Source organism: Erigeron canadensis, chromosome 2 (assembly GCF_010389155.1).
Source record: "Erigeron canadensis isolate Cc75 chromosome 2, C_canadensis_v1, whole genome shotgun sequence".
Lineage (NCBI taxonomy): Eukaryota > Viridiplantae > Streptophyta > Magnoliopsida > Asterales > Asteraceae > Erigeron > Erigeron canadensis.
In genome coordinates this window covers 40,619,071-40,691,159 of record NC_057762.1, presented here as the reverse complement: position 1 = coordinate 40,691,159, position 72,089 = coordinate 40,619,071, and the positions used below count along the sequence as shown (strand labels likewise).

The window sequence follows — 72,089 nt, the reverse complement described above, 5'->3', positions numbered from 1 at the left end:
CATTTATAATTTGTAATTGAGATCTGTTGCACTGAATTTACCTTCAAAGAAAGCCTTGTCTGCAAAGTACTTCCCTTTGGAGTAATTGACAAACTCATCTTCATCCGTCTCTATTTTTCCTTGCCACTTGTTGTTATCCATTTCCCTGTCATACAAACATGTCCATAGTTGTTAACAAATTGGAAATTAGTGTCGTGTCGTTAATCTTTTTCACAAATATAGAAACACGTAACAAGCGTTTGATATGAACAGAAAAGCATATTCATGCAAAATAAAGAATTGAAACAGGAAACATATAGAAGAGCTAGCCGCAATAAAATGGACTAGTCTGAGCTTTCTTCTTATAAACGGATCTACGTACGTACACAAACTATACGATAGCACATGATATTGATAACAAAGATCTACTCATACCGGCCTTAAGAAGCAAGAGTCCCAAAGTGAGTGAGTAAGAGGAATGTAACAGCTACGAAATGAGAAAACAATGACTATATAAGTATGCATGGGGGCTGTCAGATGGAACTGCCAGCTGGAGCTATTTATATTTCCCCTTGCCGCATGAATTGTTAGAATTTGTTTCGTTTGGGGATAAGCATCTTAATTAGTCTTTTTGCATATATATATAGTTTAACAACAAATAAATTTACATCTTTACCCATTCATATATAGATCATATACTTGCTATTTATATACACTTCCATGATAAATAATTTTTCCATATTATATATATTTTTTTATTTGGTATGGCTATATATCTTATGGTTGTCATAGTTTCAAAGTTTTTGTGCGCTAAGTTGTAATCGCCGGATTAAGGGTTAAAGGTCATTGGGTTACGGATCTAGTCACCGGGGGTGTGTCACAGATAGAAACTTCAGATTTCCCAAACATCACAGCCGTATATGGTAATGAGGAATGATGAATGATGGCGATAAATTAAGCGTGGGGTTTTGAATGGTCTCAATTTCCGATTCTTCAAAAGATATCCCATGGGATTTAATTGGAATAGATATTATCAGGCAATTCATCACTTCCACAATTTTTGCTTTCATATATATGAAAATGACAAACGTGACTAATTTGATAGGCTTTCAAATTAACATGCCTGATATCTCATACTGATCGACACATGGCAAATCAAAGTTTAGAGAGAATGAAGGAAATCTATGTATCATCCATTGAATTGAACCTTTAGACGTATATCTCAAGCATATATATCATTACTCTTTAAGGATTACCATCCTATTTTGCTGTTATGGGTCATATAGTGTGCATAATGGCGTTTGGTATGTTTGATATCCCAAACAGCATCCCTAGCTATATGATGATCATAACCGCTATGTGAAAAGCGTTTTTATTGTTAACGCTTAGTTCAATAACTCATTAACATATAATTAACTCACAGATTCCATATATGGATACTTAAATAGTCGAGTTGTTGATATTGCGTGAAGAAAGTGGGAATTCCGGACTGGGTGACGCTCTCTTGGATGTTTGTGTTGAACAACATGTTAGTCTTAATTAAACCGCAGTATTGGCGGTTAGAAATTATTTGTATGGATGTTTAATTGTTAGTGTTTATGTAAATCTTTGAATATCCGAGTATACTAAATTTTGGCTCTTCAAATTAAGCCGATTTGAAGAGAAAAAGTTTAGTTAACCTATTTTGGGTTACCAATAATGTGAAATGTTTATTTAAAACTAAAATTTATGTGAAAATTAGAAAACTGGCAAAAACACATTGTGATCTGAATTTAGCACAATGTGTTTTTATTGTGTTTTTGATAACGCGTGAAAATCGGAAAACCTGTTTAAACACACTGTGATATGAACTTAACACAATGTGTTTTCTAAAAACACATTGTCTTAAATTCAGATCACAATGTGTTTTGATTATTTTTAAAATTTTCACAAAATTTTTTAAGTGTCTTTACTATCTTGGACTTGTAGACGTCTAATGAATATTCAATCAACCCACATTCCATGATGAAATCGGCCTTGAAGCAGCCACATAAACTCAATGACCCAAATTCTCACTTAAAATATTTTTGAGTCGATTGGTATCATCTATCTATTCCTCGATGAATTTTGAACTCCATGTCAACTCTGAATGCATAATACAACTACCAAGTCAGACCTTAAAAACTAAGCAAAATAAAGGGAAAGAGGAAACCATTGAGAATTCACAATCAGATCAAAAAGCAACACAATAAAAAGGTTGATCCGGATATCTCGACTAATGCACACTATATTTCAACCATCCATGTACGGTAACCTTTTGTGGGCATAATGCAAGATGATTTACATATAAGCCCAGGGAAGTTTATGTTGATGATTATACTTAAATCAGCAAAATGGTAGTGTTTAATTTTTTTTATTATACTAAAAGCGCCAAGTATGATAATAACCTTCTAGCAGATCATAATTCATACCTGGATCATATATTCATCGCCTACATGACGAGAATCCACCTGAGAGTTTGCATTATGAGACAAAAACAGTAATGCAATTTCAACAGTAACATGAATTAGAAGCATATGAAAACCAGCACCCAGTAAATTCAATAGCACCACAAGGTTGAGCACATCTCCTGGGTATCATTAGAAACTGCAAGTTCACGAGTACAATAAGATGGTCAAATATGCATGACTAAAATCATGCACAGATTTACAGAAATATTAGTTGCAGTTCTACACCATATAGCCTACAAAAGTTATGAACTCTTCTTAACAGAGTGCTTTCCATTCGAAAGGTTGGTAGTTGTTTCCGTTTCAAGCTTTCTGTTGCCGAACTTTTCATTCCAAAAGGCAAGTGGGTCAGCATAAGATTTTGTGCCTGGCTCACTGAAAATAAGGTAAACCAAAAATTACAAATAGGATTAGCGATTACTGTCTGCTGCATGACAGCACGACCCAGATCATGTGCATACATTCAATAATTACCTGCCTGCCCTGATAGTCATCCCATCTATAGTTGCCTTCTCTTCAAAAATCTCACCTGCAACAACAGAGCCTGCCTGCTTAGCACTTGAACTTGAGAAAACACATAAGCACATTTTCCCCTATAGAATATCTACGAGATTGTAATACTCGTAAGAGTTGAGATGCTAGGTAAGAAAATGAATTTAAATACTTGCCATAAAAGTCAGTCATCTCTTATATGTGGGAAAATAACTAGATAAAAAAAATGCCTCTTGCATCTAGAACAGAACCCGGCGCAGTAAAAGTAGATAACGTAAAACCCTGCAAAAATATCTAATCAATAACATTAAGTTCAGCTGATGAAGTGAACACTTATTTGAACCAATTGATCTTTCCATATCCATTTCACACTTTCTAAAACGTTGATGCCCACCAAGCCTGATCGGCTGACCCATGAGAACCCACCTCAAGGTGAACATATGGGTGGCAAGGAGCAGACTTACTCAGAAGCTCGCTAAGGAAGGGTGGGCATAGGGGCGTGACTCAGCTGGGCTAACTCATGAGTAACTTGACAAGCATTCAATCGAACCGATTAGGAATGAGTTGAGCTCAAGCTATTTATATAGACTTTCAAGTCGAGCTTGAGTATCAAAAATCCAGATTTTAAAGTTCATGATCTGTATTGAGTTTGTACCAGATAATTATCGAACTATTTAATCAACTTGCGCCAAACCAAGCTCAAAAGAGTCAAGTCAGGTCAAGCTAAGGACAAAGTTGTCGAGTCCATTAATACTATCTCTGATCAATAAGATTATCACATCTTCGGTCCCAAATAAGTGTCCACCTTACAAATTTAGTTTATCCCAAATATAAATCTCGACTTGCAAAATAGATAACCAACAATGTGCCCGCCTTCTATCTAGTAGGTACTTCTTTTGGGACTGATATAGTAATACTGAAAACCGAGCTGAATCAGGTGGACCTCGAAAGTATAAATTAACTGATTGAGCTCAAGGTTAAATATAGGATAGTAAAATTTGATATTTATGCCAGCACTTTTATCCATAGACCACCAAATTATAATTTAAGGTATTGCACATATGGTTGTGTAAAGCATAAATAACCGGTGTAAGTATCCTAAATGGGAAAATGTTAGTTCAAGTTACCGGAAAAGGGCGAGTCTTTGACTAAGATGTACGCGATGTCGTGGCCTAACAAAGGAATCCCCTTGACCATTTTCAAACCATTTCTCTGCCCACTCCCAAGAGGTTTAGCTAGTGAGGTTCGAACCAAAGACCTCTTGTGAGGGCACAAACACTAGGCCACCTTGGTGGTGGTTTTAGTGTAAGTATCGTCTCCCACGAAAATAAAGGCCCATTTGAGCTTGAGTCAACACGACTCAGCCCGATAATGATGTGGGCCATCCTCTATGGTAATCAAACCTTGGTACTTAAAACCTCCTTAATCAACTAAACAACCCAGAGTAACAAAAATTCACACTTTGCAATAGTAAACTATATATGAGGTGCAATAATAGTAATAATTATTAAAAATAATAGTAATAATAGAGAAAAAGTGTAATAATACTACAGTAGTAAAAAAAAAAAAAAGGTGTAGTAATACCTCCATAAATATTTTGATGTGAGAAATATTTAGATTTTAAGTAATTGGCATACTCAGCTTCATATCTCTTCAATTTTTCACTTTCCTCCTTGCTATCCATTTTCCTATTATCATTTCATATATACATATACATATAAGTAAAGTGAAGTAATAATAATAATAATAGAATTAATGATATGATTCTGAAAACAAAATGGAATTTAATATACAGTTATTAGAAAGAGAATTGAAGAAAACCCAGATAAGCAGAACTCCGCCGCCGCAACGTCACCGGAATATCCAAGCCACAAAGGGTCACTCTCCGACTTTGCGACAACCATTCTCCTGTTTATTTCTTGTGGTGGTATTTTATTTTTTTCTATTTAAAAGTTATTATTATACTTAAAAAAATAAATTGTGTATTGGCTTTGGAAAAATAGATAAATGTATTCAATTAGAATTTGGGACTCGTAAATTGTGACTTGGAGATTTTTAACCACTATGACACCTTGATGGTTCCCTTTAAATACCAATTCTATTAAATTTAATTCTCTATTATCTTTTGTTTTTTAAATTTTTTTTTGGAAATGCTAAATACAGCCTAAGGGTTGTATTTAACGTGCATAAAAAAACTTGTACATTTCATATTAAAAGTCCGCCCCTGATTTTCATGATAAATGTACAAACAGTTTATGCACCTTAAACACAGCCCTAAAGACTGTATTTAGCAAACTTTTTTTTTTGTCTTCACCATATTAAATGTTAAGTCAATAAGTAAAATAATGTTTCAAGATAATATATCATTATTTCTTACTTACTAAAACATGTATGACACAATTTAGTTAGAACTAGATGAATACCCGGATAATGCAACGACGCTTGTAGTAACGGCAGGCTATGAGGTGACGGTAGTGACAGTTGGTGGAGTTGTTGACGAAGATTAGTATAGGTCATTGAAATAAAGGTAATTGATGTAAAAAATGGTAATCTAGTTATTTTCGTAATTGAATGATGAATGTTGTAAATTAAACTAATAGTATTTTTTGGTATTTAGTATGGTCATGGTTGCAGGTAAATAACTTAATAATTGCAGTTATTTCAAGATCTGAAAGATTTACATAAGTTACCTTGAATTTCATAAATTTTTAGAAAAAACTTTTGTAAGTACCATGAGGATAAAAGAAAAAAAGTAAAAACTTTTGTAGTGAAAGTTGAAATGACCAAATGTTTTGATGAGGGACGAAAGTATAAATTTTAAAAGCTTTATGGTAAAACTTCAGAAAAGCAAAAGTCTACTTTTGATATAGATTAATGATTTTAATTTAGTTTAACATATGATATGACGATTATTGGTCGGGTGAAAAAATCTAACAAGGAAAGACTTTGGTAAAAAGCCCAAACATAGGTACCGGCCAACCTAAAACATGTTAAGCCTGAATAAGAAACAATTTGGAAAGTAAAAAGGCCCAAATAAGCAAAAAACTAAAATTCTGAAACAACTCATGTGGATATGACATATTTCGCTAAAATAAACAACCCATATGCACGTCCAGCTTGATATGCACGTTCATATTATTGGGAAAAAGTGTAGCTTATTGTATTATTAAGCTGATGATGATGATGGCCTTTTATCTGGATATTATAGTAGGCCTTTACAAAGTTTTAAGTGATAGTGCATAAACATTTTGTTTATCATGTATGATAATTTTAAAACATTAAGCATAGTTGAACCAATGATATAAAATAATATTATAGAACAAGTTATACTTGCCAAAATTAAACTATAGTTGTTTTCTATCTACCAACACACCTATATTTATACTGATTCCTCATTAGTTATTACTCCGTATAAAGTTACTAAGAAACTAGTCAATGTCTCATGATATATTAAAAATATTTTGTTGACTTTATATTGGTCTGATATTCTGATTATTATTCATAACATTTTTCTTATTCTTCTATTCTTAACCAATTTCCGCATGATATGTTAGAAGATATTTACATTTAAGAACATTTGTTTTTTTTATATGTTTGTCATATTATTAATTCACAATTATACAATATATTATTTCACATTTATTTACGAATTACAAGATTACCAAGCGAAATGTTTGAAACACACAGCCATTCTAACCAACTAATTGCATATTTTTTTTACATTTATCAGAAACCCGGTTGAAGAAAAGATCAGAAGAAGAACAATCGCATCGGAAAATTTAATTATGTGTGTTAACTAATAGCAACTATTGCATGTCTTATGTAATACAAATACTCATAGTTTTCATATATACATGATCGAACAATCAAAACTTTGTTTTTGTTGGATTTAGTTTTAAGATATATTTATATCTATAATCCAAGAGGTTTCTTCGAATAGATAAATAAAAATATCTTGAATTCAATATTTCATATCTATATGATTGTTTATTAATCAAAGAAAACATAGAATAAAAATCTAAGAAATCGAGAGTGTACATAGGCCACAAGATATGGCCAAAAAGCACGTACTTAAGTCCTAGCGATATCTTCTTTTTATTATTTTTATATGTACGACAAGCATCGTACCATGTTACCGAAATTTCTTTTTATCTAGTAATAAATTAATAAAAGCACCCACACACATGCATACATTGTACTTGGTGGCATGAGCAAAGATTTTCTTGAAATTAAACTTCTACCTATGATGGAATATACTCACTTTTCATAATTCCCCAAGTTACTTATTTTATACTCCGTATACGTTATACTGCCATCAGATAAGTCGTTGAATATCCAATTTTATATCGGAGCGAGGGTTCTTGCATCACCTATTTTTATGTGTATACCTTTATATATATCTCAGTAAACGTTTAATGCGGCAATCCCGAATTTATCACAGAGGAAGATGATTCTTGTGTTGTTGATTATTCTTGTTATTAATGATGATTCCGTTGTTAATATTGCTTAAAACGAGTATTATTAATAAGACGGTTCTACGAATTGAATTAGGCTAATTAGCTTATATACCTTTCTTTTTTCTTTAATAAATAAACACGCAAATCATATTTGACTAAACTCGTGTTAAACTCTTATTACATTTAAATGAATACGAATTAATACTAAGAGAAACTATGAGTTGATTTGCGTGTGGATGCTTAAAATTGATAGTGATACTAGAGAATACATGAAAGAGTGGCAAGACCTTATATACCTTATCTAATTCGCGATCTAGACTAATATAATTTTAAAGTTTTGATTTTGATAACGACAACTCTTCTATAAGTTGTTATTTCATTATAGCACCTGACAGCGTAATCTCTCAATTGAATCATGTACAAGTTGGTTGAAGTTTTTCGAATAAGTCAAATCAAAAAACTTAAATTTCACGGTTTGAATATGACTCCTTAATTCCAAATTATTACTACCTAAATTATCTAATAATAGTTTACAATATCTCATCAACGTACCATCACGTACCAGGCTGTTATTATCAAACTAAAACTACTTTTTGCTACAAAAATATAAGAGGAAGGTTAAGGTAAACAACCATATATAATGTGAACCACAATAAAACAAACACAAAATACTGATTTCCATTTACTATTGTTGGTCGAAATCCACAATTGACCACTATTCCAACAGAATGAAAAAAAACTTACATCTACCAAATACTGATTGAGTTTTATATGTATTTTTATATTTAATTTGGCATAATAAATTGCCAATGATTAAACCATGTTAGTTCCTTGGATAAAACCTGAGTGCCTCATCCAATACTCATAAACATAAACGTTATATGTTGCAAAATGAACATAAATTAAAAGCAGGATTAATACTAGCAAGAATGAATTAATAAGGAGAAATTAAGGAACTGAAAGGGGGCATGTGCAGCCGTCATGTGTAATCTATCTGTGAAGTTGGGTGTTTGAGCTGTGGCTATGGTGGCTTAATTATAATTAGGCCCTTCCATCCTTCTTCCTATTACCTTCATATCCATGTGCTTTTACCAACTTTACAAGTGTCCCATTCTACTAACTCACGTTTCAATTCTCTTATTGTATCTTACAACTCATTAATGATCGATAAATGCATACATTAGATTCTTAATCCACATTAACAGTATCTGTTTTTTCCTTTTTGAGACGAGTGGTTCACGAAAGCTTAATCTCATCGATCATGGTTTAGCTTAACACGTCTTTAATTAGGTTATCATTAATATGTTCAATTCCAACCAATGGATTACCATACATACAAAAAGTATGATTAATTTTCTTTTAGTTAGTGACGCACAAAATTGCTTCTATCTAATTAGAGGTTGATGCTTTAATTACACCGTGGTTCTTTTCTTCATATTCAAAAGTACTTTAGAAACTAGCTAGGTATTACTCGAACGTATATTATACGCTATAAGGTTGTTATAGATTTTCCATTTTACGTGATTTGTGCTTATTTACGAGCATTAGTTTTATATCTTTTTTGAGATTGTTTGATTGAAGATTGAAAACATGTACATGAGCAAACATAATAGACACTTTGTTTTTATTCTCGTATGATATTGAAATGAAACAAGTCCATAATTACTAACATGTGATCAATAGTGTGATTTTGATAGCAACAAGTTTGAGATTGTGTGATTCGACATCAAAAAAACAAAAAAAGCACATGAGCAAACATGGATTTATACACTTTGTTTGATACTACTCGTATGATTTTAAAAGAAACAATTTTATGATTGAGATCGAGCATGTGATTGTATGATTTTGAAAAATATAACAAGATAGAACATAGTAATTAAACATGCACATGAGCAAACATAATAGACACTTTGTATTATATATGGGATGATCCTGATCATATACCCAAGCTTATGTAGAGATTAGGTATTGTTGTCATTGTTAGTGTTTTTAACGGTACTTAGATTGGTGTTTTGTGCAGCTATATATATTTTTTTCATTGTGTACTCCAAAGTCGATTATATATATAAAAAATATATATTCACTACAAACAATATTTCATTTGTTCACACTTTTAAGTGAGTGTGAACAAATTAAAAATTTTGTCACGCTTTTTAGTGTGTAGAAATATATTGAATTAAAAGTGTATGGAAATTTCTCCACACTAAAAAGTGTGTAAAAATAAAAGTTCACATTTTTTAGTGTGAACTTTCATAGTTATTTTGTGACACCTCATTTGTTCACGGTAACTTTTTTAGTTACCATGAACAAATGAAGTGTGACAAAATAATTATGAAAGTTCACACTAAAAAGTGTGAACTTTTATTTCTACACACTTTTTAGTGTAGAGGAATTTCCACACACTTTTAATTCAATATATTTTTACACACTAAAAAACGTGACAAAATTTTTAATTTGTTCACACTCACCTAAAAGTATGAACAAATGCAATATGATTTGTAGTGATTTCTCGTTTAAAATATAATTGTGAGAATAGCAACGCCCATGATAGATGTTGCTAATTATAGCATATTTCATTTCTCTTTGTTTTAATTATATCCTACATATATATATGATTTTGAAAAGGAAAAAGTTTATAATTACAACATATGCAATGAACAACTTGAAAAAAAAAAAAAAAAAAAAAAAAAAAAAAAAAACTTGGCATGGATAATTAACATATGATGGGATCATATTTGATCATTAGATATACAGAAACCATACACACAAAAAATAACAGTATGATTTCCAAGTAGAGTATTAATTAATTAATTGATTCTTAATTATCTAGATGATGAACAACTTCATTTCAAAAGCTTTACCTAGCTATTTGCTGGTGATTAACACTTACCGCAACCACCACCAGCACCCACCGCCACCGCCTTTTCACAAACACCATAAAATTTTACTTTCTTTTGCCCAAAAACCAAGCCCTATTGCCACTTTGGACAGTAGTAATCACCCCTCTTTTTTCATTCACCAAACCAGCTTGATGATATTCATCTTTCTTTCTTGATTCTTGATCTTTCTTCTTCCCTGTTGCTTTTTTGCTCTTCTTGCCAGAAGACTTATGTTGTTTCCCATGATCATCTTGTTGTGCAACCTGCTCCCATGGTTGTTGTAAATGTAAATGACTTGGTCCAGAAGAAGCATCAGAAGCCATTGAATCATCTGTGTCTTCATCATCTTCATCTTTTACAACTACCCCTTTATTTTTCCTACTACTACCATCATACACAACACCTCCTCCTCCATAATCATCATCCATGGATGAACCACCACCAATGTACATTGTCCAACCAGATTCACTGCTCTGACATTCTTCTGTAATATTTCCATGATGATCTCCATATCCCTTGGAAGGTGACTCCATCTTATTTCTCTATTCTGCAGCCTGTTATATATATATAAGTTTCAACAATATATATAAATATATATATATATGTAGTCAACTCATCAATAGATTAACAACCAACTTAACAAACATAGAAAGAAAGAAAAAATGAAAGGAAGAAGTCAATAACACAAGATAAGAAGAGTTTATTCTCTTCAATACATCTTTATATATAAGTACAAACTAATTAGCTGGATCTTAGCCACCCCCCAACCCCACCCACACCTCACCCCACATATATATATATATATATATAACCACAAAGAACAAAGAACAAACATACCTTTTAGAAGTTGGACAAAAAATAAAAATAAAACCCTAGTAAAAAGTAACAAGATCTACGTTAGTTAAATTTCATTTATGTTTATTCTTTACAATATATATATATATATATATATAGTAGGTGGATTTAATTCTCACTCCTCAACCTATCTAGCAATCTAAATAAGGTCATAACTTCTCTGATTTTTTTTTATCTGTTTACCATGACAATGAAAGACAGCTAGAAGCTGTCAAAATATATTATTAAATCTTCAAAAAGAAAGAATAATTAAATAGTTTTGTTTTTATTCAAAAGCAAAAGGCACAATTAACACAAGTTTTCTTCAATTTTGAAAGATGAGGGGTGGTGGGTTGTTCAGTGAATATCCAATCATATTTACTATTACCCTGCATTTTCATTTAATACCAAAGGTAAAAAGCTAGCTTTTTTATGACTAAAATATAAATGCAAATACAGATGAACGTGTATACATAAAGACGATATAGAGATGCATATATGTACGTCTTGATGTGACAAAGAGTATATATGCACAATGCATGTGACCTTTTAAAAAATTGTTTAATGTCTAAGTCCTTATAAATTTATTGGATTTCTATACATGATCCTACTTTTATATATGTACTCCGTATAATCTAACCCGAGGACTAAAATTGATTTTAGATTACATCTCACTACAAGAAAAAGGGTTTTGGTTACTGTTGGAATATGATCATGTTAATTATAAAACGTATATCCGAAAATAATTTAAGCCTACATGGTCACACAAAATGACACGGTAACCCTATATTATTAATTAGTATATTAAAGTAATATATTAATTAATTAGATCACGAAATGATTAATTTAAATATATTAAAGGGTTAATTATATTTAATTAATTAAATGGAGGATTAAAATGTGAAATATGGAAATTAGAGTTGGGCTCTAAATCCATATGGGGGGGTCGGTTTTGATAAGGCTTTGTAAGCCTTAATCTAGCTTGTTCACCAAGTAAATTAAACCCTATAAATAGAGGGCTTAATTCAAGGGTTTTCTCATTCATTCACATAAGAAAATTCCTCCTCTTTCTCTTCTTTTTTGGCTACGGCCGAATCATCACATCTCAAAGGGTTTTGGGTTTTGTGAATTTTGGTTCTTTTATGCCTACCAATTCACATATGACTTTTATATATAATTAGTGCTTTGCATTAATTATTATATGGTTTGTTTGTTTAACAACAAACAATTTCGGTACATATGGGTTTTGAATGAAAGAAGTTTCAACAACGGGTTTGTTGTTCGTGATCGGGGTACTAGCATACGGTATAGGGTGTCTAGTGTGCGATCGTAGAGGGGTTTTGCTTTAAACTCTAAACTAATAATAATCTTATTATTAATAATATTATTGGAAGCTTTGCGCAAAGGTACACGTTTCGATTTTCTCTTTGTTAATTAATTTGATTGCATATACGTTTCTTTTTGTTGGATCAGGGATTCGCTGAGGGACTCAGCGAGTGACCCATTCAGCGATCTCTCAGCGAGCACATACATCTGCAAGCATGATCTATCTTCAAAGTCTAAAGGATATGTTCAATGACTCATCGTCCAGTATTTGTAAGTCAAATATGAGCGGGAATTTGAAGAATAGAAGAATGGTCCCAAGGACACGTGTTGAAAGATCAAGATGAAGCCATGTGACCTTGTACTACTTCTATGCAATGGAGTTTCTCTTTCATACCGTTTTTGGAAACAAACAAGATGAAGGAAAGAGACCTCTGCAGATCTGAATGATCCACCAATAGATAGTTGACAACCTTCTTGTGTCAACATCTACTAGGGCAGTCATGTGATTCCTTATTTGCCTATGAAAGGAATCACTTGACCTAGCCACAAAGGTTGTTGGTGTGTTCCACAGTTTTTCACTTTATTCTCTTTAGTTATTTGTTAAGTTTTTGTGTGTTCAAAAACTTAGCTAATCTTTTCTGTTTATTGTTGTTATTAAACAACCATCCATGTTTTCATCGTTTAGTATGAAATACATATAACTATACAAAGTTCTTTACTTCTCGTCTTCATTCTTTATATTACATATTCATCTTATAAGTTAGTTAATCAAACACAAGTAGTGCATTCGTGGACCATTACTTTTCCGCTATGTACTCGTGAATTGTTATATGTTTATGTGCTCATATTCTAACAGTGGTATCACGAGCCACATATATGATCTATTAATTACAAAGATCAAAACTTGAAGGGGGGTTTAAGGGTTGGTTGATTTTAATTAATTGTTAAATAATTAAAAGGTTATTTTTCTTATTTTTTTTAATTAATTAAATCGGATCTTGATTAAATAAAAATTAGGTTTTTTGTTTAATTAAAGTTTTAACCTTGTTCAATGGAGATTGAAACCCTCAAGCAAGTTTTGAATTGAGAATTGATACAAATTATGTGATGAATTGCATAATTATGTGTATCGTTTTATTTAAAGTTGTTAAATAAATAGTAAAATCACAAGAAATTCATGCAAAATTTATTGTGATTTTACTGGATATATAAAGAGTTATATTATGCAAAGCATGTTGATCCAATAAATAGGGTTAATTATTAGATAATTATGTGACAATGTGATTTTTGCGTGTAAATTTTCTGATGTGTGGCAGTTTACTAGAAAAATCATATTAATTAATCTGTAATGAGTTAGGAGTCTTGCTTTGGACTGTAGAAGCCCAACACATAGGGCTACAACTTTGTAGTTTTGGTCGAAAGCTGAATTGGACCAGAAACAGGAGTAAACTGGTCGTCAAGCTACTGGAAATTTCCAGTCAGCATGTTTTATGTGTTTATGTGCTAATTGTTAGTTATTTTGTTTAAAGGCTTACGCAATCAAGGTAACTTGATGCATGTGGTCCTCTTCTTCAGAAGGGGGAGCCGGAATTGAACATTTGCATGAACCATAGTGACCATGTTTAGGTGGCCCACCTTAACTTGTTATTTGATTAAATAGTTCGGTAATTAGTAAGTTTATTAATTTTTGTATTTATTTATAAGTTGTATAAAGGTGATGCAAAAATTGGTTTTGAAAATAAACTTGACTAAGAACTATCGAAATAGAGATTTCATTAATAAAATTGGAGTCTTGCAACCTTGAGATACACCGACTCACCCATTTTAACAAACTCTAAGAGAGGTATAAGTCGGGGTGCGCTAGCCTTCTAAAAAGGCGGGTTTTTAAATCGCGTTCATCGCATACCTTTGCCCTTGCGCTTCTTTGTGCGTTCAAATGGAGCTACCGAGCTCTCTTGTGTTGTTAAGATTATACAAATGATTTTATTAAATATTATGTTTCGAAGATTATGCATGAGTCTTCAAACATAAACTTTTGATTCACATCAAATGCATTACCCATTTAAAGTTAAGTCAATGCCACCCACTTTGCTAAGAACACTTGCCAGTGCTTTTTGCTCTACGTGAGACGTAGGTGAATTGTACTTCAAGGTGGATTACCACTCGTTGTGAGACAGCGGTGGACTATCTACATGTTCTTAATTGGGCGACTTAAAACGAGTTAAGAGGTGAGACCTTAACCCGTGGCATAAGATGGGACAAAACATGTTTACAAAACACTTAATACCCCTTTACAGTGTTGTTGTAAGTCCCATAATTCTAGGAGTTGCATGAATGCAATTATCGATTCTCGATTACCTTTTGAATACCGTCATTTCTAGCAGATCAACTGATGAAATGATTGTATGTCAAGTTGGATCCTAGCCTTAGTGAAAGTAATTTGTTAGATGAATTTAACGAGGGTAAATTACATTTCTTAAGGATTAATTATCGAAAATACCGATAATTGAACTTTTGTCTGTTTTGAAGATGGCAACAACAAATCCTTCTCAAAACATACACCAATCGGCTTTCAGGTCGATGCTAGAAAGGAAAAGACTTTCTGGAGCCAAACTTCAATGACTGGGTTCAAGTCATTGATGAGCAGACACCGTTGTTCTGGGAGCAAATACTTCAACTTGAAAGTTGGTTGCATACAATGCTCGGTATGATAGACACAATGAGGTTGCTTGTTTAATGTTAGAAAGCATGAATGCCGACCTTCAAAATCAGTTTGAGCATTCATTTCCATGTGATATGCTCACTGAACTCAAGTCTTTGTACTAAAAGCAAGCTGGAGTGGAGTTGTTCGACCTAGTTGATCAACTTCATGACTTGCGACACGAGCATGGAACATCGGTTAGTCCTCAAGTACTCTAGTTGAAGAGGTACTCATGGGCAATTGGAAAGGTTAAACTATGCTTATCATCTGCATATTACTATTGGCATGAACCTAAAAAGCAGATATTTTAGGAGTTCGTGCGCAATTGTGATATGCATAGCATTAGTAAAACCACAACTAAACTTCATGTCATGTTAATTGAGTATGAGAAAGAGCTTTTAAGGAAATCTGCTACATCCCGAGTTCTTATGATCAAGGGGGAAAGGTTCGGAAAGCAAAACAACCGTAAGCTAAGGGCAAGATTTTTGGTAAAAGAAAACAAGTTGTGTTTGTCTCAAAACCTTTAAAGACCCTTTTGGCAAAAGGAGCATACGGCTAAAGTATCTAGCTGAGTTGAATGCGAAGAAGAAGCAAGCTGGTTCGGCCAGTGCTTCAAGTATCTTCAAATTAAATTATGTGGGTTGTTATACAAATAATAATTCAATAGCAAATAGTCAAGTTTAACTTGGACTCTAATTATCTTTGACATAGTCATCTTGTTTAAATTTTGTCAAGAAAGGCATTTAAAGACTTCAAAGGGACGGTGTCTTACAATCAAATGACGAATCATTTGATAAATGCATGGATTTGACATTATCATTAGCAAGAAACGCATTGGAAATCTTCATTATGAAGAGATCTTGCAATCAAATGATGAATCATTTGATAAATTGCGTGTTTTTTGGGATTGGCGTTAGCAAGAAACACATTGGAAATCTTCATAATGAAGGGATCTTGAAATCAAATGATGAATCATTTGATAAATGTGTTGTCATTAGCAAGAAATGCATACTTCAAATTGAAGGGATCTTAAAATCAAATGATGAATCATTTGACAAGAGATCGTTAAATCAAATGATGAATCATTTGACAAATGCATGCCTTGTGTTTTCGGCAAGATGACAAGAATACCTTTTCCGCATAAAACCGGAGAGGGCTAAGGAATTACTTGGACTAATACATTCGGTGTATGTAGCCCATTTAGACTTGTGTCAAGGAAATGTACTAGCTACTTCATTTTTTTTAATGATTTCAGTCATTATGGTTATGTTTAATTGCTTAAACATAAACATGAAGTCTTTGAAATATTCATTGAATTTAAAAGTGAAGTAGAGAATCAACTCAATAAAACCATTAAGATTCTTCGTTCGAATCGAGATGAAGATAACTTAAGCCAAAAGTTTAAGGATCATCTAAAAGCTTGTGGATTTATCCAAGAGCTTACTCCTATATAAGGGTATATGTGAAAGGAGAAATCAAACCTTGTTGAGCATGGTAAGATAAATGATGAACCTTAAGACTCTCTCATTTCATTTTGGGATTATGCTCTAGAGATTGCTGCATGCATTCTCAATATGGTTCCAACCAAGAAAGTTGACAAGACACTATGAATGTGGTGTCAAGTGCATCTTTGTAGGATACTCAAAGGAAACGATGGGTTACTACTTCTACTTTCCTACCGGAAACATTGTCAAAGACTTTTTGATTTGCTGAGTTCCTTGAAAGGAGACTCATATCTCAAGAGGACAGTGGGAGGATTGTTGAGCTTGATGAGCATCAAGAAGATGTGTCAACTTCTAAAGATACTAGAAATCTTCAACTTGGGGGGGAAAATGTTCAAAGAGATGAATCTCAAGATGAACTTCAAGTTGAAGATGAAGCGATTCCACTTCGTAGGTCCTCAAGGACCATACGTGCTCGTGATAGATTAAATCTTATGATTGAGTCTGAACAACACGTAGTAGGAGATTTGAATGAACCTCCTAATTTCAATGCTGCATTATCAGATCCGGAATCTGAAAAATGGCTTGAAGCTGCAAACGTGAAAATGAAATCCATGAAAGACAATCAAGTCTGGAGCTTGGTTGATCTTCCACCAAATGGTAGAACCGTTGGGTGTAAGTGGATCTTCAAGAAGAAAACCGACATGGATGGAAATATACACACCTATAAAGCTCGTCTTGTGGCGAAAGGTTATACTCAACTCTTTAGAGTTGATTATGAGGAAACCTTTTCTCCAGTTGCGGACATTAGAGCTATTAGGATCATCTTAGCCATAGCAACGTACTATGACTTTGAGATATGGCAAATGGATGTCAAACCCGCTTTCTTGAATGGTTTTCTAGACGAGGAAGTCTATATGGACCAACCTGAAGGTTTTGTCGATCCAAAACATCCCAACAAAGTATGCAAGCTTCAAAGGTCCATTTATGGACTAAAGCAAGCATCAAGGAGTTGGAATAAAAGGTTTGATGAAGAGATCAAAAGTTTGATTTTGTTCAGAATCCTGATGAGCCATGTGTATATCGCAAAGCTAGTGGGAGTAATGTTACTTTCCTTGTCTTGTATGTCGATGACATATTGATAATAGGAAATCACATTCCAATGTTGAAAGACGTTAAATCTTATCTTGGAAAGTGTTTCGCTATGAAAGACTTGGGTGGAGCAGCATTCATACTTGGAATCAAAATCTATAGAGATAGAAGTAAACGGTTGATCGGATTAAGTCAAAGTGCGTATATATATAAGATCTTGAAGAGATTCAAGATGGAAAATTCTAAGCGCGGGAATTTTGCCTATGCATGAAGGACTTAATTTATCTAGCAAGAATGGTGCTTCTACACCTGAAAAGGTGGAGCGTGTGCAAAGAGTTCCTTATGCTTCGGTTGTGGGATTTATCATGTATGCGGAAAGATGCACTAGACCTGAAGTTGTGTTCGCTCAAAATATTGTTAGCCGATATCAGCAAAATCCCAGAGTGGATCAGTGAACTGCTGTGAAAAGTATTCTTAAGTACATGCGGGCTACTAAAGAATTATTCTTGGTGTATGGTTGAAATCCTGATCAAAATTCAAATGGTAATAGAATTTGTGATGTTGGATTTCATGACTGATGAAGATGAATCAAGAATATCAGTCGGGATACGTCTTCATTTTAAATGAAGACACGATGGAATGCTATGAGCTAATAGCAAACCACAGTTGCTATGTATGTGACAGAATCTGAGTATATTGCCGTCTCAGAGAAGACGACATGAAGGTTGTTTGGATTAGAAAGTTTATTTTTGGATTGATAATCCTCAAATAACACACCTATGGAACTGTACTGTGATAATTCAGGAGCAATTATCATTGCCAATGAACCTCGGGTTCAGAAAGGTGCCAGACATTACCTAAGAAGATATCACTACGCTCGTGAGCAAAACGAATTGCGTGAAATCAAATTACTCAAAGTTCACACATATTATAACTTAGCGGATCCTTTTACAAAGGTATTGTCAAAGGAAAGGTCAATAAGTATGTCGTGGGCATAGTTTATTGCTAGTTATATCATGTAAATCTGTTGTTGGTATTTGGATAATGAGATGTTAAACAATTATTATTTTCAATAAATGAATTTTTATACGCGGTATAAGTGGTTTCATTTTTATAATAATTGTGTCCTATATTTGCATGTTTAAATCCATGAATATTAGTTGAATATTCTAAATGTCTATTGTCGATTAATTATATGGGAATATAATTAAAGTAAGACAATTGTGAGAGATTGGTGAAAATATTTAAGGGAATATTTTGAAGATGGTGGATCGTACCAAACTCACATGATATTCAAAAGGTGAATATTGGACTTACCCCACAGAACGAATTATCATTTTATGGATCGGCGTCATTAAATGAAATTCGTGAAATGGTTACTTTATTTATCCTTTGACTTGAGATACAAGTGAGTTATGCATGTGTGGATTGCATTTCTTGATATAGTTCCTAACTGTCCTGAACAAGGCAGTAATAAAGGGCTATTTTCAGAAATGTTAAGAAACGACATGGCCAGACACTTGTAGTCAATACAGGATTTGTTCATTCAATTTGCAACTGAAGTATGATACTATTTGGCGCCCTCATTAATTAATTGAAGATGTTTGTGTGGCCACACCCAAATGAACTCAAGAAGTTGTCTTGACTAATTTGGTAATCTTAATTAATTGTAGAAATGAGAAACATAATCGTTAAATTATGAAATGACATTGATCCATATTCATAATTAACAAGGGTATCTGAATAAAGGGATATTAAAGACTAAATCATTTCAAATTGGCAAAATTTAAGAAACTACTCTTAAATATTTCCGGGAGCATTGGCTTGTTGCAAGATGCTAACCAATGTTATTACTTTCATAAAATAACATGCTCAAGTGGGAGCTGTTGGAATATGATCATGTTAATTATAAAACGTATGTCCAAAAATAATTTAAGCCTACGGGGTCACACAAAATGACACGGTAACTCTATATTATTAATTAGTATATTAAAGTAATATATTAATTAATTAGATCACGAAATGATTAATTTAAATATATTAAAGGGTTAATTATATTTAATTAATTAAATGGAGGATTAAAATGTGAAATATGGAAATTAGAGTTGGGCTTTAAATCCATATGGGGGGCCGGTTTTGATAAGGCTTTGTAAGCCTTAATCTAGCTTGTTCACCAAGTAAATTAAACCCTATAAATAGAGGGCTTAATTCAAAGGTTTTCTCATTCATTCACATAAGAAAATTCCTCCTCTTTCTCTTCTTTCTTGGCTACGGCCGAATCATCACATCTCAAAGGGTTTTGGGTTTTGTGAATTTTGGTTCTTTTATGCCTACCAATTCACATATGACTTTTATATATAATTAGTGCTTTGCATTAATTATTATATGGTTTGTTTGTTTAACAACAAACAATTTCGGTACATATGGGTTTCGAATGAAAGAAGTTTCAACAACGGGTTTGTTGTTCGTGATCGGGATACTAGCATACGGTATAGGGGTGTCTAGTGTGCAATCGTAGAGGGGTTTTGCTTTAAACTCTAAACTAATAATAATCTTATTATTAATAATATTATTGGAAGCTTTGCGCAAAGGTACACGTTTCAATTTTCTCTTTGTTAATTAATTTGATTGCATATATATTTTTTTTCCGCTGTGTACTCGTGAATGGTTATATGTTTATGTGCTTATATTCTAACAGTTACAAATGACAGTGGTCGCTAATGTCGTCGCCAAAACCTTTGGGGATGACATTTTTGTTGTGGTCAAAGGCAAAGTTTTTTGTAGTGCCATCTTCTACGCAATTTAAGATTTGATATATATACGAATGCCTTTGAATAGAACTTAACTTATTAATTGATATATCCGTTTGTACTATACTCTAATCATACGTATAAAGAAAATGTCTCTATCGTCTTCGGGAAGGACTATACGGCAGGGTCTACATTTCACTCATTCTTATCCTATCGTTGACGAAATTAGAAAAAATGATCGTACACATTACCAAAAGTATATATATATTTTCCATTAATTCTCTCTTTTTATACGTACTCTTGATGTTTCATGTTGTTGATCACCGTTGATCATCTTGGTATGACAATGATATATCATTATGTATTGTTATCTTTATTTTTGATTATTGTATGTGCACGTATATCATTAGCGATATAATTTGTACATGAGACAATAATTTAGCTAGGCACATTGTATTATAGTATTTAGCTTGTACCTTTTTGACCTCTAGTGCTTTGCTACCTAGTCTTGTTCGTATTCAATATATTTATATAACTTTATCGTTAAAATAAAAATTAACAAATAATTTAGGCACAATATTAATCATTTTTCACTTGAATAATAAGAGAGTAGTATCATAACAAATAGTACAATAGCAAATTAACATCTTTTGACACATAAATACATTAACATTATAATCACAACATATAAAAAGAAATTGTGTGTAGCGAGAAACATTTTGTCTTATAAACATATGAAAACATTCAAGTGCCATAAGAGAATTGGAGCTTGAAGACTTGTGAAAGGGGACAAAAGGAATGCACGTATACTAGCTTGAATATAGATGTCGTGAATATTTAAAAACTGGACACTTATTAGATTACTAATTAAAACTTTGTTTGAGAAGTGATCAGTGTGAAAGCATAAAAAAGGAGTGGGCATTAAAACATGGGTAAAACACATCTAGACAAGACCAAATGACGAATCAAATTGTCATCTATTCTTGTCTTATTAAAACTTAAAAGTTTGTTCGATCACCTTTTTACTTTTCTTTTTAATTATTATTTAATTGTTCTCTTGATTTATAAGAGAGTAAGTGCTTCAATTCATCCGTGAATCAACAATATAATCTATGTTTTTGTGTTTTTTTTTTTATATATATATATTACTTATCGATAAATCATGTTTTGATAATGAAATTAAGATGGTCCGTGCAAAGTTTATATCTTTAGAAGGACAAGTATATAGTAGTTTGTACTGATCCATAAATATTTTATAATTTGTTTATTTGTAAGTCACAACTTTTAGGTAGCGGTCACCTCACGTACAGCTATGTCGTCGACGCTTTATATATATATATGTATCAAATGCAAAATGAAGAGAAATTATGTGGAGATTAAACTTGATGATGAAACACTGAAGCATACAATATTATTATTTTAATCTTAGCCAAGCAGTAACTATATTTAACTAACATAATTATATAGTCATCTCTATCTCTATATGCATATTCTTTAAAATAAAATGGTAGAAATTAATTAATTGAATGAGAGATGAGGTGCTTTCTAGAGAAAGTTATTATATAGAATGGCCAACAGAAGGCTCACCATGTAGTCCTTTCACTCTGCATTTTTAATCATCTCTCTTCCCAAAGAATTTAATGAAGAACACCACCCTTTTCCCTTTCTAGCTTTGGACTAGCTTCTAAGTATATATTGTTGTTAATAGAAAATACTCGTATAAAGCTTAGGCAGTCTTATCCAAATGTTTTTTAAATGTAAATTAAGGAAAATTATCCATCCTCAACATTAGCCTAAAAATCTTCCTAAAATTATATGAATAATGCAACGTGATTTTTTATTTTTATGGTTTTATTAAATTATCTTTTAATTTTATACGTTATCTTTTTAATTATTATAATAATTATGTTATAATTTATTTCCTATTTTAGTGGTGTTAAGATTAATATAAATAGGGTGCTAGGTATTTTGTAAAAGCAGTTTTGAGTTTTATGATATATGAAATTTCATATTTTCCTCCCTATACACAAATGTGTGTTAGTGTGTGAAATAACCTGATTATCGGTATTCTTTTTAAATCAACGATAGTTATAATTGTTCTTAATATTCTTTGAATCAACGGGTTCAATTGTTTATCCAAGTTTCTCCCTACATAAATAAATATAACATGTGGATTTCACTAATTCTCTTTCTTAATCTAACCCATTGATTTTTCACTATCTTATTAATTAGGAAGATTTTTAGGCTAATAACTTAAAAGGATTGATCATTTCTCGTAAATTAATATTAATCATATGTAGATACAAAGTTCTAATGTGGATTGCAGAATATGATTGATAACATTTTGGTATTGCTTAATTAAAAAGGAGTAGCATTTTGTTTTAGAAAGAGATTTATATCTATATCGTCTCTCAAACATATATGTTCATTAATTGAAATTCAAGAGTCGTTTCGATGTCAAAATTGGAGCACGGGGAGTCAGGGAACCCGATTGACATAAACCCAACTATTTGGGGGTCCAAAGTGAGGGGAATTAGTTGAAATTGATAGCTTAACCAAAGACATTAGAACATGTTATTTGCTAGCATACTTCCATGTGGTCTCTTGCTTTTCCAACTAGAAAACCATATCTTTTTTTGATCATGAGCTTTTCTTTTATCCTCTCCAACAAATATATATGTCTATATTCTTAGATATCATTTTTTCACAGTTTGAAAACCATAATAAAATTTTTTTTATCTAGTTATTCATATTTATGAACGCAATCCTTAATTTTTAATTTAAACAGAAATCCTAATAAAAATGATTAATAAACAAAGATAAAATATTTTGTAAAATGTAATTCTTATTATATTCCTTATTTGTCATCTTCAAATTTATTTTTAAAAGTTTTTCTTTTTTTATTTTATCTACTTATGATATCATAAACACTTTTTTTTAAAAAATTTATTGTACTTTTATTTTTGTTATTTTATGATATTGTTTTTAAACCTTTTTATTTAATTTTATTTTAAAAACTCTAATAATTTATGTGGTCTTTTAAGTTCAATCATCTAATTAAATAACTTTGTCATAATAGATTTTTAAATTATCTGTATAATATGCGGGTTAATAAGTTAATTTTAAGGTATACTATTTTGAGGCTATGAGTACCGTTGGATTGTTGCAACTTCAGTGACGAAGATACGTTTTTATAAATTTTTTGTTAATATGCCCGGGTTGAACCCGGGTTTATTAACTGTATGCCCGGGTTGAACCCGAGTTTATTAAATGTATTTTGTAAAATGTAATTCTTATTATATTGATATGGAATTACAACGTCGTAGCTAGCTTACTAATTAACATGAAATTACATTGACAAATTAATAACTAGCTAGACATACTAATCACATTTATCTAGTCAAACTCATGTTAGCGATCGATCTCTTGGATATCATCTTCCAATTTTGTTCTTTAATCATTGTGTTCGCTAAAGAGTTATCATTGTTGCATGATAAACTTAAACAACGTGTGATATAATACATAACATAACTCTAAATATTTTGGGACTTTTTAAAAAAGAATTTCTCTCGTCAACCCCTGTATATATATATGCACAAAATTGTACGGATATAATGACCGACCAATTTCCTGCACAGGATCCCAATGTGATATTATCCAAACAATAGTAAATTAACAAAAGGAGGGTACGAGTAAGAGGTTGTGGGGGGACAACACGAAATTCCCTTTTTAAGCATGAGTCATATGGTGTTCCTCCGCATTTTCATGAATCTTTGTCAAGAGGCATATATGTGTTGTATTACGATTATATGAAAAACGGAACAGATTAGAAAAATACACTACTTTAATTTTACTCTCTATCTTTTTAAAAAAAAAAAAAATTATATTAAGGAAGGTCAACTTTTGCTAAGATAAAAAAAATATTACGGAGTATATGTAAGTTATATGAATAAAAAAAAACTAACAAGCAAATGAAGAGACGGGAAAATTAGAGTTTAAGATAAAAAGAAAGAAAAAAAGATTAAAAGCCACATAACATCCGTTATATATTTCAAAAAATCAGCCTAATGATTTTTATAACAATTTTATTATGACATTTAGCAAAAAAATGAAAAATAAACTATAAGAAAGAAATAATCAATTACATTTCTCATAAAATTAAAATATTAAGAATTTTATTAGGCTAATTTTTTTAAAGAGATATATGTATTCTTTTTATTAAACTTACTTTTATACTCGTAATTTTATACTAATATTTTGAATCAACAATGCATCATTTCTCATAGATATCTTAGTAATTTGAACCTAATCAGTGAGACAAGGTAATGTCAGTGTAAGTATATATATTGTTTGTCTATTTGGAAGTATTTGATGAAAAAAAAGGAGTTCCAAAATTCCCTTTTGGGGGGAATTTTGACAATGTGAAGGGGACAAAAAAACCTTTGCTAGCTGTAAAGATCTCTAACCTCTCTGCTTTCAACTAGTTTTATTTAAAAATTTTTAACCCCATTCATCTTCCTGACTTTTGCATGAATGTGCTTATTGACAATGTAGGAAGGAATACATCATAGCCAACATAGATGGCAATATCAGTAAACTGGTTATAAATTAACATACAAATTAATCAACTTCAATTTGTTACTTTTATTAATAAGTCTAGAAAGTTTTATTTATTTTTGGTTATTAACCATGAAACTTAAGGACGCCTTTTTTTAAAAAAAATTTAAATGGATTTCCTCAAATTAAACATTTACTCTCTTATATTTTTTTCAACTAACTTTTTGATAATAAAATGTCTTTTTTCGTTCACTAATTTAAGTATCGTCACCTAATACACCTATAATACACTTAATAAAATCATATACACCAACAATCTTTTGATATGTATCTTTTGGTATATGAGTAACTATGTTAGTATTTATTTCCATCTTCTTTTTTTTTAAATAGTTTTTTTTATATTGTGCAATACAGTGTGTATAAATTATTATACCTTGTGGGATGTATATATATGGGAAAAAAGAGGTAGAAATAGGAACACCCGTAAGTCCGTAACTCCTAAGACAAGATTTTGACTTTGGACCACAAACCTGCCACTTAAAGCTACAAATCTCATAGAGTTGAAGTACCATTGTGAATACTGAATAAAACTACTGTATTAGTTTGGTAAAGTTTATTTTTTTAGTTGTCCTATGAGCCCAACTCTAACTTCAACTATATAAGCATTTTGCTGTCCATGCGTGGAGCCTTGCAGTGAAGTGACAACATACGACCTTAATACTAGTGTCTAGTGATAATGTTGAGATTATGAAAGAGTAAGTGAATGATATAGTTACATCGGTTTTGTTGTTTGATATATCACAAGTATTAAGTTAATAAACCGACAGTTAATACTATTAATAACACAATGAAGCGACAATATACGATTTTTTTAAACTCTAAATCTCAATACATCAAATGAATCTAAACTACTTCATTGCCAAGGGTTGAGCATTATTTACTCCAAGAGGCAATGTCTCTAATAAGTGGGTTAACCCAACATCGGCCAACAATATACGAACTTAATACAGGTTTGTGGTTTAATATAGCTAAACACCAACCATTATTGCTAATTTAAAGTGACATAAACATATCTGCCAGCTTATTGATTGATAAGATGATTACTCTTTAGGACCAGCTGGCTGCTGCTGTGTGATACAATGAATGTTGCCCCCTCCTAGAACAATTTCCCTTGCACCTTCAATCGTCACCACCTAAACAGGCGCACACTTTTTATTCAGATTAATACTAAAAGTTGCATAAGACCAGTCAAACATTTCTTCAGATTATATGGAGAAAACTGTAACAAGACTAAAGCTGGAAGCGAATGCTTACTTCACGATCAGGAAAGGCCTGAGATAAAACATGAACCGCTTCTGTATCCCATTTTGGGTCTCCAAATTGAGGAGCGATTATACCACCATTAACAATGTAAAAGTTTACATAGGATGCAGCAAGTCTTGTACCCGGAAGTCTTGGCTTAGCCTCACCGACCTATGGTCAAACATAACGTACAACTTATCAGCTGGTCAAACTTTCTTAAACGAATTAGCCGAAGTTCAAAACACATTGATCACATCATAGACTTGAATGTCATAAACTAACAAATCAAGTAATGAGGTGCATTAAGTGGCATAAAAAACCAATGAATCTATGCATACCTGAACAAATCCAGCAGCTTCTTCATCTGTCATATAAAGAGGCCCTGGTACATGAAGTTTAATAACTTCAAATTTTCTGCCCTGAGCATCAGTAGAATTTGTAAGAACAGTATAAGCTTCAACAGCTCGCTCATACTGGGGGTCTGATTCATCATTCGTCCAAGACAACAAAACAACACCAGGCTTAGCAAAACAGCACATATTGTCGATATGCCCATTTGTATCATCATCGCCTGTACACGAGTTTTTGCAAATTTTCATAAAAATGAAAAAAACTAAGAATTGACAAGATCAGATAAACTTTTGAAGAGGTAATAGGATATGTACCATATAGTCCACGAGGTAACCAGATTATCTTGTCAACTGCAAGATATGATTTGAGCTTGTTTTCTATTTGTTTCTTGGTTAGATGTGGATTCCTGTTTTTGTTTAGCAAACACTCTTCGGTAGTAAGGCAGGTCCCTGCGGCAGAGAAATGCAGTTATAGGATAGGTGCTAGGCAACCTTAGGCGATGATCAGATTACTTATATTAGGCTAAGTGATGTTGGTACAGAACTACAGAAGGCAACATGATCCAGAGCCTATTTAGTGAAAGACGCCTCAGAGGTTTTCTACACGCATATATCTCTACTAATCTTACTTTGGTATCTTGTTAATGGTGTTTTACTGGGCTTCTAATTAAGCCTCTTTTCTGAATATAAGTGTGGCCTGGTAAGTGGTAACCATATCATGATTTTTAAAATGAGGGGAAAAGATAACTACGATATTCACAACATTTTTGTGAACGCTTTCAGTATGTAAATGAAATCTTAAAGTATTTTTTTTCTAGGTAAAAGTGATTTATATATGTAGAAGTGATATAAGTATTTGGTGGAAAAAGGGGTCTGGCACACGCGAGGCTAGAACTTAACGCCTTGACTTTCGAACCCCTGTTGCCTCAGAGCACTATTACCTTTTAAAACCCAGATTGGTGAAATTTAACGTCGAAAACTCATGTTGTACTGATAGTATAGTTCGATACATAAAACCTACATGATTATAATAAGTGGTGAATATATAAGTGGTTACCTTCACCATCTACGTGAATGCTTCCACCCTCGAGAATTATAGACTGTGGAAAACGAGGAACCCTCTCCATTGAGATAATCTAGTAAGAAAGGCCAAAATAAGATGAAGAAACAAGGACAGTCGAATTAAAGGGGAAGAGCATAGCAAAACTGGTAAAAGTGAAACCTTGATATGTAAAACTTAGAAGCAACATTTTAGAGGATGGAAACTTATATGAAATTGTATGAATGAATTCTTTGAATGCTAACCTTACGGGCAACAAGAAGGTCATGGCTCCAGTCTATGTAACAACCATCATCAACACCTAAAATTACAAAGCCATATAGACAAAGAGATATGTAAAATTACATAAGTATGCACTTTTTGCAGCTATAGTTCAGTCAACTTATATATGTACATTCAGTAACAGCCGATAGATATTAATAAATCATTGGTTGTTGTGAAGTATCTGTTGTAACATCCCAATTAGGTTATACAAGAACTATAAACATTGATTAGTTAACAATTTTTAACATCTGCAACTTGTACAGCTATGTCAAGCGTTCACTATAGGTGTATTAAGCGCCAGCAGGTTGCTAAGTAATTGATGTCTTGAGACATGAAAAGCATAGAACAGTTTCTGATATACAGAAAAATTAAACAGTTGTTCTCTGCAAAACTTACCACCCCAACTGTTGAAATTCCAATCAATAGCAGCGACAGTGTCCTCTACCTTCCCTGAGCCTTTTTTTCGGTCACGGACAACAAACTACATAGAAACAATGAAAAAATTCAGGAAACAAGAGACGAAACACAAACTTCATGTAGATCATTGAATCAGAAAAAGGCAGAAATGAAAGAAGAACTTAACGGTTGGGCCAGTGTCACGAAACCAAGAATCGTTCATACTCATCTCAACAACCCTCACATTATGAGGCAATTGTTTGCGTGCATTTTCCCACTGCAAAAATATAACAAAATCTTTTTATGGATACAGGTAATGTTAGCATGTCCAACTCTGAACTTAAAGAATTTAAGGAAACAACAGAAATCAGACGACGTGTAAGTATGGGTTCAAAACTTCAAATCATTTTGGTGCACCAACTAATCAAAAATAGGGCAAGAGATTCGGGTCTGGGCTGCGGGTAATAGGGTTTGGTTCATAAACAGGTTTAAACGACTCAAATGTTTTGTCAGTTTCTTGTTTTCCTTCCTAACTCGTCAAACTTTTAACAACCGGGCAAAACTGAGTTTGGGTAATTCACTCTCTTCCAAAAAATAACTTATAACTATTTTATCTTCTACCTTTCGTTTCTTATGATATGCGTAATAAGCGGGTAGAAAAGACCAACTATTTTGGTTCAAGTTTTAAACCTAATTAACTAAACATGTTAGGTTTGGGTTGACATACGCGAACCCCTCAAATACACAATAATATATAAAATAATGATAGAATTGTATGTATATAAGCAAACCTGAGACGCAGTAGCGCAGACAGTAACGGGCTCGAATTTAGCAATGGCGGAAGCAACTTTAGCAAAAATACTCTGCCCATCCACTCCATTATTTCGCCAATTATCAGGACGCTCCTGCATCCAAAATCATTTTTATTTTTACAGCAACAAACGATACCTTACCAAAAGTCAATCAATTTATTGTTAGATCGTAATATTAAAAACATATATAAGTAATAAAAACACTCGTAAGAGACAGAAAGGGGAGAGACTGACGGGCCAACCGAGCCAGGTTTGAGAGTGAGGTTCCCATTCAGCAGGCATTCGGAAGCCTAGAACAGCCGGTGTTTCTTCTGTTATATCCATCTGATTCTGATCTACTCGTATTTCTTTCAGATATCACACTTCTGTGGCTGGTGGCTCGGCTGTGTCAGTGGTGGTGATCGTAGAGATGGGCCAAAAAGGCTGTCTGTCTGTCTGTCTGTCTGTCTCTTTTACTTTAGACCAATCAAATACGAGTATATATTCTCCCCCACTTTTTAACCATTAAATACCTTCTACTTTAACTACTAGTCTACTACAAATACTACTCGTAGTAGGTGATTTTAAAGTTTTATAACAAAATAATTTTAATTGTTTAAAAGGTAGATTTAAAGATATGATCCAGGGCTGTGATTATTTAAAAATTAAAAGTTTTATACAATTTAAATTATTGGTCAATATTTACTGTGATTTTAATTTAACACAACGTAAAGTGTTTTAAATCATAGTATTTTTGATAAACTTTTTTGTTTCGCGCGCTATAAAAAACACAGTTTGATTTAAAAACACATTGTTTTAGGTTCAGATTACAGCGTGTTTTGACCAGCTTTTTAAATTTCATGAAAATTTTAATTTTTAAGTAAACGTTTCTCTATGATCAATATATACCATGGTTTATGCATAATTTAGACATAATTTTTTAATATAACCATGTCAAATAAACTTGACGAATGACTTTATGATTTATTGTTACAAATAATATCGCCTTATAAACATGTAAACTAATAGTGATTTGAGAAATAATAAAGCTTCAATCAATATACAGATAAAAGTCTACAAATACATGTACCATGAGACATAGACTAACGAATAATTAAGGAGAGAAAAAGGAAAAAACTAAAAGAAATAACTTGTTTTTAATTGGTGAAAAATGTGTTTGTTAACTTTTGTTTATATATTATGTTAAGGCTATTCGGATCAACAAAAAGTTTTGGATTAACAAAATCTCTGTAGTTATTTTTAACACATTTTTTTTTCCAGTCAATTAATATATTTAACCTATGAAACATGAATCGGGTCTCTTTTTGAGATATTTAATTATATTGTCTCGTATGAAAATACATATCATTTCGTCATAAATATCATAAGTAATTGTCATATTTTACTAAATAAATTAACAAAATAATAATAATAGTATAAGTAAGTAATATTAGATCTTTATAAGTTAGAAACAAAAATATATTACATGTTTTATATATTAAAGTAAATAAGTTTTACTTTTATAAACTAATAAATAATACTCGTAAATATTATATGTTACTATTTATGTTTTATATATACGAGATAAATATCCGGTTGAATTTGATAAATAAGATACCTCTTAGGGGCAAGGGTGTAGTGCCAAAAGATTGACATATTGGCTAAATTGGCAAATTATTGACGAATCACAAGCCGCTACGTGTTGTTGCCAAAAACAAGCCAAAATTTGCCAAAGTGGTGGTGTAGTGATAAAAATCTTAGTCAATTTAACCAATTTGATAACATAGCAAAGGTAACCGGAATTCGAATCAAACTTGCCGGAAAACAAAAAAAGTGGCCGTTTTTTTTATAAAATGAAACTTGGGCTCAAAATTTGGGGGTCGGGAATTTCGGAAGTCGGAGACGTCATGGCTGCTAACCCGAAGGGTTTACCCCGCCAAGATACGCCCCGGATCATCCGAGTCCCATTTTTACGAACATTTGTATCATCATCGCCCATTTTTACCGGCAACCTAAAAACCTGTTCAACAATATCATCATCGGCTAAAAACTACCTTTTTCCGGCTACTTATTGCTTTAATGGAACAAAATTCGGCAACGCTGCCAAGAAAAAATCCGGCAACGCTACCGTAACACTACCAAGGAAAAATCCGGCAATGTAAATATATAAATATACATAAATATACGTAGCAACAGCAGCAGCAGTAAACCAAGAACCCAAGAAAGGGCTCGCCGGAAAACCACAAGCCGCCGTAGCAACAACAGCAGTCTCACCGGAAAACCCAAGAAAGGGATCGCCGGAAAACCGAAGGAACAAGTAGTAAAAATAGCCAACTACACCCTTGCAAAGCCAAACAAAGTTTTGGCTGTAAAAAGTGAATGTTTTTGGCCGGCGACGACCGGAAACCCCAAAAAGGGGTTTCGGATCTCACCGGAAAGGGTGATATATCACGTTAGGAGCATCGACAAGTTTTATTGGCACGTATTCCGGCAATAGAAGCCAAGAAAAACGTAGATCAAGCCTCAAAATCGAAACCCCCCAAATATTTTTTTAGGTTTCCGGCAAGCACAAGAACCAAAAAAAAAAAAAACGGTCACAAAGTACACACTCCCAACGTTCACAAGGATTGACCAAAACTAGCCGATATATATAGCCAATACTAACCGATTAAACTTGTCGATACAAGCCGATGGAGATGCTATAGTGTAGCCGATGTTTGCCGATGGTTTTTGCCGATAAAACTAGCCGACTACACCCTTGCTCCTTAGTAATGACGTTATGTCACTATCACCCATTCCCCTCGACATCAATGTGGTCGAGTGATAGGTCCCTGTACCAAGCAAACCCCGCACCATAAACAAGGGGCCGAACCCGAACCTTATGATTATTGAAATCCTTTGGTTTGTGTAAGGATCCACTGTTAACTCATTCATTGTTTCCCAGTATCATTCAGTGCCTATTCAGCTATTCTTCTATCAGTGGTACTCGTGACTAGCCCCAACTGTAAGAATTCTCGGGGCCTCATTTTATATCAAAAAATGTAATGTAATGTGATATCAGGTCCCCTTTCTGTATTGCACTGAAGGCACAGGCGGTCTACCAAATGAAAGTGAAGCCACATCAACACCTTTTTCAATAGGTGCACCTATCCATACTAGCTAAGATGTCAGTTACCTCAGAAGCTACACTTCTTAAACCACATACTTTATACATGGCCAAGTGCACCTATTTAACTAGTACTTCAAGTGTGTGTCCCATGGCCCTCGTCATATATCCATGGGATAGCTTCCGTTAACAAAGTTCTTAATTCCGATCAACTTGTAATTACACCAAATACACCCTGGCACCGTCAATTGTCAAATGAAGGATGTCCAAGATTAACCCAGTGTCCTTAAGCCCAGTTATGATTTTCTCCCAAGAGTGCAAGTGTTTCCTAGAATCTGAAGTTTGGAGCAAGCTCAAAAAGTTAGCTGAGCGAGTATACAACTCCATTCAAATTCTCCATCACCTCTGCTTGGTTTGCAGACATTTTTACAGCAAATTCTCTAATCACATTGTGGTATGCGTTAACCATCTTCAAGCTCATGTAGTGTGTGACTAAGAGAACTATTGGCCTTGACATCAATGTGGTCAACCTACCAATCAAAGATTCAAACCGTAAATGACAAACTACGAGTTGGGTTATTTACCAAGGACTTTACTAATGATAGGGTTGTCGGTAATAACTAATTTCGTTGATAAAAGCTTCATGGTTATGGCATGTATGGATGAAAATTTTCATTACAACACCGAATCAAAGTTTCAAACCACTAACAAGGTTGTAACATTAATAAGAAGAGTCATTCGAACAAAAGAAAAGCTACAAATATCACAGATGCCTAATTCTTCTCTAAAACATAGTAGCAGCAAGTTCAGACACTTCTGAAGCAACTTGATCATATTCTGCTTTCAATTTTTGTTTCACTTCTTCTTCAAGCTCGCCTTTTGTTGGCTTGGTTAAAACCAATACACAACATGTTGGTCTCTTGGTAGCACCTGCATTTGCAAGATCCTGCAACCAATTTCTCATCATATACTTGCATTCAATTGTCTATCAACAAGTTAAAGATTTTAGTTTTTACCAAACTAAAGCAAATTGCTTTTCCGCAAAAAATGTTGCCAATCCCAATTTCGGCAAACATTTGGGGGGAAAAAATTCCCCTTAATTTTATGCCAGATCATAAATTTGACAAAAAAAATCAGTGATTCAGCTAAACAATGCCCAAATTTTAGATTGTTGCCAACTTCTAATGGCCGAGTTCGGCAAAAAACAAGTAGGTTACTCATATCTAAACATATATAACTAGGTTGTTAATCCTAACTTAAAAAAAATCCTACTCTTACTATAACAATAATAATAAGAAAGAAAGCAACAAAAATGAACTTACTTCTTTAGAGGTAACATAAACATATGGAATTTCAGCCTCCTCACACAATATCGGAACATGAGTTATAACATCAATTGGAGTAATGTTCCCAGCAATCACACACACTCTGCATTCACCCCAATTGAAATTATAAAACAACTTACATATTACAAACATAAACAAGAATCATACTATGTTCACATATATATCTACATATATATGTACACATACCCTTTATTACCGCGTCTGATACTTTTAACAACTTCCTTAACACCTCTTTTCAAACACTTGTTTTCCGCAGCTATTAAAACACAACAACAACATTATTCACATATATTACTACTACCTTCAACTAATTCATTATAAAAAATATCAATACACGTCAACAATATAATATATATATATATATATAAATATGGGGTACCTTTGCGAACGAGTTTAAGAGTGCGTTTTGAAAGTTTTTTGCCAGCGAGTGGCTTGGCGATTGGGGCTAAGGCTAACATCTTCTTCTTCTCTTTCTCTTTAATTGCTGATTTATCTCCTTCGCTATCACTTCCGCCCATTTTTGTTTGTTGTTTTATTTGTTTTTTTCAGAGAGAAGAAAAATAAAAATAAAAGGGGGGCCGAAAGCAGAGTGTAGGGTTTTGTGTTGTTTTTAGGGTTTATGGAAGTTGGGAGTAAAGGGGGTTGTGGACTTGTGGGTTGAGACTTGAGAATAGAATACAATCGTTTCTTTTCTTTTTTTTTTATTGGGCCTGCTTATTAAGTTTTCATAGCCCAATAATCAACAAACCTTTTTTGTTATTATTAAAATTACGTACAATTTACTAAAAGTGTGTCCGTATGACAATCGAATCCGTTATCCATAAATTTTACATCTCTTGTAGAAGAGTCAATTTTTTTCAATAACTATATGATCAAAGATTTATTATCTGTAAATCATAGTGATTTTTGGTGCACTAAATAAATTATTTTAAAGTGCAACATGGGTTTTTTGTGTATGAAAAAGTAAATACCAAAACACCTTTTTTCCTAACTAGTTTAAATAAAAAAAAAAAGTAAATGCTTAGGAACCCCTTAGTCCCATAGAGGAATTTTTCCTCTCAAGCTAGCGACCCTGCAACGCTGCCTGGCGGTGAGATTTCAGAAACCTTGGCTGGTTGAATATGTATGGCAAGAAAGATAATGATATTGTATTTACTATTCTATTGTATTTCTTTATATTTTTATATAGTTAATTGCAAAAATGGTCCCTGTGGTTTGTATACTTTCGCAATGGGGGTCCCTATTTGACTTTCTGCGCAAAGGGGTCCCTATTTTGACTATTTTTCGCAAAAATGGTCCTTTTTGGACGGCTCCGTTAGGAAGACACGTTAAGTTATCACGTGATTGGCATGTGCAGGGGCAAAGAAGTAATCAACCACCCCACCCGCCCCACTCAGCCTTTTAATTTCCCCTTTTTTATATAACGAGAACCCTAATTATTCCAAACCAAAAAATCAAAAATCCCTCTCTAGATCAAAAATCCCTCTCTAAATTTATTAACTCAAAAATGCCGTGGGTGCTTCGAGAAACTGATAAAGAATGGAACGTTGCTTGGATATATGGGGAGTGATTTAGGTTTTCATATTTTTCAGTTATTTATTCAAGTTTTTAATTGATTTTGGATATATAATATATTATACACAAAAATGTATGTATGTATGTGATTGTTTATACTAATTTATACATAAATTCCATTTTTTTTTGTAGCTGCATGCACTACTACATTTTCTTTGAAAATTCATCATGCTGGGTGGTTCACGACAGTTCCAGGGAGGAAATACATCAATGGTAAGGTCAATTTTGTAGACTCCGTAGATGGAGATGAGTTTTCTGTTCTCGAGCTAGAAGCTATGCTCAAAGAAATAGGGTATGCAAAAAAAATTCCAATGTGGTACCACTTTAAGGAACCAAATAATAATCTTGATATTGGGCTGCATGCTTTAGCTAGTGACGATGATGTTAGGAATTTAATTAGTTTTATTGGAAAATCTCATTCCAAGATTATAGAAGTATATATAGAAGCTTGGAAAACCACTGTAACCCCTTATGTGCCTGCAAAAAAGATGGGGGTTCGTAAAAGGAAGTTGTTTAATGAAACAGTTGAAGGTGAAACACAAACTGGTTTGGGTATAAATGAACTGCAGATTGAAACAACAACAGAGGTTGAAACACAGGCTGGGGTGGGTGGAAATGAACCAATTGAGGTTGAAACACAGGTTGGGTTGGGTGGAAATGAACCAATTGAGGTTGAAATTGTTACAGTTTCACCCTATATACCAAAGCAGATTGAAACTACTCCTAGGATATGCACAAATGAGGTGAATGAAATACTTAATGAAGGTGGTGGGAATGAAATGTTTAATGATTTTGTATTCACTGATAATTTTGTCAATGTGGGACTTCAGAAAGAAATTGGTCAGGGTAGTAAAGAAATTGTGCAGGGTAGTAAAGAAATTGGGCAGGGTAGTGGGACTAATAAGGGGTATGATGCTAGTTATGAGCATGTAGGTAACACACATATTGATGAGCCTGATGAAGAGGAAGGGGAAAATGACTTTGTAGTTGATGATGAGCAAGGAATGAAGAGGATGGTGACAGTAATAACAAGGGTGAAGATTCTGACTTTGTAGTTGATGATGAGCATAGAATGGATGATCCAGAGATTGACATGACTGATTTTAGAGATAACATAGATGGTGATGTAGAGTGGATAGGATCTAAAGAGAATCCAAAGGAGAAGGAGATAGCTGGTGATCCTGAAAACTTAAATTGTGAGACTCTTGATAGTGGAACAGATGAGGAAGATGATGCAGTTAGGAAAAAAGCCTTGAAAGATTTAAGACAAGAGCATACCACAAATCCTGAAAAAAAGGCACATTTTTATCTTGGGCAAGTGTTTGGTACCAAGGAAGAAATGAGGGACATGGTTACCATGCATGCAATTGAAAGTAGGAGGCAACTGAAAATTTTAAAAAATGATAAAACAAGATTCAGGGTGATATGTGAAGGTACCATGCCAAAGTTTATTGAGCCCAATGTAGATGGTTCTGAAATGCAAGAGCAGTCCAAAAATAGTGGGCCTGAAATGCAAGAGCAACCCAATGTGGGTTTACAAAGCAGATCAGAAACAACATGTGGGCCCAAGAAGAATAAAAAAGCAATTCCTAGTGAAACAGTGGGTCTTGGAAGGATAAATACTCCAGAGGGTGTTAAGTGGACCAAAAAAAAAGACAAAGGAAACAGAATCTAAATCTTGTGAAGAGCAAAAGTGTCCATGGCTTTTATACATTGGCAAACCTGATGAACAACAAACATGGACAGTTAGAACTTACAAGCAAATACACAAATGTCTCCACACAAGAAATTTGAGAAAATGTACTAATGAGTTCTTGGCAAAACAGATTCAAGAGAATTTAAACCCAGAGTCCAAGGTTAAAGCAGGGTTTCTTAGAGATCAAATACAAAAGAAGTTTCACATAGGGGTCTCCAAACACAAGATCTACAGGGCTTTTGATAAGGCAAAGGCAAGAATAATGAGGTGATTACCCACAACAATATGGAATGTTGAAGGACTACATCCTTGAATTACAAGCAAGCAACCCAGACACAACTGTGAAGATTAACTATTGAACCAAATCATGATCCTAATTGTCAGACAAGGCAGTTTAGAAGAGTATATGTATGTTTGGGTCCATTGAAGGCTGGGTTTAAAGCAGGGAAGAGAGATCTGTTGGGTTTGGATGGTTCTTTTTTGAAGTCTCCTGCTACAGGAATGTTGTTGACTGCTGTAGGTGTAGATCCAAACCATCAAACTTAGCCACTTGCTTATGGCATTGTGGAGTCTGAGAACAGGGCTTCATGGACTTGGTTTCTTGAATGTCTTGGAGCTGATCTAGACTTGAATCATATGTCAAACTTTACATTCATGAGTGATAGGCAAAAGGTAAAAAATTCTGCATTTCTTTTAATTTCATAATGATATTTAACTTGTATAATTCTGCATTTCTTTTAATTTCATAATGATATTTAACTTGTATAATTCTGCATTTCTTTTAATTTCATAATGATATTTAACTTGTATATATGTTTACTATATAGGGGATAATACCTGCAATTGCACAACTCTTTCCATGTGCTGAGCACAGGTTTTGTGTCAAACACATTTATGACAATATGAAAGGCTCATTTAGGGGACAAGTTTACAAGGACTTTCTTTGGAAGGCTGCAAATGCACCCACAGTTGCTGAATTTACCAAGGTGATGGATGATTTGAAAAAAGTGAAAAAAGAAGCTTATGACTGGTTAAAGGAAAAACCACCAAGACATTGGGCAAAGTCTCATTCTTCTGGTATGACTACTTTACTTTCTGTTTTTTTGTTTTCTGTTATGTATATTTTTAATACTTGGGCACAGTTGCTGAATTATGTTGCATTTCTGTTTTCTGGTATGTATATAGGAAGGGCAAAATGTGACATATTATTGAATAATATGTGTGAGGTATACAATAGGCAGTTAGTTGATGGTAGGGAGAAACCAATAATTCTATGTTTGGAGTTCATTAGAGAGTACAATATGAAGAGACTGGCCAAAGTGCAAAAGGATATTGACAACAGTTCTGGGCCTTTAACACCAAGGGCTACTGAAGTGTTTGATGCAATCAAGAAAGAAGCTTCAAAGTATAATGTAAGAGTTTTCTATACATATTAAAGTCATTTACTCCATAATGAGAAAGAAATACTGTTATTTTAACATCTTGTGTTGTACAGGCAACCTTTAATGGAGATAGCAAGTTTCAAGTACTTGGTCCATGGATGGATCAACATGTGGTTGATTTAGATAAGAAGACATGTTCATGCAGGAGGTAGGAGTTGACAGGGATGCCATGTAAGCATGCTGTGGCCTCTATTTTCAATATTGCAGACAATGAAGGTGAGATACAAAGCCCAGAGTCATTTGTTAATCCTGTTTATTGGCTGCAAACTTGGAAAAGAATGTATAGTTTTAAGATTAATCCAATTAGAGGAAGACTGCATTGGCCTAAGTTTGAATGGCTCATAACAATTACACCACCCAAGCATAAGAATCCAGTGGGAAGGCCTAAGAAGAAGAGAAGGCAGAGTGCTGTTGATCTGCAAATAATTAAGGAAGACAGGATATCAAGGGCTGGTGCAAAACTTAAGTGTAGAAATTGCAAAGTTGATGGACACAACAAGAGAACATGTCCTAAGAAGCCCACATCTTCAAAGAGTGGTGGTTCCAAGGGTGGTGGTAAGAAGAAAACTTCTACTTCCCAAGATGGTGGGTCTCAAACTGGTGGATCTCCAGCTGCTGCTTCTCAAGCTATTTCGTTTGTCACTTAAACTGTTATGCCATTTAAACATTATGATTGTGTTTTGCTGTTAAAAATGTTGCCTTTTGGATATTATGATTGTGTTAAGCAGTTGTCTTTTGGCATGTATTTGCAATACAATGAATATTATCTTTTGGTATGTAACAACCAACTATCTTGGAAATTATCTTTTGGTATCTTTAGTGTTCAATTTTATTGCTTTTGTGTGTAAATATTTGGTAGTTGAGTTTTAATTGCAGGAAATTTTTGGTCAATGTTGGTACATCTCATTTCCTGCAGAAAATGTTACAAATTTTTGGTCAATGTTGGTAAATTTCCTGCAGAAAAGTTGGTATATTCATTGCATTTCATTCAATTCCTATGCTAAGTTGGTAATGTCAAAGTGCACAAGCCATTCAATACAATTGCATAAACTTCTTTCAAATATCAAAGTCATGACACAAAAATACACAAACCATTTTCTTTGTAATTCAATCCTCAAAACTACACAAACCAGTCACAACAATGAGTAAACAAAACTACACAAACCATTTTCATTCCCATATATTTCGAGTTTGTTACAACACTTATAAGATTTTGCAACAAAATCAACCTAAGAAAATAACCCATACAATAAAAAACACCCAACTTATCACCAACATCCTCTTATATCTTTTTGCTTGAATTTCATTTGTTAGAGCAATTTCTTCTTGCTTGTTCAAGCTACGCAGCAGCCCAGGAATAATTGCAATAGCTCTCGCACACATTGGTGGATCATGCCATGTAATAAACCCACAGCTTGATCCCTGTTAGATGTCAAACTCATACCTTTGAAAAAATTGAACAAAGCTATAAACTTGAACAAAATTAGATGTAAAACTCTTACCTTTTTACCACAACAAAAAAACCTTCTTCCAGGATTATTACAAGTCCAAGAGGTACGAATAATAGAAGGAGAACCACATCTGCACATCACCATTCTATGAATTTGAAGATTTTTGTGTTAATTTTTGAATTAGGGTTTAGAGGGAGAAAGTGATTTTGATTTGGGGATTTTTTAAGATTTATTTAGGTATAAAAAGGGGGAAAAAGGCTGAGTGGGGCGGGTGGGGTGGTTGATTACTTCTTTGCCCCTGCACATGCCGATCACGTGATAACTTAACGTGTCTGCCTAACGGAGCCGTCCAAAAGAGACCATTTTTGCGAAAAATAGTCAAAATAGGGACCCCCTTTGCGAAGAAAGTCAAATAGGGACCCCCATTGTGAAAGTATACAAACCACAGGGACCATTTTTGCAATTAACTCATTTTTATATGAATTAATCAAATCAATACCTATGTTTATCTTTTAATATAGTATAAAGCTACTTGTCAAATAAACTTCATACATATAATAAAATTGCAAACATAAAGTTATTGATAATGCAGAAATTATGTGATTATTTGTAAGAAGGATGTATATATAATTGTTGTGGCATGTGGGTAAAAAGTATTTGCGAGAAGGATAAGTCTAAAACTGATGTGACATGTAAAAGAACGGATACGGATAGCGGATAGCCTTGTTTGGCTTATTGGTTTGGCCAATTAAGCCAATCACAGTAACTGATTGTAATGAAGGATGTATGAACTTACTGTATATGACCTTATATTGGTAAGTATTGATCTATCTAATCAAGTTACAATATCATGCGTATGATGATGTAAGTTTTAAAAATAGAATTAAGATAGAACTCTAACTGAATAATTCTAACTGAATTATTAAGATAGAATTCTAACTGAATTATTAACTTTAAATTGTACTAATGCTAACTTTTTCTGGCTATGTGGTGCAAATACGAACATAAGCTTAAAAACTTGTAAATCTACGAAAAACGACATCTTAGATACCGGGCTTATTTTTTCTTGACAAAACCGGTGTCTCCAACACCGGTTTTAGCTTATGTGGCGTGCAAAGCCGGTGTCTCAGACTCCGATCTTCCTTTTTCTTGACAAAGCCGACCAAGTAGACACCGGTCTTCCCTTTGTGTTTTGCTTTCTCGGTGACTTTGACCAAGACCGGTGACTAAGAAACCGGTCTTCTAATTAAGTTTACGCAAGTTGAAACATTTGGCCTAGTTCAATTTTTAGTTCAGGCGATAGAGATGTGGAAGAAAGAGGTCGATGGAGATAAGGAGGAAAGAGATGGTGGTGGGGTTGCACTTTGCAGGAGAATAAAAAAAATGGGTATTGGGTTATTGGAATAAAAAATAAAAAAATTATGTTGCCTTGAAAATGAAAAAGAGAAAAGACCGATGGTTTTCATTTCAACAAATTTTACTTATTAAATACTAATAATAAAAATAATATGGGATTAATGTTTAGCAATTCAATATGTAATTATATATTCGTCATAAAATAATTAAAACAACAAAACAACATTTTGAAAGTCAACAGTGGACAATTAAAATGGGACGGAGAGAGTATTATCAAACATATATTCGTTAATACATTTATGATTTCCCATATTGCATTGTAGTGTACTGCACATTGTGTTGTATTCCTAGTCTCTCGCTAGTTTTATCAATAAAATTGAATGTTAAAAAGAAAAATACATTTATCGTTACTAGATTTATACCCACGCAATGCAAAGGCGATAAAGATATTAACGGCGACAACGTGTGGCGGAAATGGTGACGACATTTGTTATATCTTATACTCCCTCCGTCCCATTAGAAGTGTCCTACTTTGAATATTCAAAGTCATTATTTTTAAACTTCGATCAAATATATATTTTGTTGTGCTATATAAAACTTGATAAAAGTTATACCATTAAAAAACACGTCTAATACACAATTAATTCATATAACTTTTATCAAATATTAACTAACACGAATAAAATTATTTGTGGTCAAAGTTACAAATGTTTGACTTTGAAAATTCAAAACAAGACATTTCTAATGTGACGGAGAGAGTATCTAGTTCATAATAAACATCAATTAAAACTATGTTATAATAATCCATTATTTATAATTGTAATCTTAAATATTTTGAGTAACTTAAAAACATAGCATATGTATCATATAATGTACGTTTAATAGTGTGCTGACAATAAATAGTACTAGTACTATTTAACATACTATACTACTCTAAGTACTATTGAATAAGTAAAAGTAATTGGAATGATTTTCAAAAAATAAAAGAAATTAAAAATTTAAAGGGAAATGAAAACCATCACCTACGAGGCCAGATTGTCAGTTGACTCTTTAATTCACCTTTCCAAAGCAACAATATTCAATAACAACACAACACTCTCCATCTTTTTTATTTCAAGCAAACCCATCTCTTTCCTCCCCATTACTACCGCCGGAGTTCAAACAAAACTCATGAGTGGCTCTATACGATACCTCAGTGTAGACATAAAAAAAAAAGTTTTAAGACCGGTATCTAAGACACCGGTTTTGTCAGTCAGTACACCTCGCCAGAAAAACAAGTTGCAGAAGGTGAAGACCGGTGTCTAAGACACCGGCTTTGTCAAAAAGGACGCCACGTAAGCTAAAACCGGTGTCTAAGACACCGGCTTTGTACGTAAAAACTCAAGACCGGTGTTTGAGACACCGGTTTTCGTAGTTTTACAACTTTTAAACCAAATGTTCGTATTTGCACCACAAGCCCGAAAAATAGTCGTATCCCGTACAAAAACTTCCCAAATGTGATGTCAAGTGGTCACAACTCACAAATCACACAATAGACTATAGTCATATCATTATAGGCTAAAAACTACCTATTAATATTGCATGTATACCTTCCAGCCTATACATAGAAGCTTAATAATATGCTCTTCAAATCCACTCCTCCCTTCACATATCCAAACATATATATGGCAACTCATCCAAAAATGGTAGCATCCTTGCTTTATCTTTTTGTTGCATTTCTTTGCATCCTTGTTTCTGGTGATGAATATGCCAACTTTAATAAGTTGGAATTGCCCCAAAGGGTCAGTGGCCCTGAATTAGCCGCATTTCGTGGAGTATCAGTTTTCTCAGAAGGTCCCTTCACGACTGTCACCGATGGTAGGATTTTAAAATGGCAAGGCCCTAATGTCGGTTTCGTAGATTTCGCATATACTTCACCCCAAAGGTCATTTATGTTTAACTTTTTGTGTATATATAAATATATTTCCTAAATACTGTAGAAGTTTAACTAAATTATTCTTGCAAAACTTTGTTCAGGACAAAACAATATTGTGATGGCACCACAGACCGTGGAAAGGGTCCGATATGCGGCAGACCATTGGCTCTTAGCTTAAACCCTGTAACCGGGCTTCTCTACATAGCCGATGCATTTTTTGGACTTCTAGTTGTTGGCCCTCAAGGTGGGCTTGCAACTCAGCTTGTAGGCGTCTTCAAGTTACTTACCGGCGTTGATGTTGACTTGTTAACGGGCAATATATACATTTCTGACGCTACTTTGGTTTATGACATTAGGTAACACCTTTAAACACCCGTTTAATTAACAACAGTTTTTTTTTTTATCAGAATCAATTTATTACTTAAGTTTTCAATCTAAATGTTAAATCAACATTATTTTCTCTAAACGGGTCATCTTAATCAAGCAACTGACCCCCTTAATATGAAATCCTAGTTCCATCTTCGGTTTTATCAAGTGTTATTGCAGTTTGAAAAAAGAACTTGTTACACGTATAGTAGTAAAGTGCCTATTTATTTTCAATGTGTTCAATGTTATTTATAATGTAGAATTTTAATTTGGGTTTTTCTCTCATGGGGCACAGAAATCCTATGCCTGATTCAACCGCGAGGCTCTTGCGCTACAACCCAGGTAACAAACAAGTAACTGTGTTGCTCAGTGGCCTATTCGGCGGGGGTGGGCCCGCTGTGAGTAAAGAGGGCCTAAAGCAAATACCGCAGAAGTTTTGCTAGATTTGGATGGGAATCCGAACAAAATAAAGCGTGCAGAAAGATTTGGAGAGTTTTGGGTGGTTGTTTCTGTTGGGATCTTACCACCAACATCTCCCATTGTACCGAAGGGAGTACGGATTGATTCCAAGGGGGTTGTGTTGCAAACAGTGCCATTTGAAGCACAATACTTCAACAAATCAATAGCTTTAGTTCAGGAGCAAAATGGAAAACTTTATGTAGGCCGTAGGAACACCACTTTCCTTGGCGTCTTCTCTAATTAGACAACCATGAGCCATATATATGCATGCCATAATTCTTGTGATGATAATCATCTTGATAGTCTTTGGGGTGATATGAAAGTTTAGTTGGTCATTAAAAAAAAAAAATATACATGCTATGTAATATATACCGCTTGCGAGTACTAAATCTGGCTTAAAAACAATAAAGACTATAATTCATTAAGTTATTCTGTCTTTTATATGGGCTTGGATCTTAGTTTAACCAACAAAAGTCTTGTATATTTATAGTATATTTTATAAAGTTCCCTCTTTTAAGTTTAAGAACTTGAAATAACTGTATCTCAACCCTCGAATAACTTTGATTTGTAATGTATATTGGGTTTTGGGAACCCTCTTGGAGGCTAGGTAACTTTTTCTATAAAAACCATATGTAGAATCTCCTCTGAATATAGAACGTATGATGCTCACTCATAACTTAACGCACATATAGTACTAAACTGGGAAGAAACTCACCTCATGGTCGTTAGGAATCTCATCCCGAACGAACAAGCATATATATAGAACTGATGATTAGGTATTTATTTCTATATATAGAAAAGTAGCCGAATTATACTCATCTTTTTGTTCCATATATCGTTCCCATATATCCAATATGACACACTAATTGTACGTGGCTAAACTTAATACAAAACAAAGCAATTGATAATGATGTGTATTGATACCTAAAACTCGGAGTGATTGAATTCCTAGTATGACATTATATAACTTATATTTGGTCCAGAATCGATCAAACACAGTGGGTCGGGTGTTACAGCTACGGTTGAGGGGCTGAGCATGAACTTACCATTGCCAATGTTATCAGCTTTGGTAAGACCATTCTACTTCAAGTTAATCCAGTGAAATTTTGGGGACATTCCTCTTAAGGTCCCTTTGACTCTAGCATTGACTTCATGAAAGCATATACTTGACCCAGGATGTCGTCACACTCAAATGTTTAGGTACGAGTATATATAATAGTACTAACCGCTAGCGGTACAGTGTAATGGGCGGCAACACATAATTTTTAGCTCTCTCGTATTCTTTTGAGTTTCTGCCAAGTTTTAGCAAATTGTTAATAAAAAGTCAACATTTTGACTTCTAAATGACCATTGACTTTCATAGATGCATACTAAAGGATCCATGTGACTTTGTGAAATAACTTGAATAAAACAAAGCAAGCAGGTTGGAAACCTTTATGCAGGCTCTCGTTTCGCCAATTGCATTACTGTTGTGTTGATTGTTTCTTAAAACAACTCAAAAATATATTACAAATTGCTGATTTATTTATATTTACAACACGTGCGCCTACATAAAAGTATAAAACATGACTATCTCCTAAAAGGCTGAAACACGTCAGAAGTTCAGAATTACCAAAGAAGCACTATAGTTTTGTAGGTAAAATTGTAAAACTATAAAGCCTCCATGTAAGCCATACATGGATAACTAAGAAGATAGCTTAACACAAATGAATAATCTGACACATGTATATATGTAGATTCGAAATGAGCTATTAATCATTATCCTAAAATAGATGATGTACATTCTAGACCCAAAAGACATTGATCATATCATGCGATACATAAAGTTGGACGAGCGACTCCCTTTATTGCCGAAATTGTTTGCAAAATGTCCAGTGTGAAAATCTAGTTTATATCAGTTATCACAGCTAAACGTTATCAGACTATGGCTCAGTTCTAAAAATAATCCTTTTTTTTGTTAAGTAGAATTCCTGAGTTACCTCCTTGACTCGAGGTAGGTATTTCTTTAATCATCAACATAATTTATAGGTAAATTCTTTTGATTTAACATGTAAATTTTTGTTATTTTAATTGTGGATAAAAATGTAAAATCACATGTAGTCATGTACAAATGTTTATTATATGTCAATAACAAACATCATAAAATCATCTGGAGTTAGTTTAATAGCACAACTTATATTTAAAAATATCAATTCAATTACGAGGGTTGGTGCTCACGCGTTGCGGCGGTTAAACGATGATGATAATACAAAACATTGGGGGAGGAATCATTGTAAATGGGAAGAAGAGAAAGAAGTGACTGTGTGTTAGATCTTGGTAGGGTGATTGTCTGATTGTGTTTAGAGATATAAAATTAGAGGTAATGTGTGAATTAGGGGTAATATGAAGATATTGAAAAGATTGCTGAATTTTCTAAAATAGAGAGTCCAATATGTATTATAAAAGATTATAGGTTTATATGTCTTTCCATCGAACGAGATATCACCTAGTGATTTGTATATATATGCAATGAGGAAGGGGTTTTTTGCGGCATACACAATATTTAGCGTTTTCTTAAATAAAATGTACAATTAAAAAACTTGATTTTTTTGGATTGAAGATTTTAAATGGATAAATTAAATAGCATGTATGTAGATCTGTTTATGGCTAACATTTTTATATATATAATAATTTCTTGCATAAAATATGTATCAACCTATGGAGTGGTATGGTTAATAACTCAATGGTAAGAAAGTCTTTTTATAAGGGCTTGGATTTCGGATGACCTAGGTTGTCTTAGAGACAATGTTTTCCCCTAATATGTTGTCCTGTTTTTGGATGGACTATTCGGGAGTCTTTTCCTTTTATTAGGTGTTGGGTGAGGGGCTATCTAGCATGACCAGATTAAGACAACAGATTGTGATACCGGGACTAGGGTTTTCTCCATTAACCCCCGATTAAGACAACATAATTTAAAGCTTCTATTTTAATATTCCATCTGGTGAAAAAAACTATATAAGTAATCATATCATCATAATGATGATGTAAGTTTTTAAAAATAGAATTCTAACTGAATTATTAACTTTAAATAGAAAGGTGGCGCCGGAATTTCATCCTCAATATGATGTCGATTGTCGAGTGATAACAAATCACACATCGATCGGTTGTAGTCATCTCATATATTGTGGACGAAACCTGATATAAATAGAAGCATGCATTGTGAAATGCTAGCTCCCTTCACATATCCAAACATATATATATGGCAAATGATCATCAAAAAATGGCAGCATCCTTCTGTTATCCTTTTGTTGCATTTCTTTCTGTTTTTTGCATATCTGTTACTAAAGGTCAATATTCCAACTTTAATAAGTTGGAATTGCCCCAAGGGGTCGGCGGACCTGAATCGGCCGCCTTTCGTGGAGTACTAGTTTTCTCTGAAGGTCCCTTCACGACTGTCACTGATGGTAGGATTTTGAAATGGCAAGGCCCTAATGTCGGTTTCGTGGATTTTGCATATACTTCACCCCAAAGGTCATATACGTTCCACTTCTTTGTGTATAAAGTATTAAAGTTCATGAACACATAATTTACCGAAATTGTTCTTTCAAAACTTTGTTCAGGACAAAACAATTTTGTGATGGCACCACGGATCGTGAAAAGGGTCCGATATGCGGCCGACCATTGGCTCTTAGCTTTGACCCTGTAACTGGACGTCTCTACATAGCCGACGCGTTTTTTGGACTTCTAGTTGTTGGCCTTCAAGGCGGGCTTGCAACTCAGCTTGTCGGCGGCTTCAAGTTACTTAATGGCCTTGACGTTGACTTGTTAACAGGCAATATATATTTTTCCGATGCTAGTTTGGTTTATGACATTAGGTAACACGAACTACAGTCATTATCATATATATTTTGTTTCCAATCAAATTACATGAATAAGAGATGAGGGCGCGTTTGGTATGTTACTAGACATGACTCATTAATCAAAAGTGCGTATTTGGGTAATGTTATTGCAGTTTTTAGAAAGAACTTATTTATATATGTAGAATTTTAATTGGGGTTTTCTCTCTCTTGGGGGACAGAAATGTTACACAACCGGGATTTAGGCCTGACTCAACTGGAAGGCTCTTATGCTACAACCCACATAACAAACAAGTAACCACTTTGCTCAGTGGCCTATTTGGCGGGGGTGGCCCTGCTGTGAGTAACGATGGTACATTCGTTCTTGTAGCTGAGCTTAATCGTAAGCGGATTTTAAAGTACTGGCTCGTGGGATCTAAAGCAAATACCACAGAAGTTTTGCTAGATTTGGATGGGAACCCGAACAAAATAAAGCGTGCAGAAAGATTTGGAGAGTTTTGGGTGGCCGTTTCTGCTGGGTTCTTACCACCAGCATCTTCCATTGTACCGAAGGGAGTACGGATTAATTCCAAGGGGGTTGTGCTGCAAACAGTGCTATTTGAAGCACATTACTTCAACAAATCCATAACTCTAGTTCAGGAGCAAGATGGAAAACTTTATGTAGGCTGTAGGAACACCACTTTCCTTGGTGTCTACTCTAATTAGACAGCCATGAGCCCTATATATATGCATGACATAATCATGGTGATGATATCATGATAGTCTTTGGAGTGATATGAAAGTTTAGTTGGTCATTAAAAAAAACTAATATATACATGCTATGTCATATATACTGCTTGCTGAGTACTAAATCCGGCATAAAAACAAAAAAGACTATAAGTCATTAAGTTATTCTGTCAATTTTATATGGGCTTGGATCTTAATTTAACCACCAAAAGTCTTATATATTTATAGTATATTTTATAAAGTTCCCTCCTATTAGGTTTAACTTGAAATAACTGTATCACAACCCTCGAATAACTTTGATTTGTAATATATATTGATGGTTTTGGGAACCCTCTTGGAGGCCAGGTAACTTTTTCTATAAAAACCATATGTAGAATCTCCTCTCAATATAGAACGGATGATGCTCACTCATAACTTAAAGCACATATAGTACTAAATTGGGAAGAAACTCACCTCATGGTCGTTAGGAATCTCATCCCGAACGAACGGTTCCCGGGAAACTACGTTCCCTTTGTAAAGTAGGCCTTTTTATAACTAATTAGAGTTGACATGAAATGGATCACGGAAGAAGACGTAAAAGATGAATGAATGATTCAATCCCTTCCCACTCACACGGGTTCTTCTATTGAAGAGGTTCCCCTTGAGGTGGGGCGTACATAAGAGCGGAACCTAGATAGAAGGCGGAGCACCGGCCCCGGCCGCCGATACAGTTACCATGCTTACCAGCTCTTACCGTTGCCGCCTATAGATATAGATATAGATGGGGGGTAGGCGCAAGCATATATATAGAACGGATGATTAGGTATTTATTTCTATATATAGAAAAGTAGCCGAATTGTACTCATCTTTTTGTTCCATATATCGTTCCCATATATCCAATATGACACACTAATTGTACGTGGCTAAACTTAATACAAAACAAAGCTATTGATAATGATGTGTATTGATACCTAAAACTCGGAGTGATTGAATTCCTAGTATGACATTATATAATTTATATATATATGGTCCAGAATCGATCAAACGCAGTGGGTTGAGGGGCTGAGCATGAACCTACCATTGCCAATGTTATCAGCTTTGGTAAAACCATTTTACTTCAAGTTAGACTGGTGAAATTTTGGGGACATTCCCTTAAGGTCCCTTTGACTCTAGCATTGACTTCATGCATGAAAACATATACTTATAATAGTACTAGCAGCTAGCAGTACAGTGTGATGGGCGGCAACGTATAATTTTTAGCGCTCTCGTAATCTTTTCTGTTTCTGCCAAATTTTAGCAAATTGTTAATAAGAAGTCAACATTTTGACTTCTAAATGACCATTGACTTTCATAGATGCATACTAAAGGATTCATGTGACTTTGTGAAATAACTTGAATAAAACAAAGTAAGCAGGTTGGAAAACTTTATGTAGGCTCTCGTTTCGCCAATTGCATTACTGTTGTGTTGATTGTTTCTTAAAACAGCTCACAAATATATTACAAACTGCTGATTTATTTATATTTACAACACATACGCCTACATAAAAGTATAAAACATGACTATCTCCTGAAAGGCTAAAATAGATCAGAAGTTCAGAATCACCAAAGAAGCACTATAGTTTGGCAGGTAAAATTGTAAACTATAAAGCCTCCATGTAAGCCATACATGGATAACTAAGAAGATGCTTAACACAAATGAATAATCTGACACATATAGATATGTAGATTCGAAATTAGCTATTAATCATTATCCTAAAATAGATGATGTACATTCTAGACCCAAAAGACATTGATCATATCATGCGTTACATAAAGCTGGACGGGCAACTCCCTTTATTGCCGAAATTGTTTGCAAAATGTCCAGTGTGATAATCTAGTATATATATATATATATATATATATAGAAAAGTTATTTTGAGTCCAACTTATTTTGAGTCCAATTTGAGTCCATTGATTTTCTTCCATCTCCTCAAATCCCAACCACCTTCTACCACCACTAACATCATCTCTGACCACCACCATGATTTTCCGGCGACGACGACCATCGCCACCACGACTTACACATGTGTAAGTTTTACATGTGTAAGTGTAAGTTTTACAACTTACACATGTGTAAGTTATATGGACTCAAAATAACCTGCCCCTATATATATATCATATAGGTTTTAGGTAAAATAAAATAAGTATTAAAGTAAAACATGTAAAACAATAGGCTTTCCTTCACTAGAAATCACCGTGTATCATGAAAATCATTGTGCATCAATATATATATGTGAATCCCCGTGCATCAAATTTATCATGATCTAATGGTCAAGATCTTGTCTTATTTATTTTACTTTAATATTTGATTTACAATAACTAACCCCTATATATATATATGTGACCCTTATTTTGAGAACCAATTTTTTTTAAAAACCGTGAGAACTTCTAAATTTCATGTTGGATCACATGATTTTTATGTTCATTCACATGTGAAACGTTATAAAAAGATATGTTGCACAAGAATATTTTTTTCAGAACCTTATAAATAGCCGTTTGTCACATGTAAACAAAAAACTTGAACAAATTCATTCACAAATTCATAAAAGGCTATTTTGAAGGTTTCTTAAAAAAGTTTCTTCTACAACATCTATTTTTATATTATTTCACTTGTGAATGAACAAAAAAAACACGTGAACAAATATATAATTTAAGAGTTCCCATGGTTCTTAAAAAAAAATGGTTCTCAAATTAAGGAAACTATATATATATATATATATATATCTGTTATCACAGCTAAACGTGATCAGACTATGACTCGATTCTAAAATAAAATCCTCTCTTTTGCTAAGTAGAATTCATGAGTTACCTCCTTAATTGACTCGAGGTAAACATTTAAAAGTTACCACATGAAGGGATTTTAAATATTTCTCAAATAGTTATAAACAAATGATATCGAAGGAGTAATATTGCACAATCTAATAGTTGATACATGGAGACAAAGAGGACAATTTTTACATTGCTATTAAACACAGTACTTGCGGTCCTTCTGAGCCAGGCCTGTAATTAAAGTTCACTTATTGTTCAAAGATGCCAAGAAGTCTTGATATTCTTGTTGCTTCAAGTTGGCGAGGCCTGCATGCACACTAGCAATTACGAGTAATATTTTACTTTATTTCGAAACAAGGATTTTAACTTTAAGAAAAATGAACCTAAATGAAAAATTAACTCCCAGAATAGGCACCAGACATAAGTTCTTTGCGGTGTGTGTTTTGGTTAATTCCTACCCACTTACCCTTTTTTTCTCTTGATTTTCTTTTTTTTGCCCAGAATAGATAGTATTGATCTAAGTTTTAAAGATAGAATTCTAACTGAATTATTAACTTTAAATAGAAAAGTGGCGCCGCATTTCATCCCTAATATGATGTCGAGTGGTCACAAATCACACACCGATGGATTGTACGTAGTCATATGAGTCATAACATTAATTGTCGACAAAATACTACCTTATTATATTGCATGCATGAATGAATGCCTTCCTATAAATTGAAGCATCATGAAACTAGCTCTCTTCCAATCCATTGCTTCCTTCACATATCTAAACATATATGGCAAATGATCATCCAAAAATGGTTGCATCCTTCCCTTATCCTTTTGTTGCATTTGTTTATGTTTTTTGCATATCTGTTACTAGTGGTCAATATGCCAACTTTAATAAGCTGGAATTGCCCCAAGGGGTCAGTGGACCTGAATCGGCCGCATTTCGTGGAGTACTAGTTTTCTCTGAAGGTCCCTTCACGACTGTCACTGATGGTAGGATTTTGAAATGGCAAGGCCCTAATGTCGGTTTTGTGGATTTTGCATATACTTCACCCCAAAGGTCATATATGTTCCACTTCTTTTGCATACATATAGTATCAGTAAGTTGCATGAACATTTTATACGTAGAGTTTAACCTAAACTATTCTTGCAAAGATTTGTTCAGGACAAAACAATTTTGTGATGGCAACACGGATAGTGAAAAGGGTCCGATATGCGGTCGACCATTGGCTCTTAGCTTTCACCCTGTAACTGGACTTCTCTACATAGCCGATGCGTTTTTTGGACTTCTAGTTGTTGGCCCTCAAGGCGGGCTTGCAACTCAGCTCGTGGGCGGCTTCAAGTTTCTTTCTGGACTTGACATTGACTTGTTAAGGGGCGATATATATCTTTCCGACTCTAGTTTGGTTTATGACATTAGGTAAATGGTAACAAGTTTAACTAGAGTCATCATATATATATTTTGTTTCCAATCAAACTAACTTGTTACATGCATAACAAAGAGGGCATTTGGCCAAGTGTTATTAGACATGACTCATTAACCAAACGAGTATGTATATATATGTAGTATATATTATGGGTTAAGAACTTCAAGTGTTATTGCAGTTTTTTAAAAAGGACTTGTTACATAAAGTGGCCGGGCTATTTATCTTCAAAGTGTACAATATTATTTATATATATGTAGAATGTTAATTAATTGGAGTTTTATCTCTCTTGGGGCACAGAAATGTTACACAACCAGGATTTACGCCTGACTCAACTGGGAGGTTCTTACGTTATAACCCACAAAACAGACAAGTTACCACTTTGCTTAGTGGCCTATTCGGTGGGGGTGGGCCTGCGGTGAGTAAAGATGGTACATTCGTTCTTGTAGCTGAGCTTAATCGTAAGCGGATCTCAAAGTACTGGCTCGTGGGGTCTAAAGAAAATACCGCGGAAGTTTTGCTGGATTTGGATGGGAACCCAAATAAAATAAAGCGTGCAGAAAGAAAGGGAGAGTTTTGGGTGGCCGTTTCTGTTGGAAACCAACCACGAGCACCTCTAGTCGTACCAAGGGGAATACGGATTGATTCAGACGGAGTTGTGTTGCAAACAGTGTCGTTTGCAACACAATTCTTCAACAAATCAGTAAGTATAGTTCAGGAGCGAAATGGAAAACTTTATGTAGGCTCTAGGAACACCACTTCCATTGGTGTCTACTCTAATTAGACGACTATATAATATATATATATATACACAAGCTGATGCTATGTACGTCATATATATTGTCCTACTCCTAGGAGTACTAAAACATGATATATTGATAGTTCTCTCCTTTTAAGTTTAAGAACTTGAAATAAGTACTGTATCTCAACCCTCAAATAACTTTGATTTGCAATATATATTGATGGTTCTGGGAACCATCTTGGAGGCCGCATAACTTTTTTATGAAAACCTTATGTAGAAATGTAGAATATCTCCTCTGGATATAGAAGGGATGGTGCTCACTCATAACTTAACGCACACAGAGCCGTCCCTGAAGATTTATAGATGTAGGCCGAGAGCAAAAATAAGGACCAATAAGCTAAACGCAACAAATTATAATATATAAATTTATCTCTAAAAATGACAACAAATGTTATATCAATAAATGAAATATAAAGTCCAAAGATAAATAAAATTTCAATAGGTTTAAAACAACATAGAAATACTTAAAGAAACAACAAACTATGTCATTGTTTTTAAATAACAATAATGATTTATACGAGTATATCAATTAATAATACTCCGTAATAAATTATTTATATGAATACATATTACAATTAATAATAAACAAAAGTAAATACTTGTCATATCAAATAAATGAAAAGTGGAATAATGAAATATTGAAAAGGCGCTGCTTGCTTCGTTTCGAGTTTACGATAGGTAATGATAACTCTTTTTTTAATCTAATAAAAGGTATATATGTGGGCTTTTTATAGGTTAAATTATATGTTTTAGTTTTTAGATAATTGTTAGAGTTTACAATAAGCTTAAATAATTACACACGTATATACATAACAATAAAACTAGAAAAAATCGGGCCCCCCTAAAAAATCGGGCCTCAGCCCGTCGGCCACTTTGGCCACCTTCTAAACCAGCCCTGAACGCACGTATAGTACCTAAATCGGGAATAAACTCACCTCATGGTCGTTAGGTATTGATTTCTATATATAGAAAAGTAGCCGAATTATACTCATCTTTCTATTCCATATATCGTTCCCGTCTATCCAATATGATATACTAATTGTACGTGGCTAAACTTATACAAAACAATTAAAGCTATTGATAATGATGTGTATTGATACCTAAAACTCGAAGTGATTGCATTCCTGTATGACATCATATAATTCATATGAACCATAATCAAACATAATGGGTCGGATGTTACCGCTACGTACAATTGAGAGGCTGAGTATGAACCTTCCATTGCCAATATTACCAGCTTTGGTAAGACCATTCTACTTCAAGCTAGGGAAGACCAGTCTTAAACTAGTTAAATTTTGGGGACATTCCTCTTAAGGTCCCTTTGACTCTAGCATTGACTTCATGAAAGCATATACTTGACCCAGGATATCGTCACACTCAAATGTTTATGTACGAGTATATATAATAGTACGTACTTGCAGATAGCATGGTACAACGTAATGGGCGGCAACACATAATTTTCAAGACTCTCATATTCTTTTCAGTTTTTGCCGAATTTTAGCAAATTGTTATCAAGAAGTCAACATTTTGACTTCTAAATGACCATTGACTTTCATAGACACATACTAAAGGATCCATGTTAATTTGTGAAATAACTTGGATAAAATAAAGCAAGCAGGATGGAAAAGTTTATGTAGGCTCGCATTTCGCCAATTGCGTGCATAATTGTAGTATTGATTGTTTCTTAAAATAGCTCACAGATATAAAAGAAATATATAAATCCTCTTAACCAAATAGCCTAATAATCCTCCTAATACATTAAGAAGGTGACATGTGATATTCACTAATTATCTTTCCTAATCTTGCCCCTGATTTTCCACAGGTCATCATCTCATAGTTAGTAGAATTATTAGGTTGTTTGGCTAGGAGGATTAATCATTCCCATATTAAAGACTGCTCACGTACACCTACATAAAAATATAAAACAAATAAATCAGGAGAAGCACTATAGTTTGGCAGGTAAAACTATAAAGCCTGCATGTAAGCCATACATGGATAACAAGAAAGATGCTCAACGCAAATGCATAATCTGACACACACACACACACACACACACATATATATATATGGGGGAAGTGAAGGTGGTGCTGTTAGGCACCTAAGTGGGGTGAAATTCCTCTCCCATGCTAATTTTTTAATATGGGAAAAATCATGAGGGCCCATTATTTATGCATTATATATTATAGATTAAAAAATTAGCATTTGAGAAGGATTTCACCCAAGTTGGGTGGTGTTGTCTCACACCTTCACTTTTCCCATATATATATATATATGTATGTATATATATCCCCTACAATTGAGTAAGAGGACAACAAGCAAAGAGTAGAAGGAATTAGCAAGCAATGCCCAAAGAGTCCCATTTCTTTCTTGGTCAGACCAAGCAAGCCTAGATTCAAAATGAGCTATTAATCATTATCCTAAAATAGATGATGTACATTCTAGACCCAAAAGACATTAATCATATCATGCGTTACATAAAGTTGGACGAGCAACTCCTTTTAGTGCCAAAATTGTTTGCAAAATGTCCCGTGGGAAAATCTAGTTGATATCAGTTATCACAGATAAACGTTATCAGACTATGATTCCAATATAAAAAAATCCTTTCTTTTGTTAAGTAGAATTCCTGAATTACCTCTCTGAGTCAAGGAAAACATTTAAAAGTTACCACATTGAGGGATTTTATATAGGGGTTAATATATGTACTACAGCTGTACATATACTTGGGTACTAATGATATCAAAGGAGTAATATTGCACAATCTAACAGTTGATAGATAGAGATAAAGAGGACAATTTTTTACATTGTTATAGAACACAATACTTGCAGAACTTCACAGCCTAATTTAAATTCACTAGTGTTCAAAGATTCTTGTTTCAAGTTGGCGACACCTACATGCTTGCAATTACAAGTAATATTTTACTTTCTTTCGAAACAAGCATTGTAACTTTAAGAAAATGAAAAATAACTCCCAGAATAGCCACTAGACATAATTTTATGCAGTGTGCGCTCTGATTCCCACCCACTTACCTTTTCTTTCTTATTATTATTATTGTTGTTATTATTATTATTATTATTATTATTATTATTATTATTATTATTTTTGCCCAGAATAGGCAGTATTGATCTATGTTTTAAAAATAGAATTCTAACTGATTTATTAACTTTAAATAGAAAAGTGGCGCCGCATTTCATTCTCAATATGATGTCGAGTGGTAACAAATCACACAGTCATCTCATTGTCGACGAAATACTCAAAAACTACCGGTTATAAATAGAAGCACTGTGAAATGCTAGCTCTTTTCCAATCCATTTTGCGCTCCCTTCACATATCCAAATATATATATGGCAAATGATCATCAAAAAATGGTAGCATCCTTCCTTTATCCTTTTGTTGCATTTCTTTGCGTTTTTGGCATATCTGTTACTAAAGGTCAATATGCCAACTTTAATAAGTTGGAATTGCCCCAAGGGGTCATCGGACCTGAGTCGGCCGCATTTCGTGGAGTACTAATTTTCTCTGAAGGTCCCTTCACGACTGTCACTGATGGTAGGATTTTGAAATGGCAAGGCCCTAATATCGGTTTCGTGGATTTTGCATATACTTCACCCCAAAGGTCATATACTTTGTGTATAAAGTATTAAATAAAGTTCATGACCACTACTATAGTCTATAGAAATTTACCTAAATTGTTATTTCAAACTTTTGTTCAGGACAAAACAATTTTGTGATGGCAACACCGATAGTGAAAAGGGTCCGATATGCGGCCGACCATTGGCTCTTAGCTTTCACCCTGCAACGGGACGTCTCTACATAGCCGACGCATTTTTTGGACTTCTAGTTGTTGGCCCTCAAGGTGGGCTTGCAACTCAGCTTGTTGGCGGTTTCAAGTTTCTTACTGGCCTTGACATTGACTTGTTAACGGGCAATGTATATTTTTCCGACGCTAGTTTGGTTTATGACATTAGGTAACACGTTTAACTACAGTCATTATCATATATATTTTGTTTCCAATCAAATTACATGGGTGCATTTGGTACGTTACTATACATGACTCATTAATCAAAAGAGTATATATGGGTAGTGTTATTGCAGTTTTTGAAAAGAACTTATTTATATATGTAGACTTTTAATTGGGTTTTTTTTTTCTGTCTTGGGGCACAGAAATATTACACAACCCGGATTTAGGCCTGACTCAACTGGAAGGTTCTTGCGTTATGACCCATATAACAAACAAGTAACCACTTTGCTCAGTGGCGAATTTGGCAGGGGTGGGCCTGCGGTGAGTAAAGACGGTACATTCATTCTTGTATCTGAGCTTCTTCGCAAGCGGATCTTAAAGTACTGGCTCGTGGGGCCTAAAGCGAATACCGCGGAAGTTTTGCTAGATTTGGATGGGAACCCAAATAAGATAAAGCGTGCAGAAAGAAAGGGAGAGTTTTGGGTGGCTGTTTCTGTTGGAAACCAACCACGAGCTTCTCTAGTCGTACCAAGGGGAGTGCGGATTAATTCAGACGGAGTTGTGTTGCAAACAGTGCCGTTTGCAACACAATTCTTCAACAAATCAGTAAGTTTAGTTCAGGAGCGAGATGGAAAACTTTATGTAGGCGCTAGGACCACCACTTTCATAGGTGTCTACTCTAATTAGACAACCATATATATATATACAAGCTGATGCTATGTACGTCATACATATTGTCCTACTCCTACAAGTACTAAATGAGGCTTAAAAACAATAATACAGAGCATAAGTTGATCTGTCTTTAATATGAGCATCAGGGCATGGAATCTGTCATACTATCACTCTTTTCAGTTTCTGTCAAAAATTAGCAAATTGTAAAAAAGTCAACTGTTTGACTTTTAGATGACCATTGACTTTCATAGACGCATACTAGCTAAAGGATCCATGTAAAAGCACTTGGATAAATTATACCTCATCTAGTGCAGTGTCACTCGATCGAACTGGCCAGATTGTGGTCCAAACAGTTGCATTTGCATGCTGCACAATTCTTATCATATTAAACAATGAGTTTGGTTCAAAGCAGGACGGAAAACATGACTATATCTCCTTAAATATATCAAGATTTAATCCAACCCATAAGTGGATAACTTAGAAAATGCTAAAATCTCCAGTGTGAAATCTAGTAGTTTATCTCACAACCTAACGATATACCAGACTATGACGAATCCATCCTAAATAAAATATCCTTCTTTAATATGTTTAGTAGAAATATGTTGGATATTAATTAGTTTAAGACTTGAGAGATACAAAGTGTAAAAGACAAGGAAATGGTAGTGTGTCTATTCAGAAAAGCGGCCGGCGGTTTTGGGCCTCACACAGCAAATAGACACGACTGTTAACTGTGAAACAACACAACGGTTAGAGAATAACCGCCAGAAAAATTAGTATAAATAGGACGTTTAGTTTCAGTTTTTTTTTTGTAATCAAATTCATATGAAGTGATTGTAAATTTGATTCAATATAATTGAGTAAGATATTATACATCATACTTTGTTCTTCAATTTAGTTTCAATCGTGAGCAACAAAATATTCCTGAGTTACCTCTTTGATTCTCTAGCTAAGATATCACAAAGTTACCACATTAAGCACCGCCAACTTACTAGATATTGAACTATATATTTAAATAAAAAAAAAGGGTAAATGGGTAGGAACTCTCTGGTCCCATGTACCATTTTGGTACCTAGAGCGCACACGGCATAGAACTCATGCCCGATGACTCACCATTCGCTCACATGGGTCACTAAATATAGTTTCTCCTCTTGACTTTGGCAAGATTTGAATCTGTGATTTGCAGCCTTCATCTGTAAGGCCATGTGGTCACACGGTGGCGGTGCCAATTGATCTATGATCAGTTGGTTTGAACTATATATTAACTAATTAACATATTTATGCCTAAGTGGTTACTTGGTCTGGTTCTTGAAAACAAGGTTTAATTGGTGGTACTTAATACCAAGATACTTGGAAGAACTCAAAAAGGATGTAAGTAAAAAAAAAAAAAAACTTTACTGTAAGTGGTTACCTACTAGCTACATGTGAGATACGGGAAGGTTTTCCTTTGAAGAGGTCTCAATTTCGAGTCTTTTTCAGGACATCCTCGAATAAAATATATTCCTGATGGTTTCCCTTAGGGGTGGTATCAATGGATCGAGAATCGTGGGTTGAGCTCCCTTAGGGATGTTACTCTGTAGTGTCGAATGTTAACTATTAACTCGTCGTTTACATAATAAATAATTACTTTAGTGAAAAAAAAGGGTTTAGATCGTTGAAATTAAAAGAGCCAACTTCTAAATGTGATGAAAGTGTACGTTAAGGACCAAAATGAATTAAATTATGAAGTGAATGGTGGGGCATTTTTTGTTCAATTAAGAACCATTTTTTGGCTGACTAGTTTGGCTAATTATTTAAGCCACTTCAGGTAACTGATTGAAAGGAAGGGATAGATATGATGTATGAATTTGTTTCGGTGAGAAATCCAAGTGTTGATCGAAGTTATAACTTATCATGAATATGATGATGTTATGTTTTAAAATAGCCAGAAGTCTAACTGAATTAGTATTAACTTTAAATAGAAAGGTGGCGCCCCATTTCATTACACCCCAATATGATGTCAAGTGCTCAACAAATCACACATCATCGATCATATATGGTCATATTGATGTAGGGAGAATTTATGGATAGATAATTTGACCTGTTGATTCTAAGAATACTTAGGAACAACTCTTTTAATTATCGTTGATTCGAGAAAGAATACCGCTAATCAGGAAATTTCACACACACTAACACACATTTATGATAGGGAGGAAAAGATAACTTTTTATATCATTCAAAAAACTGATTTACTAACAAAAACATACATCACAATTTATAGACACACTAATATTTAATACCATCGACACTTCACCTCCCTAGCTAATTAGTAAAAACCACAATATTAATTGTGAACAAAAAATCCATCAGGTACTTTAATTATAGATCCCAAAAGATCAACTTGTTAAATTATGTTTCATCTTTCAAATTCAAACACTTAATGCACGTGATTGTAGAGAATAATGTCAAACTTCCGAAATGTCTAAAATCACCGAGAACTTGACCGTCGTCATTCTCCCCCACTTGAAAAGAACTCGACCATGAGTTCAACTCATTTTTACTAAGATATGGAAATGAGTCATTAACATTAAAGTAGTTGAAACTCCAAACCACCTGATGTGATCAACATCAGCTTTCTTAGTTTTAATAAGATAATGAGACTCTTGAGCTTCCTTTGCTTTGTTGTTCTTAAATGCCTTGGGCTGGATGCATGAAACCACGTCATTATTGAACTCCATTGAGCAGGGTTCATGGTCATCAATGACAAGACATTCGACTGGTAGACCTTCCATGTAAGGCTTACATGCCATTAGGATGTTGCGTAGTTTGCAAAAATTCCCAACGACCAAATCCTCAAAGTTCTTGGGTACGTGGCTTGTTCATGGTATACGCATACGCAAATGTTTTGAGTGATTTAATGATGATATTCCCCGCGCTGCATAGTATGGCTGACCATTTTCGTCGGGACACAGATTTTCTATAACTTTCATTAATAAATTCGTCATAGTAAGGCTTTGTATTCAAAATTAAATCCCGTATGAAGACGAGGCACCCATGGTATATCACATCCACTAGACACATTCGAGACGCCCAACTTAAAATCATCGAGGTTATTAATACGTGGAATGATACCGCTAAGACCGCAAGATTCATAGCGCACAAGAGGCCGACTACTAGGATAACTTTCTGTTAAAAACAGATCAAAGACAACCAGACCACCTTGATTCGGAGTTCCATGTGGTTTGATAATAATTACAGCTCTTAAAAGATCCATCCTCCATTTATAAGCCATCACCGATATGTTATCGAGCAAGTGATTTCCCAAGAATCCTCCAATCCTGCCAGATCTTGTAAAGCAAGCCTGGCTTTCGTATTACATAATGGCATGCAGAAAAAAAATGATTTGAGTGGTCCACGACAATATCAAAATTTATTATATTTTTATACCTTATCGGAACGACTTCATTATTAAGTTCTCCTGAGACATTTGGCATCAAATACATACAAAAATGTGAACACGTCTCAAAAATCTTTCCAAACTTTGATTTTTCAAATTCAAAAAATGTTTTCAATAGAATCAAAGATGAAGGAGCTGTAGCTTTCAAGATAGGTTGGCCCATTTGAAATTGTACTTTATCCTTGATCAGAGTGTCAATCGCATGATAAAGAAAGGGGGCGTTAAAGATCCCTCGAGGGTGATCATGGTCTGAACCATGTAGAAACTCAACTTGCTTCAATATCATTATCTTCCCCGGATCAGTGACTTTTTCATCCATGGAAATCTCTTTGTGCAACTCCATTTCCATGTCAAAGTCAAAAGACGACATCCTGGTTGGATCACACGTGACCCTTAAATCAATCATCCAAGAATACCATTCCTCATCCTTCCTGACCAACACATCATCTCCACCCAAGTCATCACTTTCTTCAACAAATTGCAGCACCTTCAAAAATTCATAGCTCCTTGTAAAACTCTTTAATCGAAAATCCCAACGGTCATATCGTGCGTCGATGAGTCTTGGATCACATATCCAAAAATCAGAGAGATCCGACGGTGAACGAATTCGTACCGCCTTTTTTCCTCAACTGCACAAATCTGGACGAACAAAAACGGGTTTTTGGGTATTTGTCGAATTGGCATGTAATCTTTTTCATCGATCTTCTCACCAAATGGACAACCATCAGACCCAAACCAAAGATACCAATCTTCATCTTCATATTCATCAAACACTGGTGGATAATCATAAATTACACCATCACTAGAAAACATCTTGAACAGAAATTTCGGCTCTGTTACCAACTGATGTAGCGAGAAAATTGAGATAGATAATTGGACGTGTTAATTTTAAGAATACCTAGGAACAACTCTTTTAACTATCGTTGATTCGAGAAAGAATACCGATAATCAGGAAATTTCACACACACTAACACAGAGGAAAAGATAACTTTTCATATCATTCAAAAAACTGATTTAGTAACAAAAACATACATCACAATTTATAGAAACACTAATATTTAATACCATCAACACTTCATCTCCCTAATTAGTAAAAACCCCAATATTAATTGTGAACAAAAAATCCATCAGGTACTTTAATTATAGATCCCAAAAGATCAACTTGTTAAAAATTATGTTTCATCTTTCAAATTCAAACACTTAATGCACGTGATTGTAGAAAATAATGTCAAACTTCCGAAATGTCTAAAATCACCGAGAATTTGACCGTCGTCACATATCATTATTATTGTCAGGCGAAATACTCCCTAGTAATATCACATATTCACATACGAATGCCTTCCTTCCTTCCTATAAATAGAAGCTTAATATTGTGCAAAATATCATATGTTCTACTTCCAATCCATCGCTCCCTTCACACATATATATATCCAAATATTGTTGGAATTTCGGATGCCCAAGACACATATTAAATTGACGTGGCTAGTATGTGATGATCCAAGTCAGGTCATACCCAATAACAAGTTAGACAAACACTTATGATATGTATTTATATGATATGATCTTTAAATAAATATCAATACTTGAAGCATTTAGGAAATGGGTTTCTAAATAAATGCACTTGAGAAATATAAGTAAATTATATGGATAATTTATTTTGAGAAATATGTGAATGTGTTTATTTGGCAAAATAAACACTTATGTGTGTTATGTATAATATATAATATGTTACATAAGGTATATAACATGTTATAATACATTTATATATATTGTATAAAAGGAAAATGCAAGTGGATTTTGAGTTGGTGAGACCCATGTGGTCTCACCTTGTGGCCAGCCAACCCCACCCAAAAATGCACATGCATTTGCTTGTTTTACATAACCCACTAGCTACATTGGAAACACACAATTGTTACATGCATTTGCTATAGTGTTCTCTCAACTCTCAAGTGCAAAAACTCTCTCTTTTTCTTCTCTTGATTTTGGCACAAACAAGGCAAAAGGAGAAAGTTTTTTTAAGTCTAAATCCTAGCATATTTGGGTGTTTGTTGGAGACTTGGGGTATGCAAGCTTGAGGTACTTCTATCTTGAAGACTTGGCCTTTCTAGGAACATCATCTTCTTCATATCAACCTTCTCATAAGCTTGGAAGAAGGTAGTCTTCTAAACACCCTATGGTTGTTATTTTGATTGTATAACATTCATATACATGGATCCTTATTGTTTGGGGTTTTCTTTTATATGTTAAAATTTGATTTTAACTACATATAACATAATGAAAGGTTCATTTCTTCCGCTGCGTTTTTCATGTTTATAAGGAAAATATGACTTTGATAAAACCCAAAAGACCCAACAATGGTATCAGAGCCGGTTATATGGATGTATGCATCAAAAGTTGATTTTTGTTTGTGTATTATAGTGTCACAACTTAGCCAAAAGACCTTGTGATTGTTTGTGATATGTGGATGTGTTTGTATTTTATTTAATTATTCAATGGTTGTAATAGTTAAATAGGATTTTCTTCATTCATTTGGTTATGTAATTTTATTTATTTCATTTGGAATGTAATAAGTAGACTAGTTGCATTTTTTCTTGTAAATGTAATCTCCAAGAAGGCTTTAAAGAGTTTAGGGGCTGTTTTGGAGGCCAAAAGGAAGAGTGAAGAAAGACATTCAAATCACATCACAAAAGATTACTTGAAGCATTTGGATGCAAGATCAAGTGGGAGTTCATTGACATAAATTTTGTGTCACTTTGTCCCTTAGGTTGGGACCTTTTGACACACTTGTTTCGGCTAACAAGTGTGGTCAAATTAGTTGGCTAATGTTGTGCACTTATTATTATGTTTGTCATGTTTGTGTGGTTGTTTGATAATATTGTCATGTGGATGTTCAAAACTACAAACTAAATGACATACATAAAAGTTTAAAAATTGGTTTTAAAATTGACATTAACTTGGTAAAATAAAATGGTTTTTATTAAAAGTTAATGGCTACAATTATAAAAATGGATTTTATAAAAGAACTTTGAAATATGGATTTCAAAATTATCATCATGATACAAAGTTTTAACTAGAATATAAAAACTCAAACGACCCTTTAAAAACAAGTTAAAACGCCATCTTTTATACAACACTTAATTATTTGGGAACTCTTTGTAGGATAAAGGTCACCTAACTACCTTGAGGGAACTTATAAGTTAAGGTAAATTCATTATACTTGTGGGATAAAGGTCACCTAACCATTTGTATAGATAAATTTACATGTGTGTATAAGTGAGATAACTTGACTTGGAAGCCATGTGATTAGGGTCACCGAAGCATGGTAACCAAAGGCGTTGATGGGATTAAACATGCCGACTTAACATAAGATGTTAAAACCGATCCCATACCACTAGAAATTGTAAAATGTTACAATTGTCAAACGTTGACTACCTTGTTAATTTAAATAATGGGATAAAGGTCACCTAACCATCATTTAAATATAACATTGGATTCTAGATTTTAATTATTAATTGTCCATGAGACATAAAAGGGTATTAACAATTAAAATTTATATTTGATATCGAAAATACTAATAAAGACTTTGTTAATCTTGTAGATGGCCGCTAACAATCCAATCAACCCCAACCCAAACGTCCATAATTTTTCACTAAGATCCATCCTTGAAAAGGAGCGTCTTAACCAAAACAACTTTGTGGATTGGTTTCGTAACTTGAGAATTGTTCTCAAGCATGAAAAGAAATCCTATATACTAGACGATCCTATTCCCGATGAGCCCGAAGAAACAAATGTTGATGCCTACAATGATTGGGTTAAATATGTCGATGACTCCGTGCAAGTTAGTTGCATAATGTTGGCGAGTATGACTCCCGAACTCCAAAAGGAGTTCGAGCACCATGGGGCATACGACATGATTACCCAACTCAAGGAAATGTTCCAACAAAAGGCAAGGGTTGAACGCTTCGAAACGGTTCGAGCGCTTCATGCATGTCATATGGATGATTCTCAACCCGTCTCAACTTATGTTCTTAAAATGAAAAGCTACATTGATCGCCTCGAAAGGCTAAATTGTCCCGTTTCAACCGAGTTGGCTACGGATTTGATCCTCAACTCCTTATCTAAGAGATTTGAGACCTTCGTGTTAAATTATAACATGAACGGATGGGACAAAACCGTTTCCGAGCTCCATGGGATGCTCAAAACGGCCGAGGCTAGCATGGGAGGAAAGGTTCAACCCGTTCACATGATCAATGAAGGCGGAAAGAAAAGGGCCAACCCCGGACCAAAGGCAAATGTTGCTAAAGGAAAGGGAAACAACAAAAGGAACAACAGAGGAACAGGAAAGGCAAAAATGGATACTCCAAAAACGAAGAAGCAAAAGGTTGCTGTCAATGACCCATGCTTTGAGTGTGGGGAGGTAGGACATTGGAAGCGTAATTGTCCAACCTATCTCAAAGAGTTGAAAGCTAAGAGGGATGCAGGGCAAACCTCAGGTACAATATTTATGATATATATTGAGCTTAATACTGTTTTTTCTTACATATGGGTATTGGATACCGGATGTGGAACTCATATTTGTAATATGTTACAGGGGTTCATAAGAAAAAGGAACATCAAGAAGGGGGACATTAGTCTCTTTATGGGCAATGGTGCGAAAGTACAAGTTGAAGCCCAAGGAGACTATCTTTTGAAACTACCAAATGGTTTGGAAATTGTATTGAACAATGTTTTGTATGCACCTAGTTTAACTAGGAACATTATTTCAGTTTCCCGTTTAAGACATGTTGGATATGATTTTAAATTTGTTAACAATGATATCCATATTTCTATGAATGATGTATTTTATTTTAAAGCCATGCCTAGAAATGGTATTTATGAATTGGTTCATGAAAGCACAACATATGACAACTCAATGTACCAAGCTACCACCAAGAAACTTAAATTAGATTTAAGTGAAACCTATATTTGGCATTGTCGTCTTGGCCATATAAATAAGAATCGCGTACTAACACTTCAAAAGAATGGTCTTTTGAAAACAAAATCAAATGATTCATTTGATGTATGTGAATCTTGTCTACAAGGCAAGATGACTAAGGCACCTTTCAATGGCACTAATGAAAGGGCAAAAGATTTATTAGGTATCATACATTCGGATGTATGTGGTCCTTTTAAGCCAATGACTAGGAATGGTGAAAGATACTTCATTACATTCACCGATGACTATAGTCGTTACGGTTATGTGTACTTATTAAAACACAAGAGTGAAACTTTTGAAGTGTTCAAAATTTTCAAGAATGAAGTAGAAAACCAACTCAGCAAGACAATAAAAATTCTTCGTTCTGATAGAGGAGGTGAATACCTAAGTGATGCTTTTCAATATCATCTTAGAAGTTGTGGGATAATCTCACAACTAACTCCCCCTGGAACACCACAACATAATGGTGTGTCTGAAAGGAGGAATCGAACCCTATTAGATATGGTTCGTTCTATGATGAGCAAAAGCTCACTACCTCTGTCATTTTGGGGTTATGCCATAATCTCTGCTGCCCGAATTTTAAATATGGCTCCAACCAAGAAAGTGGAGAGAACACCTTTTGAAATATGGCATGGAAGAGTTCCATCTTTGTCATATTTAAAAGTATGGGGTTGTGAGGCTTATGTAAGACATGATACCTCAAGCAAATTAGAACCCCGATCCACTAAATGTATCTTTGTAGGATATCCTAAAGATGATTTGGGATATTATTTCTACGATCCTAATGAGCAAAATGTATTTGTTGCTCGAAAGGCTGAGTTCTTGGAGACTAAATTCCTTATGGAAGGAACTAGTTCTAGAACAGTGGAACTTGAAGAAGATCAAGAACCACTGACAGATACACACTTGGGTGACACTAGCTTTCAACAAAAATATGTTGAAGATGATCAAGGAGTTGATCAAGGCACACAAAACGTTCGCAGATCTGGTAGAGCTTCTTATCCACCTGAAAGATATGGATTTCTTATGGATGAATGCTATATGATGGTTTCTGATGAACCTACCACCTACCATGATGCAATGTCCAAATCGGATTCGGACAAATGGTTAGAAGCCATGAACGCTGAGATGCAATCCATGTATGATAACCAAGTTTGGGAATTAGTTAATGAACCACCAAATTCCAAAGTAGTTGGAAGTAAATGGGTGTTCAAATTGAAACACGATATGCATGGAAACTTGCTTACTTATAAAGCTAGACTTGTAGCAAAAGGTTTCACTCAAACTCGAGGGGTCGACTATGATGAAACTTTTTCGCCCGTGGCAATGCTAAAGTCTATTAGGATATTATTTGCCATAGCCGCTCATTATGACTATGAGATATGGCAAATGGATGTCAAAACCGCTTTTCTAAATGGATATCTTGAGGAAGATGTCTATATGGATCAGCCTGAAGGTTTTGTCGATCCTAAACATCCTAATAAAGTATGCAAGTTAAAGAAATCAATCTATGGATTGAAACAAGCATCAAGAAGCTGGAATCGTCGTTTTGATGAAGAAGTCAAGAAATTTGGCTTCATCAAAAACGCTGATGAAGCTTGTGTGTATAAGAAGGCCAGTGGGAGCATCATTACCTTTCTAGTATTATATGTCGATGACATTCTTCTATTTGGAAATGATATTCCAACCTTGGAAGGTGTAAAAGCCTGGCTTGGAAGTTGCTTTTCCATTAAGGATCTTGGTGAAGCCGCCTATATTTTGGGAATAAGGATCTATAGGGATAGATCAAGGCGCTTAATAGGTTTGAATCAAAGTGCATACATAGATAAAATCTTGAAAAGGTTCAAGATGGAAAACTCTAAGAAAGGTTTAGTACCTATTCAAAGAGGAACTATATTGAGCACTTCTCAATCTCCTAGCTCAAAAGTTGAGCAAGAGAAAATGAATGGAATCCCATATGCATCTGCTATAGGATCCATCATGTATGCTATGATATGCACGAGACCGGACGTGTCATGCGCTTTGAGCATGACAAGTAGATACCAGCAAAATCCAGGAGATAGTCATTGGATGGCTGTCAAGAATATATTGAAATATCTTAGAAATACTAAAGATATGTTCTTAATATATGGATCTGGTGAGGAGGAGCTCGTTGTAAAGGGTTACACACTACAAAAAAAGTGACCTTCTAGGACTGAAATTTTAGGGACTGATATATCAGTCTCGAATACATAGTATCGGTTACTGAAAAATCAGTTACTAATACTATTAAGGACTGATATTACATTGACTGATTGTTGCGACTAAAAATCAGTCTCTGATTCATCGACACCATAACTGATACTAAATTTCAGTTACAAATATCTTTGCTTGATAAAAATATTTGGAGGGAATTTACTTTGTGACTGAAATTCAGTCCCAACTAAAACCATAATAAATGGGAAACGTATTTAAGACTAAACTTCAGTTACTAAAATGTTTGCCCAATAATAAGTTTTAGAGGGAAATGTATTAGTAACTGAATTTCACTTCCAATTAAACCTGTAATGAATAAGCAATATATTTAAGACTAAATTTCAGTTACAAAAATATTTGCGCAATAAAATGTGTTAGAAGGGAATTTGTTAGTGACTAATTTTCAGTCCCAACTAAGCACCTAATGCGTGGCTACAATTTAGGACTAAATTTTAGTTACAAAAATATTTGCACAATAAAAGATTTTAGATGATAATATTTTTCTCACTGAGTTTTAGTCCCTACTAAACCCATAATACACATAACATATATAAGACTAAATTTCAGTTACAAAAATCTCCACAATAAAGAGATTTTGAGGATATTTATTGGTGACCGTAAATCCTTGATATATGCCAATATATCTAAGACTAAAATTTAGTTACAAAAATATTTGCACAAAAATATATTGTCTTTCACACCAAGATGTCATTTGTTCAAAACTGATGCCCTCCTTTTAATTTTTTTATTTTTATTTTTTATATAAGACTAGCTTTCTTTGAATTTTTTATTTTTTTTAGTTTTGTATTTTGGTTTGATTTTTAAAATTTCTTTCTAACATTTTTTAGTAGTTTTTGAATTTTATTTTTTTTTACCTTTTGATTCTTTAATTTTTTTTTTACTTGCGATTATATTTGTCAAAAAGAAAGAAGAATGCTTGAAAGGGATGGATTTTTAAAAATTACAAGGTTTCCAAGTTTTGGTTATCCGACGGTGACCATGTTTTTGGGAATAAGAATATTATGATATTTTCGTCATGGTATTTTGCTAAAAAAGAATATAAATTCAATCGCCACAACGCACAAAATCGTTAATAAAAGAAAGACGGTATGATGACACAAGGGATCGTTGATAAAACCAAAACGGTAGGGGCTTAATGTACCGTCCAGTTGTAAAAAATATATCAATATACAAATATAGATAAATAAAAAAAACTAATAATAAATCCTTGACAATTAACTATATGTCCATTAACATCACATACCATGCCACATTTTTGAGACTTCCATGAAACGATTTAAAGTATATGTTATTAGTCTGATGTGAAGAGTATTTAAACTCAATCAACCAAATAAACCGATTTTTAACCTATACATAAGATTAAGACATTAGTGCTTGACACATTGTAATCTGCACTTGCCTCCCCATCAATTTGATCCTCCCATTTTAGACAACTCAAAGCCAACAGACTTATACACATATTTATCTTATGTAAAGAGTCATAAAGCAACATGTCCACTACATCACCATCGAAATCAAAAGATCTTATGTATATAACCAGAAAGTTATTAAATTTTTCTTATTTATATATAATAATAATGCTATATTTAACATGATTTAAATAAAGTATAGGAGTGAAAAAGAAAGCTCTTAACATACAAAGTATTAAGCAGAAAAAGTAACAAATCTCTACAGTTTATTGAATTTGAGCTGTCTTTCTTCCTCAACCTCATAGAAATCTACAGGATTGGAAGACCCCCATAGAAATCAACAAGTCCACTGTACACCACCATGAAAATCAAAAGATCTTATGTGATATACTAGATCTTTTGCCGAACTGCAATAAACAGGGGTGAGTAAACTATATTTATAAAATAAATCGTTCATTTAATGACTCTTTTCTTAATACTTCTCTCAGCTTTTTTTTTAGTATATTTAATGGAGGTTCTGCAATCAAAAACATATAACAAAAAGAACCCCGTAACTAAAGCTAGTTTTATCATTCTCTTAAGCTTGCAAGTTAAGTAGTTAACTTCAATTTTTATCCTTCTCTTAACTTTGCAAGACAACTTCAATTTTTGCAAGAGTACCATTATTGACATCCAAATGATTAACAACAGCTAGTTTAAATTCAAAATTGGCAACATGTTGAAAAAATAACTCCACACCCTTATGTAAGCCTTTATGTAACAAATTTATGTACCAACGGCTACAAATAAATACTGACTTTAACAATATGACCACTCTATAGAATCAGATCTTCGGACTTTGAAGTCTGAGTATTTCTTAAGCAGGATTCGGACATTGAACTCAACCCCAAACCATGGGGTTTTACATTAACTAAGATGCTCCATGTAACTCCAAAGCGAACTTATCGATCAATTGATCTAATGAGTAGCAAAATAGTTTTTGTACCCCATTTTTAGTTTACCTACTTATGGACGAGTAACTATAGGTTATTCGGGGTCAAACACATAATTTAAAAATAATCCACTACAAAACGGTCAAAAGTCGCTCAGAGGTTTTGATTATGCATAAAACCTCCTAACGTTTATGTACAAATATACTAAAAGTGAAATAATGTGCTTTTTGCATTCATGGCCAAGAAAATACTTGTAAATGCAAAACATCAAGTATCTAGGCAGTTGGGACGACTTGATTAAGTCGTTATTTGAAACGAAAAATATCCTAATCTTTGATAAAAAAAAAAACGAAAAGAAATTCACTATAAATGTTGGAACCTGTTGCAGTCAGTCTCCAAAACATATTGATGGCTAAACTTTGATGTTGTTTGCAAATTCTCTCACTTCAGAATCACAACGAGCTCTAACTTTAGCTTGGTTTGACTTCCTGAACCCTTACTAGCTGAAAAGGTTAAGTTAAATAGTATGTTACCACAAGAATAAGAACAGTAGTTATCCAAAAAAATGAATTACCATTTGTCTTAATAAGGTTACCTAATCATCACCGTCTGACTCATCACTTTCAATAGCAGGATTCGAGATATTATTGTCTAACTCACACTTGTCTAAATCATCTAGATTTAAATCTGAATCAAAATCTTCCATATTGTGATCAGAATCATCTGTCTCGTCATTGATAAAATCATTAGGAGTATCATGAAAACGCCCAACGTCAACATTTTGAACCAGTTCTGCTGCAATATCTTTACGAATAAGGCTGACATCTTCTAACAAATTGTCTTCATTATTGTCTTCTGGAATATCCCATAAGTGTCTATGGTTGATCCTTTCAATCACTTTCCATTGTGAATTTGGTTTGAGTGAATCATTGATATAAAATACTTGTTTGGCTTGATTTGCTAAAATGAAAGGATCTTCCTTATAAGCATGTCGGGACGTGTCTATGCTTATGAAGT

The 72,089-nt window shown here is 33.9% G+C and overlaps 7 protein-coding genes and 1 pseudogene across 7 annotated transcripts; 4 read left to right on the top strand and 4 right to left on the bottom strand.

Annotated features, from left to right (window-relative positions):
• Positions 1-2,484: 2,484 nt before the first annotated feature.
• LOC122589207 lies at positions 2,485-4,918 on the bottom strand. Its single transcript, XM_043761456.1, has 4 exons — positions 4,779-4,918; positions 4,542-4,645; positions 2,940-2,994; positions 2,485-2,840 (listed from the first exon to the last, which is right to left on the bottom strand). The coding sequence occupies exons 1-4, from the start codon at positions 4,859-4,861 to the stop codon at positions 2,711-2,713; spliced, it is 372 nt and encodes a 123-aa protein (XP_043617391.1). The 5' UTR covers positions 4,862-4,918; the 3' UTR covers positions 2,485-2,710.
• A 5,209-nt stretch (positions 4,919-10,127) lies between these two features.
• Positions 10,128-10,968, bottom strand: LOC122589891 (protein SOB FIVE-LIKE 4-like). Its single transcript, XM_043762220.1, has one exon. The coding sequence runs from the start codon at positions 10,824-10,826 to the stop codon at positions 10,359-10,361; it is 468 nt and encodes a 155-aa protein (XP_043618155.1). The 5' UTR covers positions 10,827-10,968; the 3' UTR covers positions 10,128-10,358.
• Positions 10,969-25,843: 14,875 nt separating this feature from the next.
• Positions 25,844-29,614, bottom strand: LOC122587248 (agmatine deiminase). The gene is made up of 10 exons (XM_043759361.1): positions 29,414-29,614; positions 29,159-29,272; positions 28,555-28,644; positions 28,368-28,452; positions 27,953-28,008; positions 27,705-27,783; positions 26,963-27,097; positions 26,636-26,868; positions 26,310-26,468; positions 25,844-26,188 (listed from the first exon to the last, which is right to left on the bottom strand). The coding sequence occupies exons 1-10, from the start codon at positions 29,501-29,503 to the stop codon at positions 26,096-26,098; spliced, it is 1,134 nt and encodes a 377-aa protein (XP_043615296.1). The 5' UTR covers positions 29,504-29,614; the 3' UTR covers positions 25,844-26,095.
• Positions 29,615-32,893: 3,279 nt separating this feature from the next.
• Positions 32,894-34,233, bottom strand: LOC122589230 (H/ACA ribonucleoprotein complex subunit 2-like protein). The gene is made up of 4 exons (XM_043761489.1): positions 33,990-34,233; positions 33,797-33,866; positions 33,587-33,692; positions 32,894-33,210 (listed from the first exon to the last, which is right to left on the bottom strand). The coding sequence occupies exons 1-4, from the start codon at positions 34,126-34,128 to the stop codon at positions 33,049-33,051; spliced, it is 477 nt and encodes a 158-aa protein (XP_043617424.1). The 5' UTR covers positions 34,129-34,233; the 3' UTR covers positions 32,894-33,048.
• Positions 34,234-42,812: 8,579 nt separating this feature from the next.
• On the top strand, positions 42,813-44,114 carry LOC122588271 (annotated as a pseudogene).
• Positions 44,115-47,129: 3,015 nt separating this feature from the next.
• LOC122588270 (protein STRICTOSIDINE SYNTHASE-LIKE 11-like) lies at positions 47,130-48,411 on the top strand. The gene is made up of 3 exons (XM_043760387.1): positions 47,130-47,380; positions 47,470-47,724; positions 47,928-48,411. The coding sequence occupies exons 1-3, from the start codon at positions 47,130-47,132 to the stop codon at positions 48,409-48,411; spliced, it is 990 nt and encodes a 329-aa protein (XP_043616322.1).
• A 3,587-nt stretch (positions 48,412-51,998) lies between these two features.
• LOC122588269 (protein STRICTOSIDINE SYNTHASE-LIKE 11-like) lies at positions 51,999-53,418 on the top strand. The gene is made up of 3 exons (XM_043760386.1): positions 51,999-52,270; positions 52,376-52,630; positions 52,935-53,418. The coding sequence occupies exons 1-3, from the start codon at positions 51,999-52,001 to the stop codon at positions 53,416-53,418; spliced, it is 1,011 nt and encodes a 336-aa protein (XP_043616321.1).
• A 3,381-nt stretch (positions 53,419-56,799) lies between these two features.
• Positions 56,800-58,082, top strand: LOC122588268 (strictosidine synthase-like). Its single transcript, XM_043760385.1, has 3 exons — positions 56,800-57,050; positions 57,148-57,402; positions 57,599-58,082. Exons 1-3 carry the CDS (start codon positions 56,800-56,802, stop codon positions 58,080-58,082), a joined length of 990 nt encoding a protein of 329 aa, XP_043616320.1.
• Positions 58,083-72,089: the final 14,007 nt, after the last annotated feature.

What these genes read in the sequence shown, in the direction of transcription:
- LOC122588268 (XM_043760385.1), top strand. Translation starts at nt 56,800, where the DNA reads ATGGTAGCATCCTTCCTTTATCCTTTTGTTGCATTTCTTTGCGTTTTT. An exon ending in GCATATACTTCACCCCAAAG is followed by an intron (nt 57,051 to 57,147) that starts GTCATATACTTT and finishes ACTTTTGTTCAG; the next exon opens with GACAAAACAATTTTGTGATG. An exon ending in AGTTTGGTTTATGACATTAG is followed by an intron (nt 57,403 to 57,598) that starts GTAACACGTTTA and finishes CTTGGGGCACAG; the next exon opens with AAATATTACACAACCCGGAT.
- LOC122589891 (XM_043762220.1), bottom strand. Translation starts at nt 10,826, where the DNA reads ATGGAGTCACCTTCCAAGGGATATGGAGATCATCATGGAAATATTACA.
- LOC122588270 (XM_043760387.1), top strand. Translation starts at nt 47,130, where the DNA reads ATGGCAGCATCCTTCTGTTATCCTTTTGTTGCATTTCTTTCTGTTTTT. An exon ending in GCATATACTTCACCCCAAAG is followed by an intron (nt 47,381 to 47,469) that starts GTCATATACGTT and finishes AACTTTGTTCAG; the next exon opens with GACAAAACAATTTTGTGATG. An exon ending in AGTTTGGTTTATGACATTAG is followed by an intron (nt 47,725 to 47,927) that starts GTAACACGAACT and finishes CTTGGGGGACAG; the next exon opens with AAATGTTACACAACCGGGAT.
- LOC122588269 (XM_043760386.1), top strand. Translation starts at nt 51,999, where the DNA reads ATGGCAAATGATCATCCAAAAATGGTTGCATCCTTCCCTTATCCTTTT. An exon ending in GCATATACTTCACCCCAAAG is followed by an intron (nt 52,271 to 52,375) that starts GTCATATATGTT and finishes AGATTTGTTCAG; the next exon opens with GACAAAACAATTTTGTGATG. An exon ending in AGTTTGGTTTATGACATTAG is followed by an intron (nt 52,631 to 52,934) that starts GTAAATGGTAAC and finishes CTTGGGGCACAG; the next exon opens with AAATGTTACACAACCAGGAT.
- LOC122589230 (XM_043761489.1), bottom strand. Translation starts at nt 34,128, where the DNA reads ATGGGCGGAAGTGATAGCGAAGGAGATAAATCAGCAATTAAAGAGAAA. An exon ending in TCTTAAACTCGTTCGCAAAG is followed by an intron (nt 33,867 to 33,989) that starts GTACCCCATATT and finishes GTGTTTTAATAG; the next exon opens with CTGCGGAAAACAAGTGTTTG. An exon ending in ATCAGACGCGGTAATAAAGG is followed by an intron (nt 33,693 to 33,796) that starts GTATGTGTACAT and finishes GGGTGAATGCAG; the next exon opens with AGTGTGTGTGATTGCTGGGA.
- LOC122587248 (XM_043759361.1), bottom strand. Translation starts at nt 29,503, where the DNA reads ATGGATATAACAGAAGAAACACCGGCTGTTCTAGGCTTCCGAATGCCT. An exon ending in TTCGTGACACTGGCCCAACC is followed by an intron (nt 28,453 to 28,554) that starts GTTAAGTTCTTC and finishes GTTTCTATGTAG; the next exon opens with TTTGTTGTCCGTGACCGAAA. An exon ending in CATTCACGTAGATGGTGAAG is followed by an intron (nt 27,098 to 27,704) that starts GTAACCACTTAT and finishes TCTCTGCCGCAG; the next exon opens with GGACCTGCCTTACTACCGAA.
- LOC122589207 (XM_043761456.1), bottom strand. Translation starts at nt 4,861, where the DNA reads ATGGTTGTCGCAAAGTCGGAGAGTGACCCTTTGTGGCTTGGATATTCC. An exon ending in ACATCAAAATATTTATGGAG is followed by an intron (nt 2,995 to 4,541) that starts GTATTACTACAC and finishes CTGTTGTTGCAG; the next exon opens with GTGAGATTTTTGAAGAGAAG. An exon ending in ATGACTATCAGGGCAGGCAG is followed by an intron (nt 2,841 to 2,939) that starts GTAATTATTGAA and finishes CCTTATTTTCAG; the next exon opens with TGAGCCAGGCACAAAATCTT.